Source organism: Bidens hawaiensis, unplaced genomic scaffold, assembly GCF_021521415.1.
Source record: "Bidens hawaiensis isolate Kalapana, Puna unplaced genomic scaffold, B.hawaiensis_p1.1 tig00000780_1, whole genome shotgun sequence".
Taxonomy (NCBI): Eukaryota; Viridiplantae; Streptophyta; class Magnoliopsida; order Asterales; family Asteraceae; genus Bidens; species Bidens hawaiensis.
This window is the reverse complement of record NW_027491045.1, coordinates 776,252-848,340: the sequence shown is the minus strand read 5'-3', so window position 1 is coordinate 848,340 and position 72,089 is coordinate 776,252. Positions and strand designations below refer to the sequence as shown.

Genomic DNA, 72,089 nt, shown 5'->3' with positions numbered 1-72,089 from the left:
CGTGAGCATACTTGATGTTTGAGCATGCTTGATGTTTGAGCATGCTTGATGCTTGAGCATGCTTGATGTTTGAGCATGCTTGATGCTTGAGCATGCTTGATGTTTGAGCATGCTTGATGCTTGAGCATGTTTGATGTTTGAGCATGCTTGTCGCGCGCTCGGTGCCTGCGCGCATGTTTGAGCATGCTTGATGTTTGAGCATCGATGCGTGAGCATGCTTGATGCTTGAGCATCGATGCGTGAGCATACTTGATGTTTGAGCATGCTTGATGCTTGAGCATGCTTGATGTTTGAGCATGCTTGATGCTGGAGCATGCTTGATGTTTGAGCATGCTTGATGCGTGAGCATGCTTGTCGCGCGCTCGGTGCCTGCGCGCATGTTTGAGCATGCTTGATGTTAGAGCATCGATGCGTGAGCATGCTTGATGCTTGAGCATCGATGCGTGAGCATACTTGATGTTTGAGCATGCTTGATGCTTGAGCATGCTTGATGTTTGAGCATGCTTGATGCGTGAGCATGCTTGTCGCGCGCTCGGTGCCTGCGCGCATGTTTGAGCATGCTTGATGCGTGAGCATGCTTGATGCGTGAGCATCGATGCGTGAGCATACTTAGATGTTTGAGCATGCTTGATGTTTGAGCATGCTTGACGCGTGAGCGAACCCAGATCTGATTCAGCACAGATATGAGGGTTTTCCCCAAAATATCGGGTATTTCTTCCTGTGTATTTCCAGATCATTGTTCAGATCCGATAGTATTTCTTCTTGTGTTTTTCTTCCAACAGATCTGATAGTATTTCCAGATCTGGAAATATTTTTTAGATCTACGGAAGAACATATCTGAGAGAAGAAATCGTAGATCTGAGATATCGATGAACAGATCTGGAATATTGATGAACAGATATGAGATATTGATGAACAGATCTGGAATATTGATCAATATTCCAGATCTGGAATATTGATCCGTATATCTGAGATCTTGATGAACAGATCTGTAGATCTTGTTGAACAGATCCGTAGATCTGATGAACAGATCCGTAGATCTGAGATGCTGATGGACAGATCGGAGGGCCGAAACGAGAAGCGAAGTGTGGATCATTGCCGTCCCACGGATGGCGCCAAAATGTAGAAACGTGAAATGAATCTGACCTGACCCATGACGATGTTTCCACGGACTTCGAGATGAACGAACCACGACTTGCTTGCTTCTGCTCCGACCGCTGCTGTGATCTGCTGTGACTTTTGGGGGTGTGGAGGTGACCGCTAAGAAATCCAGAGGATCTCTTGTTCACAGACACAAAAATATGGTGGTGGCTCTTATTGAGCTATCTTCCAACGCTTGATAAGGAGGTGGAGACCTCCTTATATAGGGAGCCTCATGGCCACCATCATGGTACCCTAATGGGCCTAGCCCAGTTAGGGTTACCTCCACAAAACCCCCTCAGCCCAAAAACAAATGTATTAGCCCATATAATAAAATAAGCCCAAAACATAATAAATTTGGGTTCTTAGTACCATACCCCGACAAAGTACAAATAAAATTTTTATTGATCAGCTCCGAAATAAAGAATTGGATACCGTTCTAAAACCGTAAGAAAAAATCGATGCGTTTTCTTTAATTAATATAAGACATCCCTTTAAAAAAAATAACTTTGACAGCCGTTAGATTCCGTGACAAGGAAATAAAATAGTCGGTAAAGAATCTGTTGACGAAGTGATTTGAAATTTTGAATGGTTTAAATTCGTTTTAAGCTTCTCGAACCCATTGGTTTTGTCGGGCATGAGAATCTTCTTTTATTTCCAATTATACCACTGCCTTATCCTCCTTTTGTTTTTTTCCCTTCCTTTTTCTCTTATTATTTTTCATTAGAATTTATTTACTTTTTTGAATACACAAAACATAAGTGTTGGTTTTTTAAATTTATATATATCAGAAATGTATCAAATAATATGGTTAAATAGTAACTACGTAGCAACCCGTTGTGTTGTTTGTGATGGCACGACACGAATTCAGTTTGTATCGATTAAGTTCGTAACAACATCAATACTAAATAAAAACAATAATTTGTAAACACCCAACACAATATCTACACATATACAACTTAGCATCAAATTGACAAGAATGTGGTCGCTATTGGTAAGGCTTGTACGGATACGTGCATTAAACCAATATATATAATTAGTAAACGGCCATAATAGTAGTGACAATTTGTATAGCCTATGATGCAAAAAAAAATAACATATTTAAAATCACATTTATTCGATTGGTAAAACATGAGTGTTACAATAGTGAGTTGATACGAATTCAGTCGGTATCAGCAACATTGGTTACCATACCTGAACTAAAGCTAAAAAATAATTCCGTCAAGTTAACATATTTAAAACAAAAACACAAGCAATGTGAAGGTGAGTCAACACGAATTTGGTCGGTATCAATTAGATTCATTATATGTGCCGGAACAAAACCTAAAAAACAAATTAAACATACTTAAAAGAAACTAATAACAATAATAATAATAAACTAAAAGGCCTGATACAGCAATCAAAAAAACATAAAGATAACCAAGAAAAAAAAAGAGGTTGTCTAGAGACTTAAACTCAATACCTCATCTTTTTATGTTGAAATCTTTAACTGTCTCACCAGTCACCTCAACTACTTGAGCTAATCATTGGCTCCATGTCTTTTTGTCTATGTAAGTCCATGTACTTGTTCACTAATATATATTCAGAGAAGACGTGGTCTATAACTTATGACCTAGTAGTAACTGGTATGGTATTTGTAAATCTATATGAGAGATGGTGGGTTTATAATCTTGCAGATGTAAGATTAGAATGATTTTAGTTGAAAATTTTTTATGTTTAAAAGAATGAAATTTCATAACACTAGAACAAGAGAAACCCGTCTTAAATCAGACGAAAACCAAGAAAACTAGTCGTACCAACATTTCCTTAACACGGTTTATATATTTGTACATAAAGAAAAAGAAACCCAAGAGTGCAAATTCACATGGACGTTGTGGTTATTTTAATTTTTTAACCAAAGCCCACTCAAATAGGAGACCTTATGTAATTGCCGCTTATGTTTGATACACTTCTCTCTTTGTTATCATACAAACTAGTTTGTTCCCTGCGCGTGTTGCGCGGGAACCTATATATTTTAAACGCGAATATACAAATACATCATAACGACTATCACTTTGACACAAAAAAATAAAATAAAAATAGTTTATCTAACTATCAAAAGAACTTGTTCGGTAATGGTTTGGCTCATTATGATATCGATGTGGAAGTGACACTTAGTGTATCGCTTACGATATAAAAAACACTCTATTATAGTATTATGGACACACCTCTGTTTTCAACCAAACTTATATACTTTATTGCGATTGCACCTCCGTTTTAACATCGTGACATGGATTAAAATAAACATGTCATAACGGCCTACCAACAAAATTAAAAACTTAGTATGTTAACCATTAAAAATGAATCAATAACTAAAATCTATAAATAATAACAAAAAGAAAAACAAATGTTATGAGACAATTTAAAACCTTGAAAACTTTGAGGGAGTAAATTGCAAAGTAATCAAAGTTAAGAAAGAAAATATTAGAGATCAAGCTAAAATAGTTTAAAACTTTAGGGGGTTAACTTAAACAATTTAAAACTGAATGTATTGAAATTCTCAAAGGCTTTACTTTACTGTAGCAGCTATGTTTGCTTTAATATATAGTGTAATGTAACTATATATTTAACGTGTTTTAGGTGAGCAATATTTTATTAATTTTATACATTAATTTTATATCCTAGAAAACGTGATTGGTGTTTGAGGCAAGGGACCCGGGTTTGAGTTTTGCATCCCATGTTCTATTTTTCATATACAATCTTCTTTTTCCTATATGCTTAATTTCTATTTTGGGTTATAAAGAAACATGAGTTCGAGTTCTATAAATGACGTCAATGAAGCAATACGAAACCAACTAGCTATACAAATAGGCTATTTGACCAGAGTTATACAGGAGAAGATGAGATATGTATCTAGCAAAAGGCTTTGGATCTATAAAACCGATCACTGTTAGTCTTGTCACAGGAAGGTGATCCTCCTTGTGGCCAACCTCTAGCGAGAGAATCAGTTAAGCGACATGAGATGTTAAGTGAAAGTAAGTGTTAGGAGCATGTAGAAAATGATCGTACATTGATAAGAGACTTTCTATTTATAGTTGATGTGGGTAGACGTTTCTCTTATTGGGTGGGGATCATTTGGTGTAACCGTCTTTGATGTTGTCTTCTTGCATTTGACTGGTTCAAAGCATATCACATAGATTGGAATGAAGATACGATGACATGCTAGATGATTTTCGAACTATCTTCTAATTGCGTGACCCGAGAGAATATGACCTTTGGCGGGATTTCAAACTAACAATTTACACTTTATGTTGGTTGTCGACGGGTTACACATGTACACCACCCAAATGATCTCATATCACATTATTAAGTAGCACACACTTCGAAATTTTATGACATACAAATAAGATATATTTGTTTTTATATTATTATTAACGAGTATTTTAGATATTTTAACCGCTAACTAAAATCACTAAGAAAATATATATAGGATATTTAAAAACGTTTGGTTCCAATGTGTGGTCCAATGTTTCAGTCGGTTTGTTCATAAACGAGCCAAGCTCAATTTAAGGTAAGTTTTGTCTGTAGTGTAGACCCCTTTGAATTAAACCTGGATTATAATGTTTGAAGTTATAATTGTTATTTTTATAAATTTTAAATAAGCTCACATAAGTAGAACACTTAATATTTATTTCACCTTAAATATTGAAATACTATCAAACTTTAATTTAAAAAAAAACAAGCTAGCTTATCAAATGCATTGGCTCGGGCTTTTTACAAGCTGGGATGACTTGCTTAACTTTGACCCCTAAGTAACGCTGACTTGGCTTGGCCACTCGTTAAACTGCCGTAGTAAACTTAGAACCTTCAGTTGAACTAAAGCTCCATCTTTTATTTTAATTCATTTCCTCCTTTTGTTTTCTTTCTTTCTTTTTTTTTTTTTAAGTCTAGAAGTTGTGTACCTAATATTCTTGGTTGTCATAAAACAACTTATTATGCAATTAGAAAACGAGCAGAAAAAATTTGGTGAAGTCACATCAAATTGTTACGAAATTATTTTGCATAAGATTCATTGAATGGATTCTGTATCAGAATATAATTTAGAAGATGACAACAAACTTTATCGGATTTAAAATTTTTAATACGAAAAGGACGTTTACGATAATGTCGGTGTTTATAACGTTTTCGTTAATTTTATAAATTTTAACTTCTTGGTGGAGAGTTGTAATAATTTCAAATAAAATTTTTATATATAACACAAACCGAGCTACATCTGGATAATGGGTAAGCGAGCAACAAGCTGCGCCGCTATTCCCTTTTGAATCAAATCTGACCGATTTAGATCTGACTCATCCTCTTTCTCATTCAGCATCAATCAGAAGCTGACCAATTCACAGGCAATTTGTCCTATTCATATGTTTTCTTTTTGGAACTAAAAGGTATGAACTCTAACCGAATCAGATGTCCCCCTCTTAATGGTTTCATTCAGATGTAAAAAACACCCCTGAGACATGTTAAAGATTATGAAGTGTTCACTCATCTAAGTTTATGCACTTTTACACGTAACATAAGCATATCACAATCCTCTATATTTTGCTATAGCTATCTATGTTTTCAGTTTATGAAACTCAAATGTGAATTTGATTCAACTCATTAGAGTACACGGAGTCGTCCCATTTCCCCTAAAAAACGGGAGTGTGGTGTACCTGGTTCTCCTGGATCTATTCCTCCCCCAGTTTTCTTCGACTTCCCCAACGTTCTTCTTGTTTTTTTTTTCATTTCTTCATGGATTTCAGTGAAAAATCACCCCGGAGAACCCGGGGATGGTGTTCCCACCAGGTACCTTTTTTTCCACGCCCTCCACGCTTTCCACCCCGTGTGCTCTTATAGCATATGTGTAACCCTAGACAATATGCTGAATCAATGATTCTTTCCCAAAAGTATATTATCCATACGGATTATTAAACATCACCCATCCCAGATAACCTAGAAAAATAATTCCTCAATATTATTCAATTACTCTGTTTTTTTTTTATTATTGTACTATCAAAAAACAAAATAACATGTTAGAAATATTTATTTATTTATTATATATATTGAGACAGAGGAGACAAAACAATCGTAATCAGTCTTGTCTTTGTAGCATGTGAATCGAATGGATGATGGGGTATTATCATGTGTGACCTCTTAACCCGGGTATCTTTTGTCCCATTCTCCTCATATTCTTCCTCTCTTTATCATGGGAATCTTCTATTAAAGCTGCCAAACATGTCACCTTCATGGCTTCATGGTTCAATTGTTCAAATAAGATACGGATCCTAGAATTTTATACAAACCCGAATATAACACGAAACTGAAAATAATGTCACACGCATAGTTCACATGAGCCCAAACATGATACGTGTATAAGTGTATTCGTAGGTTGACACAAACATGATCCGTTTAACTCTTATAATTTATGATTTTTTTAGATTAATACTTTTAAGATTCAAAATTTACTTATTGTTTTTACCTTTTTAAATAATTATGTGTAAACTATGTCAATTTACATTTAAACTTTTAAATTTAACATAAAAATATTCAATTAGTTTTTTTTATAAAATAAACTAAAAAAGATAGTTAAACAGATCAACATGTGAACCCGTCAAATTGACATGAAGACCACCTGTTTAATGTTTGTTAGATGTAGGGGTGTTCTTCGGGTTCATTTTTCGGGTTTCGGGTTTTTCGGGTCGGGTTCTTCGGGTTTCAAAGTTTTAAATCTTGACCCGAAACCCAACCCAAATCTCTCACGGGTTTTTCGGGTTCGGGTAACTCGGGTTCGTGTTGGGTTAATCGGGTTTCGAGTATCCTAGAAATAAAAACACAAACCCAATTTTTTAAAAAAAAAACTATAATGCTAAAATTAAAACAACATATTCTTCTTTGCTTATAACACAAAGAATCAAATAATAAACTAATATAACTTGACAAAACAATTTAAAAAAGAGTAAAACTAACTCGAACCATAATTGTATTCAATCGGGCGTGATTTGGCTGTTCGATTACGATTGCTATTAGTAATATACGGAAAACACAAATTAATAATAAGCAATCGTTCCATAATATTTAGAATGACAACAGTCGATTAAAGCCAGATTCTAATAACTTTAGTGGTTAAGACTTAGCCTATTATACATAAAAATATATTTAATTTCAAAACTAAAAGTTTATTCGGGTTTTTCGGGTTGACCCAAATCTTATTAATCAAACCCGAGAACCAACCCAAATTACTTCAGTTCGGGTTCGGGTTAGTTTTTTCTCGGGTTCGGTTCTTCGAGTCGGGTTAGTTCGGGTTCGGGTACGGGTTTTTTCGGGTCGGGTTTCGGGTAAAAGTAACACTCATATCTTCTTTTAATATAATTTTATTTATAACTTATAAGTTATACTTATGGATGAACTCGGTATCATACCTGTACCGAATACCAATTCCGAATATCTTTAAAACTTGGTATTGGTACAGTACTGAAATGCTTGTTTCGGTACTCGTAGCCAGTACTATTTGCTTATCCCTAATTATAATGTTGTAAGGGTGAAGATTAATAAGTTTTGAAGATACCTTTCAAGTGGTCCTAACCCTAGTATTAACACTATGTTATTTGTAGTTACCTGAAAAGATCTAAACATTATAAATAATCATATATATTCTTTGTTAAAATACCAATACAAATAGTTACTATTATGGTGTTTTGAAAAAAGACAAAATGCATTGTAAGGAGAATTCAAGTACACGGGACCATTGATACTTGGACTTATTGATTTCTCATGCTAGAGAATATAACCTTTTCCCTTTTGAAACGGAACATGTATTCATACATTGAATTGTCTGAATGCGTGATTGATTTGATATGTAATCGATGAACTCATGTTAAGAATTATGATAAGTCATTTGATTTGCTTCGAGGTTAATTTATCATGTCACGAATTCAAGGGACTGGATTAGACACTTGTACAGTTGTACCTGAAATTCATGGCCAACTCAAACAATAATGGAGCATCATAACATGTAAATTTTGTGTTGAGGTAGTTGATGGTTAATGATGTTTCGTATATTGATCGATGGTTATGTTTCGTATAGTGAGAGATGATGAGAGGTGTATCCTGATCCTCATAATGTATTCATCCCGGATCTAGCTCCTGTAACAAGACAAGACGAGTGGGGTCATTGTAAACAAATTGAGGCATTTAGAAGCTACTAGAGATCAACTAACTAAGAACCTGAATAAAAACCAAGATTAAACGAGCTTTAGCATATATTGGATCTCTTATAATAAACGAACTAGAGGCCGAATTTCACATATCAAACTTGACTAGGCAGTATTCTCACATGCTTAAATGAGCTTATTATATATAAACCTTTTATTAATCAATATACACATGTGTGTATAATTATGATAAAAATAGTTAAATAATATGTAATGTGTTACATAAATAATTTATAAGAATTATACTTAAGTATGTTTATATAAATGAGTATACATATGTGTGTGTGAAGAAAAACTACATGCAAATCGAACTTGAGCTTTAAAACCGAGTTTTAAACAAGTCAATCTTAAGCTCGTACACAAGTAGCTTACACCCCAAGTGAAATCAAAACAAGAAAAGTGAGTTCATGGCATATTGCTAGTTGTCCGGATGCATGTTACCTTGAGAGAGACTTCACCATAACCTACAAAAGTGATCAGACTCCCTCATAAGCAAAAATAAAGACTAAATCAACACCAATCTTTTGAATGTAGAAAGTAGAAACAAGAAGACATTTGTTGGATCTATATGCTCAAGTAAGAACATAAGGCAATGTTTCTAACAATGTATAAACCTAAGGAGTCACACAAAATGCGCAACAACGCTTATAATTAATGTGCGAAGACACATTTGTGTGAAGAATTATATTATTGTGGCATTAATCATTCGTGGAATAATTATATAATCTCCAAGAAATATTACTGCTTGCTATTAGTTTGAGAAATAGTATTTAAAATAATAACTAGAGATTAATATTTGGTTAATTTTAATATTATATATTTATATTAAAAGTACAATTTGAGAGTTTCATTAGCTTCTTTTATATATGTATAAAAGGAGACTAAATGAAAACAAAAAAAAAAACAAGTTGATGGATTGGTTAGGTACTTAGGTGTGGTGGTGTTAAAAATTTGAATTTTTACCTTTGCTACCGAATCAAATATTTCAATACCGGTACCAAGAATTCGCGATTTTCGGGATCGGTATTTTTGATACCGGTACCGAGCTCATCCCTAGATCTCTCTATCCCCCCTCCCCCAATCCTTGAGTGTGTGTGAGAGTGTGAGTTGAATTTTAAAGATTTGAACTTGTTTATAATAATCGACTACCATCTTGAAAGTCGATTTCAGACTACTGCTAAATACAACTATAAACAAAATACCTAATTGAATTGTTTTAACATTGTAACAAGATAAATGTTTGATTTCTCACTTCCTTTTAAAAAAGAAAAAAAGGAGTGCTAATTGTGAATTTTATCCACTTTTTTGATAATTGGGTATCACTATGCTTGGTGTGGTTCAGTCCACTGAATTCCACCCACTTACTTTAAGCCTCTCTATGCTTAACTTGTATAGTTCTAGATTTTGGATGAGGATAGTGACACCATCATGGAAACTTAAGAAAAACAAAATATAAAAATTACCTAAAAGACACCTGAAAAGTTCAAAGGGAAAACAAAATAAAAACTAAACTATGACCGGTCTCTAATTAAAAAAAAGCGTATTTTTATTATAATCTTTCAACACTTGGTTTAGCGGTAAGTATCTGATTCCCTTTTAGCATGGGTCTCATATTTGAATCGTTTTCATTTATTGGTTTTTCATCAAACCTTTTGAAGATTACCCACTCAACGTAAACTACAATTTACATAATATCATCGGTTAGCAAGTATTGATAAGCCTCATGAGTTTTCCAATAACGGGTTGGTTAAAAAACATTGTTAAAACTTCGAATTAGTTTTATAACAACGAAAGAAAAAATGTATTGTAATAGAGATCTTAAAAGTGAAATTAAAATTAGGTAGAAACAATTTAAGTGGTGAGAAAGAAAGATTCTTGAAGCGTGTCGGATGGAGGAATCGGTTCGCCACATTCCCAACGGTTGTGGTTTGGACTTTGGTTTGGTTGGTCCACCTAAAGATTCCACTTTCTATACCTTTTGTCCTTCCAACACGCACTGTCCCATGAATTCATCTTTTGTTTTCTTATTCCCATAATACCCTCACTTGCCCAACATATTTGCACTCATCCTAGGTTGGATTTAAATGCAAAATAAGCATTAATTTAATATATGTGTAGCAAATATTAGTTTTACTGTCTCATTGTTCAAATATTATGGCTTTAGCATCCGAGATAGTTCAAATATTGGTATTTATGCCTTTAGCATTCGAGATATCTTGGAGTTGCACAAGTATACGAGCTTTAATAAAGACAAAAAGAAGGTGTTTCATGCGGTGTGTCTTACTGAGTTATTTGAAAGACAAGAAATGAGTTGGTATATATCGGAGGTGTAACACCCCGACCAAAGGCGGATTATACATCGGGGCGCCACATATTGCTTCATTACTCGCGACACTATTGGTGTCAATATTTATTAATACACATTTTATCGCGCACGCGCAGCGGGGAAAATAAAGAACATAAATCAAACATAAATCAAACATAAATCAATATATTATAAATTATAACATTCAAACAACATTAACTTGTCTTGATACATTTTAATTCTAGGTCCAAAAGTAAAAACGTCCTACGTGTCCACAAGCTCCAAAACAGCTACTGCAAACCTGAACATGTGTTAAAATAAACGTCAAACACTTGCGTGTTGGTGAGAAATCAAGTTTAGTACAATACATAGATAACAATAAATCTGCGCGCAACATGTGTATGTCTGGTTTTCAACAAGGGTGTAATCTGATCGGGACCAACTCTAAGAGACAAGACTGCCAGTGCTCACAATTGAGCTCACAAACAAGACTAACTGTGCAAGTGTAACAAAAGAGAAAATCATAAACGATAGTTCTCCCGTGTTCATCTAATGGTACCATGAAAACTGCGGAATAGACCGTCCATACGGTTAATGATCCACACATACAAATAAACAGCCAAGTCTACGTCCTCAACACATGGGATACTGCGCGACTAAAGTTCATAAACAAGTTTAAGACTCTAAGTTGTATGAACACATGAACATCCCAAAACATTAAAAGCAAAAAGGGATTAGATACGAGATAACTCACTTGAAAAACGATGCGGTGAAAGATATGCAAGAATCAACTCTTAAACAAGCAAAGTTAACCTATAATTAAGATTATTGTTTTAACGATCTGTTTTAAGTCTTGATAATAAGTTAGCATAATTAATAAGTAAATTATTATATAATATATATATATTACCGGAAAAGCAGGGCAGAACAGGGAGGAAGACGGAGGCAGAGAGGAAGACGGCAGAGAGAGCAAGGAGCAAGAGAACAGGAGAGATTAAGTGTTTGTGTGTGATGTGTTATGAAAATATTATTATTATATATAGGAAGACCCTAGGAGACACAAACCCTAGAAAAAGGGGAAAAGATCTCAAAAAGTAAAAGAAAAGATATCAACGGTAAAAAGTTCTGAAAAGTAAAGATATCAAAAGATATGGCAGCTGCAGGGGGCAAGATAAAGCTGACAGGGAACAGTAAAAAGCATGGGCGGATCAGATAAAGGTACTGGTCAAGCATGGCAAAAGCAGATCTCAAAAGATTATGTCAGTCACTTTATCTGTCAACCAATGGGGTTGGTGCGCATGCTGCGCCAAAAGTGGCTTTTCAGACATTAGATGGGTTAGGTCAACGGCTCAAAAGATAAGACAACACAAAAGCAAACGGCTAGATTTAAACAGAAGATACAAGGGTTAAGCGCGGGAAGGCTGAGTGCGCGAGCGCGAAGGCTGGCACAACAACCCTTAGCGCACTGCGGGAAGAATCGCATCCTTAGCGTGCTGCGTGAACTAGAATTCTAAGCGCATCGCGGGAAGAACATACATTCTTAGCGCATTGCGGGAAGAACATGCATTCTTAGCGCGCTGCGAGAAGAGTTCTCTTCACGCATCGCAGGAACAAGATGTCTTCACGCAGGCTTCCATGTAAGGAGTCTGGCGCGTGGAGCTGCAGACATCCTTAGGCGGGAAGAACCAAAGGACAAGCAAAGAGTTAGAGGGAAACAAGGCTTAAGGGCGGGACGGCGACAAGAGGGAAAAGAAGGCGGAATGAGAGAAGGAAGAGGGAGGGGACGGCGGAAAGAAAGAGAGAAAGAGGCGGGAAGGAAAATATATATTATTATTAAAAGTAAAATATAAGTATAAATATTAAATAATAAAAGAGAGATCGGGTCAGAGAAACGGGTACCTGGGTCGGGTCGGATCAGGGCAGATGTCACAGTCTCCCCTACTTTAAGAAATTTCGTCCCGAAATTTATCTCGAAGTAGGTTGCGCAGAGAACAGGTGCGGGTACTTGATCTTCATTTGATCTTCCCTTTCCCATGTAAACTCGGCTCCGCGCTTGGACTCCCAACGAACTTTCACGATAGGGGTACGACTGCGCTTGGTTTGCTTAACCTCGCGATCCATAATCTCAACAGGCTTCTCAACGAAATGCATAGTTTCATCAACTTGAACTTCATCAAGTGGAATGTGAAGGTTCTCGTCAGCTAAACACTTCTTGAGATTGGATACATGGAACGTTGGATGCACATTACTGAGCGCGGGCGGCAGGTCAAGTCTGTAGGCAACTTTTCCCACACGCGCGAGAATCTTGAATGGACCAACATAACGAGGAGCAAGCTTACCCTTCTTCCCAAAGCGGACAACACCTTTCCAGGGCGACACTTTGAGGAGAACAAGATCACCAACTTGAAATTCGAGAGGCTTTCGCCTACGATCTGCGTAACTCTTCTGTCGGCTTCTGGCAGTCAGCAGATGATCACGGATCTTGGCGATTTTATCGGTTGTCTCTTGAACAAGTTCGGGTCCTGTGATTTGAGCTTCACCCACTTCGCTCCAACAAATCGGGGAGCGGCACTTACGACCGTAAAGTGCTTCAAATGGGGCCATACCGATACTGGAATGATAGCTGTTATTATAAGAGAACTCAATCAAAGGCAGGTGCGAATCCCAATTACCTCCAAAATCAAGAACACAAGATCGGAGCATGTCCTCAAGAGTTTGAATAGTTCGCTCAGACTGACCGTCAGTCTGAGGATGATATGCCGTACTCATGTCCAAGCGAGTTCCTAGCGCAGATTGGAGAGATTTCCAAAAGCGAGATATAAAACGGCCATCGCGATCGGATATGATGCTCAAAGGAGTACCATGGCGGCAGACAATTTCCTTGACATAAAGCTGCGCGAGTTGCTCAACACGGTAGTTTTCACGAATGGGCAGAAAGTGAGCAGATTTAGTCAATCGATCCACTATTACCCAAATGCTATCATGTTTGCTTGCTGTCAAAGGTAACTTGGTAATAAAGTCCATCGCTACACATTCCCATTTCCACGTAGGAATTTCTGGTTGTTCGAGCAAACCAGATGGGCGTTGGTGTTCAGCTTTCACTTTAGAACAAGTCAGGCATTTAGCTACGAACACAGCAATATCCTTTTTCATACCGGGCCACCAATAAGTTATGCGCAAATCCTTGTACATCTTATCAGCGCCAGGATGAATAGAATACCGAGATTTGTGCGCTTCACTCAGGATATCAGCGCGAAGATTCTCATCAAAGGGGATCCAGATGCGATTAAGATAGCAGAGAATTCCACTCAGATTAGGGACAAAATGTGCTTCCGCGCCACACGCTAACTCGGCGCGAAGGTTACCATTACTGATGGATGCGCGCTGCGCGTCACGAATACGCGATTCAAGGTTGCTTTGAATCGGCGCGAAGTGAAGCTGGGTGCGCGGCAAGATACAGTTAAGTTGGCAGGGTTTTCGGCTGAGCGCATCGGCTACCACATTAGCCTTGCCAGGATGATACCGGATCTCACAATCGTAATCGCTGATGAGTTCGTTCCATCGGCGTTGCCTCATGTTAAGTTCCTTTTGATCAAAGATATGCTGAAGGCTTTTATGGTCAGTGTAAAGGATACACTTAGTACCATAAAGGTAATGTCTCCAGATCTTCAAGGCAAAAACAACTGCACCAAGTTCGAGATCGTGAGTTGTATAATTCTTTTCATGAACCTTAAGTTGCCTCGATGCGTAAGCGATAACCTTGCCTCGTTGCATAAGAACACAACCAAGACCTTGGTTGGATGCATCGCAATACACGACAAAATCATCATTACCCTCAGGTAGCGCAAGAACAGGAGCTTTACACAACAAACGCTTGAGCGTCAGAAAGGCTTCTTCTTGCTTCGAGCCCCAAATATACGGTTTACCTTTGTGCGTCAGAGCTGTTAAAGGCAAAGCGATCTTCGAGAAGTTCGAAATAAAGCGCCGGTAATAACCAGCTAAGCCTAGAAAGGAACGGATCTCAGAAGGAGAGGATGGCGTAATCCAGTTCTTGATTGCTTCAATCTTGGATGGGTCGACATGAATACCCATCTTGTTTACAACATGACCAAGAAACTGTACTTCATCAGACCAAAATTCACACTTGGAAAGCTTAGCATAGAGCTGCTCGGTTCGAAGCTTCTGCAACACTAACCGAAGATGTTGCTCATGCTCGGCCTTGGTCTTAGAATACACCAGAACATCATCGATAAACACGATCACGAATTTATCCAAGAAAGGCCTACACACCCGATTCATAAGATCCATGAAAACGGCGGGTGCGTTGGTTAGACCGAAGGACATGACCAAGAATTCAAAATGGCCATAACGAGTTCGAAAAGCAGTCTTCGGAACATCTTCATCGTGGATGCGCAACTGGTGATAGCCAGAGCGGAGATCAATCTTCGAGAAACAAGAGGCACCTTGGAGTTGATCAAAGAGGTCGTCAATACGCGGTAAGGGATACCGGTTTTTAATGGTGAGTTTGTTCAACTCGCGGTAATCTATACACATGCGAAACGATCCATCTTTCTTTTTAACGAACAACACCGGAGCACCCCAGGGCGAAGAGCTAGGGCGAATGAATCCTTTAGCAGTCAACTCTTGAAGTTGGCTGGCCAATTCTTGCATCTCAGCGGGTGCAAGACGATAAGGAGATTTAGCTACGGGGGAAGCACCAGGGACAAGATCAATACGGAACTCGACTTCACGAGCGGGAGGGATACCAGGAAGATCATCAGGAAAAACTTCAGGAAAATCACGCACAACAGGGGTATCGCGAAGCTTCTTCTCTTCAACAGGTTTAACCACATGGGCTAGGAATGCAATACACTTCTTCCGCATGAGTCTTTGGGCTTCGGCGCAAGACATAAGTTTAAGACCACTGGAGGGTTTTTCGCCGTAGATGTGAAGATCACCATTTTCTCGAGGTATGCGAATCAATTTCTTGGCGCAAATAACTTCGGCGCGATTATGCGAGAGCCAGTCCATACCAATAATAACATCAAAGCTTCCAAGAGGCATAGGGATGAGGTCGATCAGAAAATCGTTTTCGTTAAGATTAAGCGTACAATCTTTAATCACTGAGTTAATTAAAATAATTTCACCATTAGCCAATTCAACTGAAAAATCTTCTTTTAAATCGTTGCGCGGTCGCGCAAGCTTCTGCTCGAAGGCGCGAGAGATAAAGCTTCGATCGGCGCCAGTATCAAAAAGTACAGAAGCATAAAATCCGTTAAGTAAAAATGTACCATTAACTACGTCATTATTCGCTTGCGCTTGGTGCGCGGTTATGTTAAAAGCTCGTCCACGCGTCACTTGGTTCGAAATCTGGTTCACCGGATTCGCTTGTGTGATTTGCACTTGCAGTCTCGGGCACGCGTTCCGGAAATGACTGGGATCACCGCAGTTAAAGCACGATCTGGGTCGTGGGTTTTGGTAGATTGATTGTGGGTTCTGCGGGTAGACTGGTGGTGTTGGCGCAATTGGATTTGCGGGAAGGACTCTACAGTTTTCAGCAGTGTGACCAGTACGGCCACATCGGGTACAAAGTCGACACGGGGTTTGGGTTGGGTGGTGAAATCTACAGGTTGGGCAAAAGGGATGGTTTCCTGTGTAAGGTTTCTTAGGAGGCGGGGCAGGGAGTGCTGGATTGGTTAAGGCATAGTTATGGACTACAGGAGGTGCTGGGTAGGTTGACAGTGGGTTAGGCGCGTAAACTGGGGGTTGGTAAACGGGTTGCTGGACAATGGGCGGGTTGGTAAGCGCATAGGCCTTGCGCCTGCGCTTGAGGTTGTTACGGTTTGAGGGTTCTGGTTTGGTTTCTGCGGGTTCAGGGACAGTTTTGGTGGTTTTGGTCTTCTCAGTTCCCCGCAGGAACAGAGTTCCTGCTCTGACATGGTTGTCGCTGAGCACAGCGGCCAACTCAATGGCGTCAGAGAGGGTAACTGGGTTTCTGGCCCATACAGAATCTTGAATTTCCATGGGGAGACCCCCAAGGAATTTCTCGATTGCTCGGCGTGAAGGGGTAACAAGGTGAGGGACCAGTAAGCTTAGCTCGTGGAAGCGCGTCGCGTACTCGCGCGCTTCACCGCTGTATTGCTTCAAGTTCCAGAATTCTTCCTCCAGGCGCTTAATTTCGTTGGGAGGGCAGAATTCTCGCGTAAGAATCTCCTTGAATTCCTCCCATGTCATGCTAGAAGCAGCCTCTGCGCCACGCGCATGAGCTACTCCATTCCACCATGTAAGCGCTCTGGATTCCAGGACACTGGAAGCATATAGGGTTCGTCTTTCTGAGGGGCATTGGGTGTGAAGGAAAGTGTTTTCTATCTTCTCGAGCCACTGGAGCATCACGGTGGCTCCTTCAAGACCTGTGAACTTTGGAGGGTTACCCGCGTTAAAGGACTTAATGTTATAACTCGAAGTATTGGTATTGTTTTGGCTCAAAGCTTGGGCTATTGCGGCGGCCATTTCCTGGGAACGTTGCTGTCTACGCATGCGCGAGGCTTCTCTTCTCTGAAATCGGCGAGATAGCGGAGGCATTCTATAAAAGTTTTAATTTTAGTTAATATCTTGGTTTTTATCGCAAAGTTTTAATCTTACAAAGCTTGGTTTCGCAGAGTTAGATACTATCAAAAGTTAAAGTAAAATAAATGACCCAAAATGCAGACTTAATAAAGGTAACAAATTCGAATCAGAAATCGACAATTCATGTATCACCATGACTTTCCGAATTCCCAATTTAAAATATACGAGTAAACGAGTATTGGAGATTGACGATTCATGTATCACCATGACTTTCCAATCTTCAATATAAAATATACAAGAAAATGAGTATTGGAGGTTGACAATTCATGTATCACCATGACTTTTCAAGTCTCCAACCTCAGAACATAATCGTAAATGGAAATTGAAAATCAACTATTCATGTATCACCATGACTTTTCGGATTTTCAATCCCAACAAACGAATATGTAAGTAAAATCAATAAAAATCGAAATTCACAAAAATCGAAATATCGCGGAATAAAACATAAAATCATATACTGCGCAAGTGCGAGCATATTCATAAATAACGAGTAATTAACAATAAGCGCGCAAACATGAGATTTCTCTCATGCGCGAGAAGGGACTCTTAGGTATTCTAGGCCGTTACGTCTAACCACCTATCCTAAAGTCAACGAGCTCTGATACCAATCTGTAACACCCCGACCAAAGGCGGATTATACATCGGGGCGCCACATATTGCTTCATTACTCGCGACACTATTGGTGTCAATATTTATTAATACACATTTTATCGCGCACGCGCAGCGGGGAAAATAAAGAACATAAATCAAACATAAATCAAACATAAATCAATATATTATAAATTATAACATTCAAACAACATTAACTTGTCTTGATACATTTTAATTCTAGGTCCAAAAGTAAAAACGTCCTACGTGTCCACAAGCTCCAAAACAGCTACTGCAAACCTGAACATGTGTTAAAATAAACGTCAAACACTTGCGTGTTGGTGAGAAATCAAGTTTAGTACAATACATAGATAACAATAAATCTGCGCGCAACATGTGTATGTCTGGTTTTCAACAAGGGTGTAATCTGATCGGGACCAACTCTAAGAGACAAGACTGCCAGTGCTCACAATTGAGCTCACAAACAAGACTAACTGTGCAAGTGTAACAAAAGAGAAAATCATAAACGATAGTTCTCCCGTGTTCATCTAATGGTACCATGAAAACTGCGGAATAGACCGTCCATACGGTTAATGATCCACACATACAAATAAACAGCCAAGTCTACGTCCTCAACACATGGGATACTGCGCGACTAAAGTTCATAAACAAGTTTAAGACTCTAAGTTGTATGAACACATGAACATCCCAAAACATTAAAAGCAAAAAGGGATTAGATACGAGATAACTCACTTGAAAAACGATGCGGTGAAAGATATGCAAGAATCAACTCTTAAACAAGCAAAGTTAACCTATAATTAAGATTATTGTTTTAACGATCTGTTTTAAGTCTTGATAATAAGTTAGCATAATTAATAAGTAAATTATTATATAATATATATATATTACCGGAAAAGCAGGGCAGAACAGGGAGGAAGACGGAGGCAGAGAGGAAGACGGCAGAGAGAGCAAGGAGCAAGAGAACAGGAGAGATTAAGTGTTTGTGTGTGATGTGTTATGAAAATATTATTATTATATATAGGAAGACCCTAGGAGACACAAACCCTAGAAAAAGGGGAAAAGATCTCAAAAAGTAAAAGAAAAGATATCAACGGTAAAAAGTTCTGAAAAGTAAAGATATCAAAAGATATGGCAGCTGCAGGGGGCAAGATAAAGCTGACAGGGAACAGTAAAAAGCATGGGCGGATCAGATAAAGGTACTGGTCAAGCATGGCAAAAGCAGATCTCAAAAGATTATGTCAGTCACTTTATCTGTCAACCAATGGGGTTGGTGCGCATGCTGCGCCAAAAGTGGCTTTTCAGACATTAGATGGGTTAGGTCAACGGCTCAAAAGATAAGACAACACAAAAGCAAACGGCTAGATTTAAACAGAAGATACAAGGGTTAAGCGCGGGAAGGCTGAGTGCGCGAGCGCGAAGGCTGGCACAACAACCCTTAGCGCACTGCGGGAAGAATCGCATCCTTAGCGTGCTGCGTGAACTAGAATTCTAAGCGCATCGCGGGAAGAACATACATTCTTAGCGCATTGCGGGAAGAACATGCATTCTTAGCGCGCTGCGAGAAGAGTTCTCTTCACGCATCGCAGGAACAAGATGTCTTCACGCAGGCTTCCATGTAAGGAGTCTGGCGCGTGGAGCTGCAGACATCCTTAGGCGGGAAGAACCAAAGGACAAGCAAAGAGTTAGAGGGAAACAAGGCTTAAGGGCGGGACGGCGACAAGAGGGAAAAGAAGGCGGAATGAGAGAAGGAAGAGGGAGGGGACGGCGGAAAGAAAGAGAGAAAGAGGCGGGAAGGAAAATATATATTATTATTAAAAGTAAAATATAAGTATAAATATTAAATAATAAAAGAGAGATCGGGTCAGAGAAACGGGTACCTGGGTCGGGTCGGATCAGGGCAGATGTCACAGGAGGCAAGCTACCCTTGGGGAATGTGGTTGGGGATATAAAATCTCTTGCGCATTTATGGATCAAGAACATCTCTAACAGGAGGATATTAACTTGGCAGAGGTGGAGACGTTTTGATATTTGAAATGTAACGGGTTTGTGATGTTTGGTGTTTTTCTTTGGGTGTATCTTGGTTCGTTGTAGAATTGTATACAATTATATATAACTAGCTTTTTCCCCGGCACGTTGCGCCGGGCAGGTCAGTTTTGTTTACATTCGTTACGGTACCGTATAAACAATATTGGTAAAACCTAAGCGTTAAAACCCAAAAATAAACTCGTCAAATTTACATATAAAAAATTAAATATTCAAAATAACGTTTATTCAGTCGGTAAAACCATTGGTGTTGGTAAAACTCGAGTAGGTTTTGGGCCGGGTTAACTAAACTCATGTATTTGAGTCGACACAAATTCAGTCTGTTTCGATTACTTTCTTTACGGTACTTGAACTAAAAAGATTGTCGGTAAAACTCGGTCCTTGGTAAACCTGAGCGTTGATTATCAAATTTAAAACAAAAAAATATACATTACGTGGCCCTATAACTCACCGCCAAGTGGACCAATTGGAGTCCTACGTCGCCAAAGTTCTCTTTTGTACTATACTAGATTTTTACCCAGCGCGTTGCGCTGAGCAGGTTAGTAAACGTGGACAGTGGTAAAACCTAAGCGTTGCAGGTCCCAAACGTTGAGCCGGTAAATCGACGCGAATTCGGTCAGTTTCGGTGACGTGCGTTAATGACTGTAAATAAAACCAAATATAAAACAAAAAATTATAAAACTTGAGGTGAACCGACGGGGTGACATCGGTTGGTAAAAATCAAGAGGTTGGTAAAACCGACCGTTGTCGATCCGAACAAAAAAAAAAAAAAAAAAAATTTGGCGTTCGGTCGGTTACGTTACGTTCGTTACGACAGTTGTCGATCCCGAAACCAAGACAAAAAAATAGAACAAGTTTTTTTTTTGAAATTTGGTCGGATACCATTACGTCGTTACGATTACTAAACTAAAAAATGAAAAACAAAATTTGTGGATCAGTCCGGTGCCGCCAAGTGACCCAATAAAACACTTGCGGCACCAAACTTCTTCTTTATATTATATAATAATTATAATACCTTAGTTGGCCATTAATAAAAATTGTCCAAATATTATGATGGCTCAAAATAAAATAGTATGGAGACGATAATTCATAAGTTACTTATAATTAACTCAATAAAGATTTAAGAATGATTAGATGTAACTCTAGTCAAGTTCAAGCAACTCGAACAACCTTTAAGTCAAGTGTCAAAATACTTATACTTGGATCGGAAAGCTCGCTTGCTTTACTAAACTTGTGTGTGATTTTATTATTATTATTATTATTATTATTATTATTATTATTATTATTATTATTATTATTATTATTATTATTATTATTTGTGCTCACACAAATAAATGAGGGACTATATAATAAGTTCAACAAAAATATGTAGATTCAAATTGAACAAGAATAATATTGTTATAACTAGTGTTTTAGTACAAAAATCTAGCCAAGCCGATCCAAACCAAATATGTGGGCTGATAAATCAAGCACTAGTTGAGTTTGTATTATTCTCAAGTTATGCTCGATGGCATTGTATCAAATATCAATTCAAGTCGATTCAATTACTAAACTACATTCAAATGTATATATATCATTAGTTGTTAGATTAAATTCAAAAATGGTTTTGAGTCTTTTTTTTCTTTTTCGTCTTTTTTGTCGAGTAGTCTTATGCTTGGGTGATCCTAATTGCATCATTAACGAAATCGAATTGTTCATATTGCACGTTTAAAACATATCTCCATACGACTTGCTACCATGCTTAAAAAGAAAAAGGAAAGAAAATTATTGTGCACACAAGAAGAATGACTGAAGCATGAACTCTATTTTTCATGCTTTGAGAAATCATGAATGGCTGCAAAGGTTAACCCCTTTACTCGAGCCATAATTGGAATCATGCTTATCGTGACTGGTACATCATGCAGTGAAAGTGGTACCTTGTTAAGATTTGACCATCCTTTGACTGTAAAGTGAGACATACCCAGAGAAAAAAGGGTTTCATAACTCCCATGCTAAAAGGTACGACTCATTTCTAAATGATGTACTTTTATGAATATGTTACTTGGACCAGTTTGGACTTTTAGTAGATATGTCTGCTCATAAAGAGCCCATCATCGTGAAAGTTAAACCAAAGTGGGTCTATGGTCCAACTAAAAGCAAGCTTGGCTAACAAGCAAAAGTTATGTTGGATCGTATATTACTAACTACTAAGGGGTTGTTTGTCAACATTGTGTCGAGCCATTAAAAGAGTTGATCGATTAAAATGTAGCCTCTAAATGAGTCAACAATGTTCTAAAACTTACACATTAAGAAACATTTTTTAAGTGAATCAAACACACTCTACCTCTTATCGATTCAAAGATAGCCTCTTAATGGATTCTTGGCGTCCAAACAACCCTATGTGGATTACATGGGGTCCAATCAACGAAAATATTTTTGGGGTGTTTGTAATTAGATACATCGACTCGTTAATTTCTAGTTTGACAAAAAAGACACTATTTTGGATTCGAAAGCAATCTTTTTGCTCATCCTCAATTTAAAGGTAACAAACTTCATATCCAGATAAAAAGTTCTTTACGTTTTAAGATACTTTTAAAGTGTTTCTCAATTCGGCTTCGAGCCATATTTCTGCCATTAGTGTTAGTTTATAATAATTCTTTTCTTTTCCCAAAATTAAATGATTCTTAATGGTTATTTGAAAAAAACGTTTTAACTAACACAAAAAAATAAAGAGTTTTTTCAACTAGAAAAGAAAAAAAGTATATAAATCTTCTGGCTATTCCGAGTAAAGTGTGGTTTACGTCTATGTGTTTGTTGTTTTGTTAAAATTTTCTATTTCAGTCTAGTAGTTTAATTTTGTTTTTTCCGTCACTAAAGTTCCATTTTCGTTGCAATTTTCATCCTCGTAGTTTGTCAAAATATGTTATTTCAGTCCAAAATATGTTAACGAGATGAACAAAACTTGCAACGAAAATAAGACCCTATGGACTAAAAAGTCAAATTATAAACTTTTAAACTGGAATAACAAACTGAATAAACCACAAAGACGAAAACCACGGTTTCACTCTTTCGACTTTCGGTAAATAAAAAGATTAAGTGTGCCACAAGGCATTAATAAAAACTTGAGGGAAATATATGCAACAAGCCAAACCTTACGGGGGGTTAATAAGAGTATTATTATTTCTTGATACAAAAGGGGATCAAATTCTAGGGCTCGTTTCTTTCAATCAACATTTGAGCCCTAATTCGTTGATCAAAATCACCGCAATTTGTGCAGAAAATTGAGGGGCTTTTGAAATTCAGCATCCGTACTGATTTACCCACAACTCAATTGGCTGATTCAGCTTGAAACAATGACTGAGGTACCATCTTTATATCCAAATACTGGTTTTAATAGATTGTGTTAAAGCTGCATTAATCAATTTAGGGGTTTTAATCTTATCTCTTGTAATGAAGTAGTGTAATCGTCTGTGATTGGTATATTACTTGATTTCACGATTTTTATATTATTTTTTTGTTTATGGAGATTTATCGTGGAATTACATAATGTCATTGAGATTGATAAGACAAAGAACCAAGAAATTGATTTATAATACTCAATGAGCTTCAATAATTGTATCCAAACTAGCTGGTTTTAGTATGTATAGCTGGTTTTATTTTTCTTTGATTCTGTTAGTTAAGCTAACCCGAACACGACCTCTTTAACCCATTTAGTTAAATGGTTTAATGGGTTGCAGTCAAGTTGTAAACTTGTTAAATGGGTCGGTAGATTGTAATAAATGGGTTAACTTGCCAACCTGTTTACGACCAGCTTAACAAGTTTACGACTTGGTTGCAACCCATCAATCATCATAGTTATCAAAGGCGCTAGGCGCAAAAAAGGTTAGGGCCCCCTAAGGGAAACAACCCATCAATGATCATAGTTTTCAGGAGAGAGATCAATTTATTGCGAGAAGTGTAAGAAACAGATCTGGACCATTCAATATGTTAATCAATGGTTTATAATGGAAGTGGCAAACTTTTAATATTTTAACAAATATTAAAATATATTATGTATTAGGAAAATAATACTATTCTTCATATACAAATCAAAAGCTATTATGTAACATTTGATATCATCTAGTTAGTACCAAAAGTTCTAAAAGAGTCAAGAGTCAAATGCAATTTCAAAACTTGAATAAATAATGTTCTAAGTAAAGTACCAAAAGTTCAAATACCAAAATGTTCATAACATGAAAACCAAAAGTTCAAATACCAAAATGTTCATAACATGAAAACCAAAAGTTCAAAGAGTAATAAGTAGTACAGGTTTAAATGATCATTCTTCTTGATCCGTCATTAATACCAATACATGTAATTTCAACTTCAAGAAGCGAGGGCTTTAACTATGCAACCCGTCAAACTTTTTTGACTTATTTCAGTAATTGGGTCGTCTTTGGGTTACATAAATCTAAGTGCGTCTGGGGAGGGTTGATGTCTTCGGCGCGAATAAATGCACGGGTCGTGATTTGGTTCAACAATTACACTAGCCAACCTGACACGATTGGCACCTCTATTTTTTGCTTTAGATTTACACTTAACACTTACAAACTCACTTTGATTGCATTTACTATCTCGCTAACATTTTATTTTTTTATTTTTCAGTATTGGGTTAGTCAGGGAAAAAAATGGTGCGACTTATGCAAAATCTTCATATCCAATAATCCTTCAAGCATCAGAAACCATGAACTTGGTCAACGCCACAAAGATGCTGTCACCAAGCGGCTCTCTGACATGAGAGACGAGAAAGTTAAAAAAGATAAACAGAACAAGGAAACCGAACGCGTTCTCACACAAATTGAAGAGGTAAATAAAAAGATACGCTATTTTATTTTAGAAGGATAATTTGTTCACAATATGTCACCGTTCTTATATATTTTGTTTTAATAATTGGCTGGCAGAAAGCGACTCGTAGCTATCAAAACGACATATCAACTTTTCAGAAGGCAAATTCATTAGGTGCTCCAATAAGCAGTGAAGGGACCGGTGATGGCTCTACATCAGGAGGTTAGTAATAATAATCAGTAATTTATAAAAGAGTATTTTGGCTGGCAGAAAGCGACTCGTAGCTATCAAAACGACATATCAACTTTTCAGAAGGCAAATTCATATAGGGTAAGGATCCTAAGAGAACCATTTGAAAATTGAGAAACTTTGAGAACCATTTTGGACCACTAAAAAAACCTCTAAAAAAATACTTCAAAAAATAACAAAAATTTTGAAAAAGTAAAAAAACCAAAATTCTTATATTTCATTCTATAAAAAAATAAAAAAAAAATAAAAAAATTCGTATTATACACATATATATAATTTCATTTAATCTCTAGTTACGTAATGTACACATATGTACATTATCATTTACCTTAAATTGTACATATGTGTATAAAAAACATGTATGTACATATATGTACATATTATACATATATGTATAATTTAGCTAAAGCGAGACGTTTTTTTTATGAAACCGGGATGATAAATAAGAATTTTGGTTTTTTTACCTTTTTTTATTTTTGCGTTTTTTTTTGTTTTATGATTTCTTTTTATTTTTGGGTTTTTTGTTGTCCAAAATGGTTCTCAAAGTTCTCAATTTCAAAATAGTTCTCATATGATCCCAATCCTATATATATATTATAAAGTGAAATGAAACAGTACATGATTTTTGTTAATGACAGAATGGGAGCATGACACCTCATCAGGGTATTACTACAATAAAAGTAACGGTTGTTACTATGATCCTAACTCGGGCTTCTACTATACTGATGCTTTAGGTAAACTGGTCAACCTTTAAAAAAATATTATAAATTGGTTAACCTTGTTATAATATTATTTGTTTTGCTAACAGGTAAGTGGGTGACACAGGAAGAGGCTTTTGCTGCAGCGTCTAAACAGCCCTCTGGGTCTATACAAAAGAAACCCATGTTTGCTACACAGTCATTGACTTCACAAAGTCAAACAGACTCTAAAACTCAACGGTCAACTGTAAACCCTACACGATCTGTTAACAAGCCGTCTTCCCTTGCTATAAACAAGAGAAAGCGAGTGGATACGAAACCGAAAGTTGTGTCCGAGGAAGAAGCGGCTGCACTAAAGGCTAGGGAGGCTGCGAGGAAGAGAGTCGAGGAGAGAGAAAAATCTTCACTTGGTCTTTATAGACATTAATATGCCGGTGCGTGTTTTGCCTAATCTTTAGTGGTAATATGTTTTAACAAATTTGTCATGCATGTCGCAAAATGGGTTGCGTAACGGGTCAAAACGGTCCAGGTCTGGTTGACCAAAAACACTTTTGTCCGATTTTCTACAAATTATTTGACCCGTTTTCTTTTAGGCTAATTCTTTGTCCTTGCCCATATGACCCGTTAGGGCAAAGCATAACATGAAATGACTCATTCGTAAGTATATTATAGATTTATAGGGAATGTATGGTTTTATACTGATAACTGATAAGTTTATGGTAACTTTTTCAATACAGAAGCCAATGAATGGGGAACCCGTTGATGCTGGAAACGAGCGGCCTAGCTAAACGCAAACGATGCTGTAAAATTCAGTGATCGATCCTCGTTTTCAATCTTGAAACTAAAAATGAACATGAGATTTGTATAACGGTTTAATTTCATAGGTTCACATCATTTTCAGTATTCTACAATCTGCTTGCGGTGCGCACATATGATGTATATATGTGTGAACCCTCGGGTGGCAAAAGTGAAATTGCACTAATTTTGACGTTATTTTACTAATCTCGTGAAAATAACGTTAAAAGTGACGGACGGTTAATCAGGCATCATGTAGTGGCGTTGATAGCCGAAAGACAAGGGTACATGCACCGATCAGCCGGTGTCCCGATGATTGAGTGCTATGTGCCTTATGTCTAAGGCTTGATGCAAAACTACTATCGAGCCGGGGGTCTCACCGGAAGCAGCCTCTCTATCCTTATGGGGTAGAGGTAAGGCTGTCTACGTCTTACCCTCCTCAGACCCTACCATAGCTTTGCTATTGGTGGGATATACTGAGTACGATGTATTAATGACTATATTAGAGGCTATTAAGTGCAGACTATATATGTGTGGCTGTGTGCACTTACACCCTGATCTTGCCAAGCTGACGGCGTAGGTAGGGCCCGGATTCGGTGGTTTGAAATAGGGCTGCTAAATGGGTTGACACAAATGCGACCTGTTTAACTCAAAAAAAGATTTTTACATATTATTTTTATCGGTTTGAAACATTTGTGTCAATTTAACTTTAAGCCTTTTCAAATTTTGGTATTTAAAAGACTCAGACAGGTAACTTTGTAAATAGTAATTAAATTTAAAAAGTGTTCCAATTAAGTCACTAACATTAGTATCTTATTTAAAATGATATGGTTTAACATGTTTTTCTCTTGCTTAAATAAGAAAATCTGTTTTATATTTTTTTGACGTTGATGTAAAATGGTGACGTGAATTTTATTTTTTACTTTTAATACAATTAATGTTTTTCTTAACTTGTTAAAATATAATATATTTCAAATCCCGACCTCCATTACTTGACGCACAAAAAAATATGACAGTGCTTGATTTGAAGATTTAGTGACCTGATTTGAACAAAAATTGCATGAATGATCTTATTAGAACACTTATAAAACATATTTGAGATGCTCTTCGATTCCGTGTGTGCAATTACTGTTGAGGAACCAGTCCCGTCTTTTTCAGTAATGGACTTCAATTTAAGTGTTAAACAAAATAAATTGGTGGCTGAAAAAGTCAAAATTAATCAGCCGGATCCAATGTCGGTGGAGGAGATTATTGATAATTGTATGGTTGAAGAACATATCCGGGATGATGTGTTAAGTGAGGAAGGGCTTGATGATTTCCAGGGGGTTGTTAACGATTATCATACGACAAATGACAACACAAAGGAGGTTGAGGCTACGATTCGTGACTTGGCGGTGTATTTCAAGGGCATGGAAGATCTTGTTTTTAAAGTTATAAAGAAGAATGGTTTAGATCCCTAAGTTGAGGTTTGGTGAACAATGCCACTTTGCTTTGATGGTTTTTTCGGGCTACCTTTTTAATTTTTTAGGAATTTATTTTGGTATTTAGTCTGTCTTGTTTATTGGTTGTCTTGGGTTTTTTTTACTACTTTTCCCGCTAGACTATTTATAAAATTTGCCATTCACAATAAATAAATAAAAATTCCTATGATAATTCCCGTTACATAAAACACATTACTTTTTTTTAGACAGAATTATAAATTTTGTCCTTTAAAAAAAGCCAAATTACGGTTCGTGTCCTTTTCTTAGTTTCCTTGCAGGCGGTATCCTTTAAACTTTTTTTTCCTACACGTTATGTCCTTTACGCTAACTGGGTTAGAAAAACTCTGTTAAATCCCATCACGTGAGAAGCATGTGAGGGCATATGGGTCTTTTTGCCTACCCTGCAACTTCTTCTTCTTCTTCATTTTGCAGATCTTATAAAAATAGTCTCTGTGTCCTATCATCGTCTCCCTCAACAGGCCACCACCAAAGAATATATCGATACTCAGCCAAGCCCTAAAACCTGACTCAGTTTCATGTTTAAAATTCGTTCTTCATCGTTGTAGTTTGTAAATAAAAATATAGGGCTTTTAATCAGAAAGAAGAGGCGATTCGATTGATATAATACTTACCATGAATAGTGCCCACTTTGATACAGGCGAAGCGTCGCCGGAAAACTTGCGGCGGCGGCAGTGGACTCGGATAACATAAGTGGCCGATTTTGAGAGGGCAAAGGTGACGATTTGAATTCCAATCAGAAGGCCTGACAGGTCGTAACCGCGTCATTTAGGACGCAAGATTCTGCGTTTATTACTTCGAGTAAACATGACAGGTTTTGGTGATGATTTGCAGTCGATTGCATGGTCGACGGAAAACTAAGATGGCCGGAAATTTGGTGCCGGAAAAACGTGATGTGCAGGGGAGAGGGTGGTTCATCAATTAACAATCTAGGGTTTCACCAATGGATCCCACCATCCCAATTTCTTCTCCGATTCCCTCTGTCTTCGAGCTGGAAACCCGTTCACGCGTATATTCTCCCTATATAATCTCAACCCCACCTTTCGCTTTGTTAGTTGTACCATCTGAACCGAAGCGTAAACAACCCCTGTCAACCAACCAAAAGTACAACAACAAAGTTGCAGGCAGCACTGCCATCAGCAACATCATAAAACCACATGTCCAAAATCACACGTTGACAAAGTCAACATAGCAATAAGCATCAACAACAATACACCACAGTTTACAACAATCGCCCATACCTTGAAGGGTGAAATACAAAGATAGACATCAGACAAGAAGATCTGCAAAATGAAGAAGAAGAAGAGGAAGAAGAAGAAGTTGAAGGGTAGGCAAAAAGACCAATATGCCCTCACATGCTTCTCACGTGATGGGATTTAACAGAGTTTTTCTAACCGGGTTAGCGTAAAGGACATAACGTGTAGGAAAAAAAAGTTTAAAGGATACCGCCTGCAAGGAAACTAAGAAAAGGACACGAACCGTAATTTGGCTTTTTTTAAAGGACAAAATTTGTAATTCTGTCTTTTTTTTATTTTCTTCCAAATCAAGCTTTTAAGTCAAGTTGGTTGACTGTTTACTTGTGTAGGACTGACTTTATATAATAGGCCACTGACTGGGCCCACCAGGCATTTAATAATTAAAATTCCACCGGACCCCTTCCATTACCGCGTTGCCGACAGAAACTTTGCACAAAACGACACTCTTTTATCCCATTTCACTACGGTTAACCCCTAAAGTTATACTAATAATGTGAAATCAATAAAGTTACTTTAAAGGAAAGAAAGTATCAAGTAAATAAAGAAAATAAACATGTAATAACATAAGCGTCTGAGTTTTTAAAAATTTATATTGTAATAATATAACTGAAATTCATGATGAATCTGGTTGAGGGGCTTAGCTTTCTTGGCGAGAAACATTAATTAGTGTAATTTTTTTTTTGTTTTATGTATTGTTTATCCCTAAACAAAGATTATTTAGTCCGTACTATCTCTCAGCTTTTCTTTTAAATCCGTCACTAGTGAAATTGAAGCATGATGGAACCAAGAAGTCCAAAAGGATTCACCGGCTCCGATGAAATTGAAGCATGATGGAACCAAAGTGGCCCAAAAGGATCCACCGACTCGGATCATTGGAACTCGTTGGAATTTATTCTTATAAAATCTATTTAATATTTTTATGTTTTTAAGAAAAAATGAATTATACACCCTAGTTGTACTAAAGAAACATTTTGGTTTTAGCACTAATTTCTTTAATTTAAGTATGAACCACACAATTTACACAAAATTAATACAAGATAAAAGAAACCAAGAAATTCATATCTCTAATTTAGATAAGAAACTTGTTACACTCTCAATACAAATGTATAATTTCAGAAAATTAGAAAATGATAAATAATGAAATTATACAAGTGGGGGGTGGGGGGGGGGGATAATAATAATAATAATAGATAGATAGGGAGACAAGTAAAAAGCAACCACAATAATAGAATATATATATATCCTATGTGGGTCAATCCACACAAATTGCCTTCACTATCGTTATCACTCTCACATCACCATAATGAACATTCGTATGTGTACGTACTCATGTGATGAACAAAGATTAAGATAACAAATCTAATGAATTGTCACCACTCTTAGAAATCATACATCACTTTGTGAGTGTAAAATGCAAGTTTACACTTAGATAAACCACCTTACAAAATATATATTTTACTGTCTTTTTATAAGACTGTGTATGGTGTATGAAAACCAGACCCCGTTCTGAATTCATTGTTTTATGACACTTCTTGCATTTTGATGAAACCTTAAGCAACCCAATAACCCGGATTTACACGGCAAGTTCGCCTTCCTCCTCGTCTCCCCTACCGTCGTTAAATTCACTTCCTCCACCGACACCATCATTGAACCAATGTCGGTGCTTCTGAAACTAAATGCTTCGTCCTTTTTCAACATTGCGTATTTGTTTAACGTAACTTTTCTCGTTGTCACACCCCCCTCGGACACACTTCGAAACAATAACAAGTTCTTGATGTTCCACTTATTATACTTGTTGCTTTTCGTCATCGTTTCACGTCCATAATTCGTTGCATTCTCCTCGGGTGGGTTCGGTGTATGCTTTAACGCCTCATAGAAAGGATCAAAACCCGATAACACCTCTTTAAACCGAAAACTAGGCGGTTTGCATGATCCTGGCGAGTCACTAGGGAAATGCATGCATGGGGGCGGCTTCAATGGTTTGATTATGCCGCAATCAAAGAGCTCGTCGGCTGCGGATATAGAGTGGCGTTCGAGATGGCCGAATGCAAAATCTGTGTCGTGTTTGGGGATTCCTGGTTTGTGTTCCCAGAAGAATGGGATCATGGTGGATTGATGAGGACTTGATGGGGCGGTGGCGTATGGGGAAGTGGCGGTGCTGTCGAAGTTGAATTCGGCTGCTGGTGAGGGTGGGATGGTTTGTACTTCCATGGAAGGAGAAGATGGATATATGATTGTTTGGAGAAAGGGTTGTGTTTTGCTAAGTGTATATGTAGAAGAAAGGATGTAGACTGTAGAATGAAGTGGACCATAAGTTGTGAGCAATAATGTTGTAGAAGTAGTTCTATAATGCCGAGTATTTCTTGAATACTCGCTATAAGGTATGGTGTTGAGGGAAGTTTCTTTAACTCATGTTTGGTTACTAAGAACCAATTAAAAGTGGTCAACCTCAGCCAAAACGCACATAGTCGGTCAACTTGGGCCGATTTTAACTTAAAAGATAAAACATAATTCATATTTTTATCATATTAAAAAAAGAATACCACTTTTTTAACTAATGATTAACAAATTTAGAATAATTTAGCATTTAAAAATATAGTTATCTTATTTATATTCACTTATTTTGTTATAAATATAAGTAAACTTATAATATCTGACATATATATAATATCCAAAAATTAATTAATTTTTTTTATATTTACCTTTTTTGAGTACTCTCCGAGTACACCCAACTCCCCTGTCGGCCTCCTATGGTCCGCCTAACGACATTTACAACCTTGGTTGTGAGAAAAGTATATTTTTTTGTTACAATAATAATAATAATAATAATAATAATAATAATAATAATATAGTAATACATTTTTGTTTGGTTAAAAGTAAATAAAATGTGTCTTTTTTCGACATGATCCCCATAAACATATCAGAAAGTAATCAATTATTGTTTGAAGTTAATAGATCATTTTCTTTAAAGGGTGTGTAAAAAAGGTGAAACTAAACTCGTGTGTCACATTTTCATCGTATTTTATCCTTGACGGTGATCCAAAAGTTTGAGGAGACGTTAGGCAAAGGTGTAAATATTCTTTAAATACGCGGATGATGTTGCATAAAAGACAATTTTGCCTCATCACACTTGCATTATGTATTGTACTATAAGCATTACAACTTGAATTCATTTAACTTTTGTCTTTAAATACCTCTCATATACTCATATATGCATTATAACTTTATAACAATGAAATTTTAAAATAAGCTTAGACTTTATTATATTTGAGCTCCTAAATGAGTAAATCGGCAAGATAAGATCGTATTAAACGAATCCTTGATGATAAAGTTGATTTAATAACATTTCGAACGAAATAAAAGTAGATTTTCTCGTTATTGGGTACAAGAGTGCCTATCGATGCTATAATTCATTTCATGGATTGAAACATTGAATCTGCAACACTATTCTTTTGTGTTGATAATGATACTAATAATGAAGAATATAAAACCACTTGTTCAATCATGATGCTTGTTTTTAATCGCGATTTGCCAAGAACGTCTTTACTAAAGCAAAGGCTTGGCGTGGTTGAAAACGAGGTACTTCATGACCAGCACCTCGTACAGTAGCAAACGTTAATCCATCGTATACAACCTTATACCCCGCTAGAGATGGTCAAAAAAACCGGTCCGGGAACCGGTTTGCCGGTTTAAACCGGAAACCGGTTTTTACGAAAACCGGTTTTTTAAAAACCGGTTTGACCGGTTTACAAACCGCCGGTTCGTATTTCGGTTACAAGTTTTAGAGCCAAAACCGGTTAACAAACCGGTTAATGGAAAAACCGGTTTTTTTTAAAACCGGTTATTATGAAAAAAACCGGTTATTAACCGGTTATTTAAAAAAAAAACCGGTTAACCGGTTATTAACCGGTTCTAACCGGTTTCTAAACCGGTCCTAACCGGTTAGACCGGTTAGGGTTTTGACATACAAAAACCGGTTATTAACCGGTCCGGTTATTAACCGAACCGGTTTTTTTTCGGGCCAAAAAATACCGGTCCGGTTAATAACCGAACCGGTTTTTTTAAAAAAACCGATTTGTGCACCTCTATACCCCGCCACCTGAAACATTTAACCAAAACTCAAAATCCTAACTTGTTTAATTTTAATATATTTTAAAAAAAAGTATGTACGGTGTTTAGACAAGAAATATTACTTGTTTAGCAGCGTCTGTCCAGAATCGCCAAGGTTTGATCACTTTAAGGTTCATGGCATCAATAGAATATCGTGTGCCACAAACTGGAACAACGGCATCCACGTCTCCACTGTTGAAAATGTTTCATATTAGATCATTAGAATAATCTCTAGAGACGGTCAGAGGGTCCGTTTTACAATGAGTCGTGTAATTGTTAAAAGTGTGACATGAATACCTATAAAGAAGTATTCGAAGACCCGAAGCAATTAGCCTTTTGTATATCGGAAGCATAGTTTTCGGGCTATCCTTCCACTTCACTATGAGTTTACTGCAACAAAACAAATTATAGACCAAGGTTAAAAGATATTATCCAAGACAATGGGTTGGCCCAAAGGCCCAAATAATGTGTTGGGCAAAGGCCCAAACAAATCACCCATCCCAATTTAGAGATGAGCAAATTCAGTACCGGTATCGATTTGGTACCGTCGGTACCGAATCGGAACCAAAGTTTTATGTTTCGGGATCAGTACGGTACGGTACCGGTATTTCCAGATTTTTTACCTTTGGTATCGATACCAAGATTTACGATTTTCGGGATCAATATTTTCGGTACCGGTATGGTACCGTGCTCATCCCTACATCCCATAACCATGCTTAATGTTAATGGGTCAGTTTATGAATATCGGATTAGTCACATAAACTGGGAACACGAAAACATTTTTTTTTATGAATTGACACGAACATGAACCATTTAACTAGAAAAGTTCTTTTTAATTTTATACTAGCACTTTAAATCACAAACTATAGCAAAGCAACAATGTATAATTGTATATAATATAAGAGTATGGTTATTGTAAGAATATATGGTTTCTTAAGAAGCCTAGGAATAGATCTTGGTCTTTGGATCAAAGTACATGATTGTTTACATGCTTCCTACAAAACGATGATTTCATATTTGACCTCCTATCTAATATAGTTACGTTAAACTAAAGAAAATATTATGCTAAAACAATTTTATTATAATATTAAGGATTATGCGGGTCAACCCATGATCCCGCCAAGTTGACCCAAGCACATCCGTTTAATAAAATTTGTTTTCATGGTTGACCCAAAACCATTTAGACTAGAATCAAATTCGTGATGAATTTCATATTAGGTTCGTGTAGTCTCATAAATTCACACCTGTTAACATCAACATGCTTTTCAGCAAGGTCAGGCGGTTTTAATGGTACAAAATATAACTTTTTAAACATAGGTAGAGCGAGTTGACCTGACAAATGATCACACCTGCAAGTCGCCCATGGATAAGATAACTTGGTGACATTAGCATGGAAAGCTTTTTGAACATTTGGTAGATTGAGATACGCTTCCACGTAATTTCCTTCGCATGGATCTAATCCGCTATGGCGTTTCTTCCTAACTATTAATCCATGGGGCAATCTCGGACAAGTGGGGCCGTAGATGTTGTAGAAATCAATGTCCCCTATTTCTTCCCCGAGTTCTTCTAAGCTATTACAGTATTCGCTATTAACGGCAGCGTTACTACAATTTTGAGTTAATTTGGTATAAATTTCATCTGAAATTAAAGCATGGCTCCATAAATAATCGTTGAATCCTTTGTTGTCAGTATCCTCGTTCATGATTCCATTCCCAACCTATATATACAAACAACCACAATGTTAATAATGTAAAACATGTTCTTTTGACTCATATATTTACCCGAATAACCATTTGACCTAGTTAATAATTAGCTTCAAATGATTATAAGGTTAAAAAACACTATAAAAACGTAGTATAATGATAAAAATATAAAGAATACAGTTTAGGCTAATATAACATTTTTGTGACTCCGAAAATAATAAGGGAATGACACATTAACCATAAATTGAAAAGTTGAAGATGGTGTGAGTTAACGCCAATGGCTAATTTAAGGCAAATATTGCTAAACTATCGATTTCGGGACTGACTTGAAATGTTTTGATGAGGTTAAGATGTGTTGTTCTTAAACTGAGTCGTTGGTTTCAGTGGTTGCTTTTGTGTCTTTCTAGTCACCCCTGGTAACAATTAGTATCAAAGTCACAGGGCCGGCTCCGAGAAGTCGAAAATTTTTTTTGGCCAAAGGCGAAATTTTTTTAGGCCTTAAGTAAAAGGAACATTTTGTTGTATTTAAACAATTTAATTTTACGTGGACTTACTTGGTTATGATTTGAGTTATGTAAAAAACTTTTGTGTAAAAAAATACTAAAAAATGTCTTAAATAAGACTAAAACCCACAACCTCTTGGTTATAAGTCATACCTCTTTCCACTAAACCAAGCTAGTGTTTATGTAAATGTGTTTAAACATTGATTATACATATTTTTTTTCATAAAAATACATATTTAAAAAAATAAATAAAAAATTTCAGGTCTATCGGGTTGTCGGACCTATGGCGGTCGACTACCCAGCCACACCCTTGGGCCGGGTCTGCGAAGTCATAATATGGCTCATTGATGAGTGGGTTAAAGAACATGTTATAATATATAGTGTGTATTAATTGTTTATATCTATTGAACACGATTAATTTGATTGTTTTAATGATTACATGTGCTCGGAGCTTAAAGGATCTAATTTGAAATATTCAAGAAGATAAGAAATCAAGTTATGCATAAAAGGAAGCAACCAAGGGGTCAGAACGTCGAACGAGCATCAAGAAAATGAAAAACGGAGAATTGAAAGTTACCTCCACAGTAGCTCCACCATAGCTTACGACGGTGGAGGCTGGGTAAAAAAGGCCGTAATGTGCATTGTAACACAGAAAGGGAAGCCCATAAGGGCCAGGTCCACCATAAGCTACGGCGGCCTAGTCGTAGCTTACGAGGGGCCCGATGCACGAATGCGGTTTCTGGTGTCTCATTCCATATTTAAGTCTAGTTTAACCCTAAATTGAGATATATTCACACCTTAGCCGTTTTGGACGATTTTGAAGCTCTGAATCATCATATCAACACTCGTGAATCATTATATCATCCATGAATTCATCTTTCCAACCAAGAATCAAGTGAACCGAGATGAAGAGGCCAGGCTAAACCACTTGTGACCATTTCTGGTGTAGGGTTTGTTTGAACTGATTGTTCTAATGACTTATATCTATGATTGTATTTAGTTTTAATTTAATAATTCGGTTAATCTAGCTTTATGTTTATTTAAAGTGATTAAACAATTGTTTTTCTGGGATTTTCGTTTCTTATCATTCAAGTAGTTGTGTTCATCAACATTTAGGATTAAATTCTATACTAATAAAAAAATGGTAACTAGGTAGACCACATTTAGTTGTGTCAATTCGCCTGATTAAAAATTGTGAATCATCATAACCAAACTAACGTGTTTAGTTATCTAAATTAATTAACAAATCATGTCTATGTGGTTATCAATGAGATATGAGTTACAAGTGTGTTGTTCATTGTATTAACTAAACCTGAAGTGTAATCACACTTTTCTCATATTGATTTTACAAGTTACAGTTAAATTGTTTTCTGAAAGTATTTTCACAATTAAATCTTATAATAAAAGGATGGAGTGTAAGGCTGATCTTCTGGAAGACTAGTAAGAACCTCAAGAAACAAGGCTAAGCTCAGCTTGAAAATCTTCTGAACCTCAAGGACTAGGCTTCCTAGACTTGAGAGGACCCTCAAACAACCCACCGGAAAATAAAAGACTAAAAGACTCAAAGTTTTTAGAGAGAGAAACAAGAAAGGGGTTGGAGAGAAATATATAAGAAGTTTTTATTTCTTTCTAATGATGAGAAACATTATAGGGGGAACCCTCCTTTTATAGGCCAAGTAAGGATGTCCATGACATCATTGCTTACAACATACAAGCCAATTACATCATGGCTTGCATCGCACAAATCACACAATATCACTTTAAGAGTGATTAAGCTTTATTCTTAAACACACATCAGACACACAAATCACACAATAATAAAATCACACAACTTATTGGAATTCTTCAGGCATGTGCTTCTTCATTTTTGTCATATCACAGAACTCGATGGAGAAATCAAGTGGACTTGGATACAGGTCTTTGTATGGTGGAGCATCAGCCTCAGGATTAGATGGGTCTTGACATTGTGAATACGTGTCTTCGTATAGTTGAGGATCAACCTCAAACACTTGATTGAGCAGTCACTTGCTGTTCCAGTAGTTTAGAATAACTTGATCCCGTTCTTTTGTCTGGGGATTTTCGGTTGTCCAGACGTCTTCTTTTTCTAGAATCTCTAGGGGAATATCTTCAGCATTTACTTTGTTTCTTTTTGCTATTTAACGATGGATTTCTTTTCATGGTTGCAGGTAGTTAATTTTGAAGTAATAGCTTGAAGGGCTCATTTCTAACCACCCATAGACGAAACTGGACGGGCCATTGTTCTTCTTTAACGGGTCGTTCTACATATAATTACTTGGTTTTCCAAATAACACCAAACACTGTCTGCCTTGTCTGGATGACAACATCTTCACCCATTTGCTGATCGGGCAGAACCACTTTAGGAGTTTAACCATATTTGTCCTTTCTGGGGGCATAACTCCTTACTCATGGGTAATCAGGTATTTGATAAGTTTTTCAGAGTTAAAGGACATGGCTATCTTGAATTTCTCTATAACAGAAAAACCCAAAGGCTTCTGTCGGTAGTTGTTACAAATTGCTGACGTGTAGGTAATCTGGGTGAAACCTGTAATTCTTCATGAAGGGGCCATTACGTTTAAGGGCGATAGTTAGGGAGGTCTTGTAGTTTAGTTGAGAAATATTAAGGTTGTATGTTCTGATTAGTTACTCAACTTCGACTGGGATTGGGGTCGAGTTTGGCTGCTTGGGAATGGTGGCTTTATCCATTTTCTATTTGGCTTTCTATTGATGGTTGTTCCGGATTGAGTGGTGCTGGATTATAGAGTCATTCCTGCTTTTATAGGCCACCGGGCCTTTCCCGGCATTGTAAGGAACAGTAGAGATTCCCTGTAATGGAGCTTCCCGCAACAGTTGTGATTTTCGAAGTGACATTCGAATCTTTACTTTTGACTGTTTCCTTTTTTTGTTGTGGTTGATACCACTCTTCTCGATTCTTCCTTTATCTTTCAAGAATTCTTTGCATGTGATTTTCTGACAGTCTTCTTTTGATTTTGCGAGTGGGGCTTCTTCTTTCTGGGAGATTCGTTTGTCTGTTTCTTCAGGAATCTTTACTTGGAGTGCGTATACTGTAGTTAACTGTTCTTGGCTATTCTCCCAGGCTGGGAGATAATCTTCCTCAGGAAGATTTTCATTATCTTCTTCAGGAAGGAAACTCTCGTCGTGAGATGACGTTAGCATGTACATTGCCCTGACGTCATCATTGGAGTCACTTGCTTCCGATGCGCTTGACTCACTACTCGAATGATCATACCTGATTGAGCAAATCTGTTCTTTTGGTTCATCATCAAGTGAGTATAGAGACTCCAAGTCAGAGACCTCTATTGGCTCTACCATATTGATCTGCTGTAATAAGGCCTGAGTTTTCTTCTTGTCTTTGCAATCTTTTGCAGTGTCCCTTTTGAATGCAGACATAACATCGGTTAGTGTTTCTTCCCCTGTTTGATTGTTTGCTCAAAAGTTTCCATTTTTTGTTGGCCTTATCTCTTTTCTTGTGAGACGTCTTTCTTCTCGAGGAGTAATCCTCATCAAAACTATACTTCTTGGAAGTATGGGAGCAATTGCAAGATGACTTATCTTTGAATTTTATCTTGAGATACTTGTCATCACAGGTTGAACCAATGCTTCTTATAGTTCTTTCGAACTCCACTAAGAACCGTTTTTTGTTACAAAGTTTTGAAAGAGCATTTAAAATTAGCTGGTATAGTTCTCCAAGCAAAGCTTGAGCGACTGTGGTATTTTTGTTTTCTACGTCTTTGTATTCTTCATTTGATAAAGATTCAGGGAATGAATTGAAAAATACATGTTTGAGGTTTACATCATCTACACCATGTAGGCAGTAGAAGCGTTCATACATTCTGTTGTAATGTTTTTCTAGGTCTTTTAGTTGGAAGGAACAACACTTCATTTTCACGATTTCTTCTCGAGCTTTCACTATGAATTATAATGGGCTTCCCAGAAACTCATTGTGGATAATATGCATGACGTCTTCCAGCGTTGTTGGATCTGGATTTTCTGGTATTCTCAATCTCCGAGTCTTCCTTGACACCGTGTCAGAAAACGTTTTATGACCATGTCAATGTTGTAATATTGCAATTCTGCAGAGCACCATGTTAACATTTAAACATATCTTTCTCGCAATTGTGATGGCGGGATGTCATCAAAGGTGAACTATTTCTTGAAGTCTATCTTGGAGAAAACATTTTTATTGGTCTATGGTTTCGTTCGTGACTCTGCGTCTTCAACATCATAATCAATGTTGTTTCGCTCCTTAGATTCTGGTTGTGTCATGAATAAATGCTCAAATTCATAATTTGGAACCACATCTTCATATTCTGACCGTTCTTCATAATTGACATGTGATTCATCATCAGAGTGATTGATGACCGAAGCACTAGTCGGCGATCGTTGGTGGTTACATTGGATCTTCTTATAAGCCATCATCATTTGTCATCTCTAACATGTTTGCCCTTTTTAGGACTGCTTGTGGATGGTTTTTGTTATGTGCTACTTGATGAAGCACTACGGTTTGAGGATGACTTTCTCATTCTTGCTCTGATTTGGGCTTGTTCATTTGACCAGAGGTTCATTGACGGTGACGTTTGTAAGAACGAGTGTGCCGGTAGCGATTGTGGCTCAAAGGCTGTTATGACAAACGGGGCACCCGGTAGCCTCCATGGATCGTAGATCATGGTTGAAGTTCTTTGTTGCTTGTGTTGCCTTTCAAGGTGTACAAGTTGTGCTTTAAGGAACTTCATCTAGATTCCTTTTGAACTAGGCTATTTTGTACTTGTGGGCCAGGTCGTGAACAGACTATTTGGAGTAATTCACTATGAAGACCAAGTATCTTGGTTCGAACGTCATAGATGATACTCTCTAGAGTCTGCATTCTGCCTACCAAGCTTACTTTGGCTAAACATGTTCTGCTGAGCTAGGATAGCTTTAAGAGCGTTGTTTTGGGCAACAACATTTTCACTTTGCTAGTTGAGAGTAGCTTCTAAAGTAGTAATATGACTTGAGGATCCTGTGGGATTCATAGTACTGGAAGTTTGAACTTTCCAACTATGTTTGGACATTTGGATAGGATCTTCAAATGAGGCAAGGGCCGGGAACTCTGTCTGGAGTTCTATGGACGAGGCGGAAGGGAAGGGTGTGATGACAAACATTTCTTTCGACTTAGGAGAGGTTTGGGGTGATAAAGGATTGGCTGATTTAGGTGTTGGTTGTGACGGTGAGTCACCATAAAGGACATAGTAATCAAACATGCCCGATGGTTCACCAAGAAGGCCACAATGGGATCTCCAGCTTCATATCTCTTCTTTAGAGACTTTCGGATCCTTTCTTCTTCTTTGGAACGTCTTTATCATAGTCAACTCTATCTGCTTCATCTAAGCACACCTGACAGTTGCACAAGTCATACGGGAAATGCTCTGTATTGGGTGGGGTCTTTACAGGCTGCATCATGTACATCATTGAGAAGACATTCCGTATGTCTTCTTTCTTGAACTTGAGTTCGACAAAACCATCTTGGTGTTGGATAAAGTCTGGAGTTGTCATTGTCTGGACTAGAGCCCGATGAATATGTTCATAATTAGTTATCCATTTTCTGGAAGGAGATTGAGGAGCTATTCTCTGGATAGATGCTTACGAACATATGTTAAGGTTGGAGCGGCGTTGGAGTCGATGTCGATGAACAACGCGTCACCTGAATTATCATGCACGGGAACCATGATGTACGGAGTGTGATTTTGGACCATGTACGCCATCTGGTGGTGGAAGGTTGCTTGAAAGGTGTTAACCTGTTGGGAAGCTCCAATATGAATCTAAGATTTCAGGGCGGTCAATAGTGATGGATCATTGAGAGGCATGTTGAAGTTCGGGTATAAAGTGACAAACATAGTGCCGGCATTCAACGTGATCTGGATAGTACCAATACAGGCGTGTTGGTATTCTACAAACCTGGAATCGACCAAGGGATCCTGGAGAACGCTGGTAGATGTTTTCTACCGTGGAAGGTCAGGGCTAACCTCATTTCACCAAAGTGGATATGGGTGAAGCCTTGTGCTTGGCAGATCCTTGGAAGATCTGGGGGAATGGATAGTGTTACTAGGTGTTCGGAGGTTGTGGCTGGAAGCTGGTGTGAATCAAACTTGAAGGTTTAAACATTCTCCTTGACACCTAGGTTGGGGTTTGAACTAATTATTTTTTTACTCTTTTTGTAAGAGGGGTTTAGAAAAGACACTATAGGGGTTAGCTAAAGGCATACTAGTAATAGGGATTTTAGAATCATGAGATAGATAAGAGAACTCATATAACTGATCAATTCTACACGCTTACTGACGACTGGACATAGAATGGGATAGTCTAGACTCGTGGTTCATATATGGGATAGACTAGAAAGTGTTAGGTCCATAAATGGGGAGAGTGTATGGCTGATCTTCAGGAAGACCAGTAAGAACCTCAAACACAAGGCTGAGCTCAGTTTGGAAATCTTCTGAACCTCAAGTGACTAGTCTTTCTAGACTTGAGAGGACCCTCAAACAACCCAACGGAAAATATAAAATATAAAAAGACTCAAAGAAGTTTTTAGAGAGAGAAACTAGAAAGAGGTTAGAGAGAAATATATATGAAGAAGATTTTATTTCTTTCCAAGGATGAAAAATACACTAGGGGGGAACCCTCCTTTTATAAGCCAAGGAAGGGTGTCCATGACATCATTGCTTACATCACACTAACAAATTACATCATGGCTTACATCACACAATAATAGATATTTTAATACATAACCTACTTGCTAAAACCACTTTAAGAGTGATTAAGCTTTATTCTTAAGCACACCATAAGCACTCAAAAGTCACACAAATAAATATAGCCGGATTAATGGAATTCCTTCGGCACGTGTTTCTTCATTTCAGTCATGTCACATAATTCGATGGTGAAATCTGGTGGACTTGGGTCTTCGTTTGGCGAAGTAGCATCCACATAGTAAGGATCCCCGTTTGCTTCTTTCACTCGTGAATACATGTCTTCATTTGGTGAAAAATCTATTTCAAAAACTTCTTTGAACGGGCACTTGTTGTTCCAGTAATCTAGAATGACTTGATCCCATTCTTTAGTCTAGGGGTCTTCAGTTGTCCAGGCGTCTTCCTTTGCCAAGATTTCAGGGGGGATCTCTTTAAAGCTTACTTTGTCTACCTTTGCCATGTAATGACGGATTTCTTTCCATGGCTAAACATAATTAATTTTGAAGTAATAGCTGGCTGGGTTCATCTCTAACCATCCGTAGACAAATTTGGACGGGTCATTAACCTTCCTTGTCGGACCACTCCGTATGTAACATCCTGGTTTTTCAAACAACACTAGGCAGTGCCTGCCCTGTCTGGATGACAACATCTTTACCCATTATTTGATTGGCCAGAACCAATCTAGGAGTTTAACCACGTTTGTTCTTTCTGGGGCCATACTTCCGTCGTCATGGGTAAATAGGTAGGTGATGAGTTTTTCAGAGTTGAAGGACATGGCTATCTTATACTTTTCAAACAAGTACCATAAAAACCCTAAGGCTTCTGTTAGTAGTTGGTACAGGTTGCCAATTTGTAAGATGTTAAGAAAGGGGTAGTATGGGTGAAACCTGTAATTCTTCATGAAAGGGCCATTTTCTTTAAGAGTGATGGTTAGGAAGGTTTTGTAGTTTAACTCAGAAACATCAAGGTGGTTTCTGTTGGTCACCTTGAAAACTTCTTCTGGGATTCAGGATGTTTTTGGCTGCTTGGGAATGGAATCTACTTCCATTTTCTCAGAGGCTTTTAGATGATTGTTTTCACTGGTGGGGTGATGCTGGATCATGGAGTTGTTTATGCTTTTATAGACCGTCGGACCTTTCTCGGCGCTATGAGGAACATTAGAGATTCCTTGAAACAGGGGTTTCCACAACAGTTTAGATTTTCGAGGTGACACTCGAATCTTTACTTTTGACTGTTTCTCTTTAAAGTTGTGGTTAATACCGCTCTTCTGGATACTTCCCTTATATTTCAAGATTTCTTTGCATGTGGTCTTCTGACAGTCTACTTTTGTTTTTTCAAGTGGGGCTTCTTTTTTCTGAGGGATTCGTTTGTCCCTTTCTTCAAGAATCTTTACTGACAGTGTGCAAACAGTGGTTAACTGTTCTTGACTGTTTTTCAAGGTCGGCAGATAATCTTCCACAAGAAGCCTCTCTTCATCTTCTTTGAAAACTTCGTCGTAAGATGACGTTAGCATGTACATTGCTATGACGTCATCATCGGATTCACTAGAGTCTGATTCGCTTGAATCACTACTCGAATTTTCATACCTGATGGAGCAAATCTTTGTTCCTTTGTTTCATCATCGAGAGAATATAGGGACTCTAAATCAGAGACGTCTATTGGTTCTTCCATGTTAATTTGCTGCATTAAGGCCTGGGTTTTCTTCATGTCTTTGCAGTCTCTTGCGAAATGTCCCTTTTGGTTGCAGACATAACACCTGTCTGTGTTTCTCTCTTTGTTTGATTTTCTGCTCAGGAATTTCCATTTTCTTTCTGCCTTATCTCTTCTCTTGTGGGACTTCTTTCTCCTTGATGAGTAGTCTTCATTGAAATCATAATTTTTGGAAGGACGTGAGCATTCGCAAGAGGATTTATCTTTGCATTTTATCTTGAGATGCTTATCATCACAGGCTGATCCAAGGCTCTTTCCAGTTCTTTCAAATTCTGTCAAAAACTTTCTTTGGTTACAAAGTCTTGAAAGAGCATTTAGGACTAGCTGGTATAGTTCACCGAGCGAGACTTTGGAGAGTTGGATGTTCTTTACTTCAAGGGCTCTGTATGCATCATTTGACAATGATTCAGGGAACGAGTTCAGAAAGACATGCTTGAGATTTACGTCATCTACACCGTGCAGGCAGTAGAAGCGTTCGGACATTCTGTTATAGTGTCTTTCTAGGTCCTTTTGTTTAAAGGAACAACACTTCATTTTCAGGAATTCATCCCGTGCTTTCACAGTGAATTCTATTGGGTTTCCCAGAAATTCATTGTGAATTATATTCATGAAGTCTTCAGCCGTTGGGCGTTGCTGGATTTGCATTTGCCGATAAGCTCCCAAACTTAAGCACCAATCCCTGAGTCTTCCATGAATTCTTGTCAGGAAACATTTGATGACCATGTCAATGTCATAATATTACAATTCTGCAGAGCACCATGTTAGCATCTCAACATATCTTTCACACCATTGTGATGGCGGGACGTCATCTAAGGTGAACTGTTGCTTAGGGTTTTTCTGGTACTTGTTTGAAAAGTATAAGATAGCCATGTCCTTCAACTCTGAAAAACTCATCACCTACCTAATTACCCATGAAGCCAGAATTATGGCCCCAGAAAGAACAAACGTGGTTAAACTCCTTGATTGGTTATGCCCAATCAAATAATGGGTAAAGATGTTGTCATCCAGACAGGGCAGGCACTGCCTAGTGTTGTTTGAAAAACCAGGAAGTTACATACAAAGTGGTCCGACAAGGAAGGTTAATGACCCGTCCAAATTTGTCTACGGATGGTTTGAGATGAACCCGGCCAGCTATTACTTCAAATTAATTATCTTCAGCCATGGCAAGAAATCCATCGTTACATGGCAAAGGTAAACAAAGTAAGCTTTGAAGAGATTCCCCCTGGCAAAGGAAGACGCCTGGACAACTGAAGACCCCCAGACTAAAGAATGGGATCAAGTCATTCTAGATTACTGGAACAACAAGTGCCAGTTCAAAGAAGTTTTTGAAATAGATTTTTCACCAAATGAAGACATGTATTCATGAGTGAAAGAAGCAAGCGGGGATCCTTACTATGAGGATGCTACTCCGCCAAACGAAGACCCAAGTCCACCAGATTTCACCATCGAATTCTGTGACATGATGAAATGAAGAAACACGTGCTGAAGGAATTCCATTAATCCGGCTATTTTTATTTGTGTGTCTTTTGAGTGCTTATGGTGTGCTTAAAAATAAATCTTAATCACTCTTAAAGTGGTTTTAGCAAGTAGGTTATATATTAAAATATCTAGTATTGTGTGATGTAAGCCATGATGTAATTTGCTAGTGTGATGTAAGAAATGATGTCATGGACACCCTTCCTTGGCCTATAAAAGGAGGGTTCCCCCCTAATGTATTTTTCATCCTTGGAAGGAAATAAAATCTTCTTCATATATATTTCTCTCTAACCTCTCTCTAGTTTCTCTCTCTAAAAACTTCTTTGAGTCTTTTTATATTTTATATTTTCCGGTGGGTTGTTTGAGGCTCCTCTCAAGTCTAGAAAGACTAGTCACTTGAGGTTCAGAAGATTTCCAAACCGAGCTCCGCCTTGTGTTTGAGGTTCTTACTAGTCTTACTGAAGATCAGCCATACACTCCCCCCCATTTACATTAAAACTCATATATGAACCACGAGTCTAGTCTATTCAATTCTATGTCTAGTCGTCGGTCGCCAGCGTGTAGAATTGATCAGTTTTATGAGTTCTCTTATCTATCTGATGATTCTAAAATCCCTATTACTAGTATGCCTTTAGCTAACCCCTATAGTGTCTTTTCTAAACCTCAAAATTCTCTTACAAAAAGAGTCAAAAAATTAATTAGTTCAAACCCCAACCTAGGTGTCAAGGAGTATGTTCAAACTTCCAAGTTTGGTTCACACCAGCTACCAGCCACAACCTCCGAACACCTAGTAACACTATCCCTTCCCCCATATCTTCCAAGGATCTGCCAAGCATAAGGCTTCACCCATATCCACTTTGGTAAAATAAGGTTAGCCCTGACCTTCCACGGTAGAAAAGGTCTACCAGCGTTCTCCCAGATCGCCTTGGTCGATTTCAGGTTTGTAGAATACCAACATGCCTGTATTGGTACTATCCATATCACGTTGAATGTCGGCACTATGTTTGTCACTTTCTACCCGAACTTCAACATGCCTCTCAGTGATCCATCACTATTGACCGCCCTGAAAGCTTAGATTCATATTGGAGGTGCCCAACAGGTTAACACCTTTCAAGCAACCTTCCACCACCAGATGGCTTACATGGTCCAAAATCACACTCCAGACATCATGGTTCCCGGGCATGATAATTCAGGTGACGCGTTGTTCATCGACATCGACTTCAACACCGTTCCACCCTTAACATATGTTCCTAAGCAACTATCTAAAGAAGAGCTCCTCAAGCTCCTTCCAGAAAAATGGATAACTAATTATGAACATATTCATCAGTCTCAAGTCCAGACAATGACAGCTCCAGACTTTATCTGACACCAAGATGGTCTTGTTGAACTCATGTTCAAGAAAGAAGATATGCGGAATGTCTTCTAAACGATGTACATGATGCGGCGTGTAAAGACCCCACCCAAGACAAAACATTTCCTGTAAAACGTATGCAACTGTCAGGCGTGCTTAGATAAACTTGGTAGGCAGAATGCAGACTCTAGAGAGTATCATCTATGACATTCGTACCAAGATACTTGGTCTTCAGAGTGAATTACTCCAAATAGTCTGTTCACGATCGGCCCACAAGTACAAAATAGCATAGTTCAAAAGGAAGCCGAGATGAAGTTCTTTAAAGCACAACTTGTACACCTTGAAAGGCAACACAAGCAACAAAGAACTTCAACCATTATCGACGATCCATGGAGGCTACCGGGTGCCCCGTTTGTCAGAACAGCCTTTGAGCCACAAACGCTACCGGTACACTCGTTCTCACATACATCACCATCAATGAACCTCTAGTCAAATGAACAAGCCCATATCAGAGCAAGAGCGAGAAATTCATCCTCAAACCGTACTGCTTCATCAAGTAGCATAGATCAAAAGCCATCCACAAGCAGTCCTAAAAAGGACAAACATGTCAGAGATGACAACATGATGATGGCTTATAAGAAGATCTAACTTAACCACCAACGATCGCTGGCTATCATTAATCATTCTGATGATGAATCACATTTCAGTTATGAGGATGGTCAGAATACGAAGATGTGGCTCAAAATTATGAATTTGAGCATTTATTCATGACACAACCAGAACCTACGGAACGAAACAACATTGATTCTGATGTTGAAGATGCAGAGTCACGGACGGAACCACAGACCAATAAAAATGTGTTCTCCAACACAGACTCCAGGCAACAGTTCACCTTTGATGACATCCCGCCATCACAATGACGAGAAAGATATGTTGAAATGTTAACATAGTGCTCTGCAGAACTGCAATATTACAACATTGGCATGGTCATAAAGCGTTTTCTGACACGGTGTCAAGGAAGACTCATATATTAGTTCCTAAGTTTGGGATAATATCGGCAAATCCAGATCCAACAATGGCAAGCGTTGGAAGACTTCATGAATATTATCCACAATGAGTTTCTTGGAAACCTTTTAAACTTCACAGTGAAATCTCGAGAAGAATTCCTGAAAATGAAGTGTTGTTCCTTCCAACCAAAAGACTTAAAAAAACATTATAACATAATGTATGAATGCTTCTACTGCCTACATGATGTAGATGACGTAAACCTCAAACAGGTCTTTTTAAATTCATTCCCTGAATCAATATCAAATGAAGTATACATAGCCCTAGAAAACGAAAATACCACAGTTGCTCAAGCTTCGCTTGGAGAACTATACCACTAATTCTAAATGCTCTTTCAAAACTTGGTAACCAAAAACGGGTCTTAGTAGAGTTTGAAAGAACTAGAAGAAGCATTGGTTCAGCCTGTGATGACAAGTATCTCAAGATAAAATGCAAAGATGAGTCCACTTGCAATTGTTCTGATACTTCCAAGAAGTATAGTTTTGATGATGATTACTCCTCAAGAAGAAAGAAGGCCAACAAAAAATGGAAATTCTTGAGCAAACAATCAAATGGGGGAAGAAACACTGACCGATGTTACGTCTGCATTCAAAAGGGACACTTTTCAAGAGATTACAAAGACAAGAAGAAAACTCAGGCCTTACTACAGCAAATCAATATGGTAGAGCCAATACAGGTCTCTGCATTGGAGTCTCTATACTCACTTGATGATGAACCAAAAGAATAGACGATTTGCTCAATCAGGTATGATCATTCGAGTAGTGAGTCAAGCGCATTGGAAGCAAGTGACTCCGATGATGGCGCCGGGGCAATGTACATGCTAACGTCATCTCACGATGAGAGTTTCCTTCCTAAAGAAGATAAAGAAAAGCTTCCTGAGGAAGATTATCTCCCAGCCTGGGAAAACAACAAAGAACAGTTAACTAAAATATGCGCACTCCCAGTGAAGATTCCTGAAGAAACAGACAAACAAATCTCCCAGAAAGAAGAAGCCCCACTCGCAAAAGCAAAATAAGACTGTCATAAAATCATATGCAAAGAAATCTTGAAAGATAAAGGAAGAATCGAGAAGGGTGGTATCAACCACAACTTTAAAAGGAAACAGTCAAAAGTAAAGATTCGAGTGTCACTTTGAAAATCACAACTGTTGAGGGAAGCTCCATTACAGGGAATCTCTACTGTTCCTTACAACCATCAATAGAAAGCCAAATAGAAAATGGATATAGCCACCATTCCCAAGCAGCCAAACTTGACCCCAATCCCAGTAGAAGTTGAAGAACTGATCAGAACAAACAACCTTAATATTTCTCAACTAAACTATAAGACCTCCCTAACTATCGCCATTAAACGTAATGGCCCCTTCATGAAGAATTATAGGTTTCACCCAAATTACCCTTTTCTCAATATCCTACACGTCAGCAATTTGTACCAACTATCGACAGTAGCCTTAGGGCTTTTCTATTATTTGTTTGAGAAATTAAAGATAGCCATGTCCTTTAACTCCGAAAAACTTATCAGCTACCTGATTACTCATGAGTCAGGAATTATGCCCCCAGAAAGGACAAATAGGGTTAAACTCCTAAAGTGGTTCTACCCGATCAGCAAAGGGGTGAAGATGTTATCCAGACAAGGCAGACAGTGTTTGGTGTTATTTGGAAAACCAAGTAATTATATGTAGAACGGACCATCAAAGAAGAACAATGACCCGTCCAGTCTCGTCTATGGGTGGTTTGAAATGAGCCATTCAAGCTATTACTTCAAAATTAACTACTTGCAACCATGGCAAGAAATCCGTTGTTACTTAGCAAAAATAAACAAAGTAAATTTTGAAGATATTCCCCTAGAGATTCTTGCAAAAGAAGACGCATGGACAACCAAAAACCATTAGACAAAGGAATGGGACCAAGTTATTCTAAACTACTGGAACAGTAAGTATCCTTTCACTTAGATCTTTGAGATTGATGCTCCACCATGTGAAAACATGTATTCACGTTGTCGAGAACCATCTAATTCTGAAGTTGATGCTCGATCATACGAAGAATCGTATCCAAGTCCACCTGATTTCACCATCGACATCTGTGATATGACGGAAACGTGCCTGAAGAATTTCATTAAGTTGTGTGATTTTATTATTGTGTGATTTGTGTGTCTAATGTGTTTAAGAATAAAGCTTAATAACTCTTAAAGTGATTTTAGCATGTAGATTAAGTTTTGAGTATTTAAATATATAGTGTGGTGTGATGTAAGTCATGACGTAATTGGCTAGTGTGATGCAAGCAATGATGTCATGGACACCCTTACTTGGCTTATAAAAGGAGGGTTCCCCATAGTATGTCCGCTTTAGTATAATTAGATTAAGTAAAACATGAGTTTGAATTGCACTGCACATTGATTCCATGTGGAGATGACCTTACTCATCCGTACTAGTTATAGGTATTTAAGCTTTTTAAATACTTGTTTATGATTAGAGCACGACCTCTACATCACTCATGTAGACAGCTAGACGCAGATAATTCTCTAAAACTAGAACTGGAGCCGGATAAACTAAGGTTTGGGTACATGACTGGGTTTAGACGTGTATGAAACTATCAACTCTTTACAGCATATTAACATGCACTCCTCGAGATTTTATGGCGACTTCCTAGTCAACTTACTACTCAGAACAGGTTATATGGGGACTTAATAGGTATCTAGACCGACTGTATCATTATCATCGTCAAACTAGTCCTTAATGTAGATTGTTTTCTAACGTCAAAGATTGTTTCAAAGTGGCATTCACATACTCACATTGTATACTAATTCAAACGTTAGCAAGGGAGAACATGAGCCGTTATGTCGGTTTGGGACTCTGACCAGAAAAACATAAAAACTACTAGCTCAATAAAATATACAAGATTCTTTTCTTACTGATCACTTTTGTATGTTTGATTGTTAAGTTGTTTCAAAAGAAATTGATTAAAAGTGGCTATTAATTGTTGTATAAGTCATATTAAGAGGGTTAAGATATAACAATATGGTTTTTATATTATAACGCAGAAAAAGAAGATAAAACAATAGGAAGTTATTTACCATAACACCCTTGATGTTAATGATTGAACTAGCGTGACCCTCCTTGTTTTTCTTTATAATTACATCAGCTAGTTCTGGGATATAAAATCCTGCAACATAATTTAACTTCTCAAATTTCATATTATATTCTCTAAGAAAATAATAATAATAATAATAATAATAATAATAAGCATTTTTATAAAAAAAAACACCTTTATATAAGAATTAAAGTTGCTTATTTTGAACCATAGTATGTACCTGCATAGCTTTCGCCTATTATGAAGAAGTCGTTATTCTTATAATGTGGGAATCGTCTGAACCAGTTCACCAAGAAGGCGTATGAGTCCACGGCTGTGATTTAAAAAAACACAAACACACACCATATGATAAATCAAAACCTGGTTACAAGTAAATATATATATATATATATATATATAATTTATAAAAGTTTGATTCTATATAATATAGCTATGTAAGTTTAAAAACTTACCTTCTCGCCTTTAACTTTATTTACAAACTTTGTTTAATTAGATTTTTGTCACAAAAGTTTCGTATATATACTTTAGTCCCTTAACTTTAGTTTCACATATTACTTTCTGGCTCCTCGACTTTACTTATTAAAAATTTTCCTTTTCAACTTACATCTTTACTTTTTGGCCCCTCAACTTTAGTAATAAAACGTTTACCATAACAAATCGGATCAATACCGACCAACTTCCTGTCATGTTTCCACCGCAAAACACAATAGCTTTTCAACATGTATGCATTTTACCGTGTCGTCGCGACACACAGGTGAAAATACTTATTTACTTTAAAGTTGTTACTTTCAACTTATTTAATTTAATAATAATAAAAGACAATTCCAATGGAATATCCTTAATAAGGAAGCAACTAGATATAAAACCATATGTTAACTTTCTTTCTTTCTATCTAATTATCTATATAATTATCTACCATAAAATCCTAGGTGTCGCTCTAAGGTTGTTTCCCCCCTCTTTTAGAGCCACCAGATTTCCAAATAGAGGCTTCTTATTCATTCCTATAAAATTCGCGGGTATGGGTACTGACGGGTTTGAATCTGGTGAAACGGATTGTAACACAATTCTTAAACCCTAACTCTATATCATCGCTCTTCTCCTGCCTCTTCAAATTTTAACCTCGCTGCCCTTTTACCGTGAAACCCTAACCACACACAGATCTAATACAAACGCCGCCTGCCATCACCATCTCTATAATTTCATCTATCTAAGTTTCTACCATGAAATGATTTAATATGTTTTTTTAAAAAAAATACAAATATATCTAAGGTAACCAATATCTTTCTCTTAGCAAGATTTCTGGCCTATTTGCCATCCTACTGATTTCGCCAAGTAATTTCATTGACAAACAACTTCGTCCTTAGCAATCCAATCGCCAGAGTCAATTTGAGACCTAAAAAACGGGCATGCTTGAAAACACATGATTCACTGTTAATTGGTTTTAAATTATTAATGTTCTATAATGTGTAGTATCCCAACAAATCATGCATTTGTGATTACTCGGTTCTATAGGCATAATCTATGGTGTGTAGTAGATTTAATAGATGAAGCTATAGTTCAGTATTGATGACTTTTACGGCCTTTTTGTGATATAAATTTCAATTTAGGTGTTTGTAGTCTGTCATATATATGAGAGAATTACATGTCTTCCTTCTTATATGTTTGATGAAATGCTTCAACCAAAACTCACTTCAACAAATCGATCATATTGTCATGAAGTTGTTTTAAACGTATACAAATCTCAACTCGGAAAACATCTTGTAGTTCATATATTTAACAAAATGATGTTGATAGGTTTGATTAGTTGATAATGTTGGTCGATTCACAACTTGTGGTATTTATCAACCCAATTTTTTTATATGATTATGAACACATTATTTTGTTTATTTATTTATTACATATTTTGAAGAAACTATGAATACCTAAACAAATCCCAAGTTCTTTAAAAGACAGTCTCATTCACATCTCAAACCATCTTAGTGTAAACATATTGAGAAAGCATAGTAGGGTTCACTTATTACCCCGTGTAATAGGTTTGATTCATATTTTCTCATTTCTTTTGATTGTAGGGCTCAATATCTGAGTTGATTAATGAAGAGCCTGAAATTGTTATGGTATTTTTTAAATGTGACAGTAAACTTGGAGCGCCAATAAAAATTCTTGTATCAGCAACCATGTTAGAGGAGGCGATAAACGGTGCAGTCCCAACCCTTCCACTAGCTTTGGAGAAGCCTGTTTCCCTTAAGGTTGCTTTTCGCTTCTGTTTAATCAGATGAGCTTAAAGTATCTGGTTTTGATTCAGGAGATGGCATAACAACTGCTATATGAGCTTAAAGTATTTGTAATTCGATGTCTTAGGCATTGTACAACTCTTTTTAGAAATAGATAACCCATAAAATATTATGCAAGATTAATTCATTGAATTTAAATGATGTGTTTGTGTATACGAATATTCTAAACATAGGTGATTCAAGTGGTTGACTCCATGTTATAGGGAACTGGATGGTAATAGTACGGTTTGTAAAGTATATGCTTTTGATATATTTAAATCGTCAGCACAATTTTGTAACGAGAATCCAACTTTTGTTATTTTTATTCTGTTAGGATAACAGATAAGGAAACACATGCTCGAATATTTTGCCGAGCTCAATCAACATAATAGAGCAAGTTCAAGGTTTGTAAATGTTAACGTTTTTTTCTATTCACATTAATTTTAATCTATGTTGCAGCCTTTATATTTTTAGCGGGAAGAAAATGGTGGACGGCATCTCGCTATGCAGGTATGCAATAAACCTATTTAATTAATAAAACAAGTTTATGATCTTTCCATTTTAGCAAGATAGTGCAAAAAAAGGAAAGGTGACAGTTGCTGTTGGTTTCTTATTATAGCTTAATTTCATATGAACTTATTATGATGATTCAAATCAGTGACTCCAAATCACATAATGTTTCAAACGATGATCCTGGATAAGCGTCAAAAGTGAGTATCATTGGTTATTTAGTTTAATATAATATTTTGACATGATGACTTATGCTAATTATGTTATGGATTAATTGTAACAGAAAATATATATATTTATGGAGTTTAAGCTATAAGCAAGTTTGAGGAGGTAGCTTTGGATAAATTGTGACATGAAAAATATATTTGGACTTAATGATTTATGCTAAGGATTGTATTTATCTCTGAAAGAGTTTGAGGTTAGTACATGAACCTACTGTTATAGCAGCAAACATCTCTTTTTAGTAGATTGTAATGGACCAACTTATATTAAATTCAAACGCACAGTTCATGTATATTTATCTAAAAGTGCTTTTGAGTTTTGACATCATTAGTTATGGTGCGAGTAGTCAAAGGGACTTTAGTTAATTAGATTTGCTTCAGATATTGATACGTTCCGACATAACATATGCATAATCGGTTCGGTTAATTTAATTATTTTACACATCAAAGCCGTAAAAAGCCATAGTTTTCGGTTATTCGGTTATTGCTTAACCGAACTGTCGTTAATTGGGGTTGTTTATAGTTCTACGGGTCAAGTAACTGAACTGATGCAAGTTCATTCACCAACCCATTTACAGCACATTTTTAGTAGCCTCGCACTCATTTAGTTTTGGAGGTTTTGTCTTTAGATGGGTTGGAGGGTTAGAACCAGGTTGAGATCAAACCGGACCCCGACCTGTTTACTTAACTGGTTTAGCAATGTCAGCCCATTTATGACCCGAACCGTTTAGCATCAATGCTAACCTGTTTATTTGTATCTTATGAGTCCTAAGTATTGAATTAAAAGATAATTTACTTTCTGCTACACATAGTGCCCAAACACAATGCGAGAACATTGGGTGCTCGGGTTTGTGAAGGGGCCGCCATTTTAAAATCACCATGGAATGTGGCTGGTTTGATCAACAATGATGCCATGTAGGCTATGATTGTCTCTTTATGCTCTTTAATAATAAAGGTAGATTTAATTAGGGAAATGCTTATCTATTTTAGAGTTGCTTAGCGGGTTCGATTTGCTGGTTGGCAATCTGAATGAACACAAGTTCTACATGAACAAAACATAGACTTGAAAATCACGTCACTTGTGAAAGAACTTAAACATGACACCATTTTATCCAAACAAAAATTTGTTTAATATTTTAAAATTTTAAGTATTGATAATTTTATTTTATTTTTCAACTATTGCGTTTAAAATATGGCAATTCAAATTTAAAATTCTGTTAAAAAATACTCATATAGTTCAAGTTTGTACATCAAAATTTTAAAGTAAGTAATAAATACTAGGTAACCCCATGAACCCGTAGAGTTGACACGAAAATGACGCTATAAGCTAAACATATTTATGGTTTGACCCAAAACTGACCCAACCCATTTAGACTAAACCTAAACTATCGAACCTTGGTTACTTTCTGTTGTCTCAGAAGTTTGCACCTACTTTGATCACTGTTATATTTGTGTCATTTAAAGGAATTTTACGTCCGGCATACCGATAAATATTTGATCAACACCAAAGCCAGGCGGGAATGTGTAATTCATTACCGTCCAATTTATTATAACGCACAATTAATTAAAGTAAAATTTAAAATATCATATATACCCTTATAAACTCAATTAAAGTATCATATATACCTCTATTAATTAATAATAATTTAATAAAAAGATCATTTTACTGTCACTTTTCAAAAAATTTAACTTTTTATATATGCCCATTTTTTAACGAATAGACCATTCTACCCCTTTTTATTAGATAATGTGTTTACACCATATGTTATTATTTTAATTTTAGTTGTCGTTTACCTTTAACAACAACCAAATCGTCTCTCGTAACTTCTTCGATATTGCAAACCATTCGAAGATTTATCGGATCGAATGGTCTACATTAATGTAAAACATTTTATCGCATCTAATTAAACTAGAGTAATATGGTTATTTTTTAATTTTTTAGTGAATTGAGTATATATGATATATTAATAATTTCGTAAGGGCATATACGATATTTTTAGTTTTGCATGAGTATATATATGTTATTTTCGATATTTATAAGGGTATATATAAAATTTCTCCTAAAAAATAACTAAAACTAAAAACTAGTTTCTTTATAAAAGAAGGTGCATGCAATAATAAAAGGGAGCCTACCAGTCCTTTTATCCCCTGACATGTCATAGTCACTGGTTGTGTTGGAGTAAGAGAATCCAACTCCTGCGGGTGACTCCAAGAATAATATATTCGCAACTGTGTAACGGATCAAAACATATATTATTAAAGCTGACTAATATATTTAGTGGGACAGATACAAGAAATTAACGAACCTTTGTTCCATGAATATCTTCGTGTATAGAGCGTTTTGCCATCAGGGTTAACGCCAAACGGTCCAATCTCGATCATGGCTCCAACCCCAAGCGAAGAACAACCCGGTCCTGTCACGTTATAATGGGTCGTTATAAGTTATAATGTGTGTGTACGCATCTATTATGAAGATGCGTAGGAAAATGCTAAGAAAATAGGAAAAGAATCTATAAAATATCAGAAATTGTTTTTGTAAGTGTAAATTTCATAAAATACATTGCATTTATGTAACCTTTTATTTAGATACATGTCCTTTTTATTTAAAGAATTATACAAATTATTATATGTATACAAATTTTCATATTTCAACACGTCAAAACTTTCTTTGCAAATGTGATGAAACTTATTCTCAACTAGTTAATTAACCAAAGTGACATGACATGACATGACATGACATATATGCCTGTCTAACAGGGTGATCGGGCTAAGACGATTGAACAACCCCCCCCCCCCCCTCTTTCTAATGTCATGTTCCCAGTATCATAAAGCAAACAAATTTCGAATAAGTTGGCAAAACGGACCGTTTAGACAGGTTGTGTAGTTAATCAAAACACGTAGATATGATTAAGAACTAATGCATTAGATATGATTATACAAACCAAGTAATATGCTAATTTTTATAATAAAAGGGATTTAGAATGTTGTATGCAACATTGTACTCATCCATAATGTTATAATCTATAACATTTTTCATAAAAATTTACGAGTTTATCTCGTTAAACCGAAGAAAAGGCAAAGATTAGCAAAATGTACCTCCATTAAGCCAAAGAACAAGTGGCTTAGAAGATGGTTCATCAAGAGCTTCAACAAAATAGTAGAAAAGGCTTCTACTGAAGGGGTATGCACCCGCCTTAACAACGAGCGGGGCGGGTCAACCCACAAGATATAGACAAAAGGCTTGAAATCAGGATGTCATGAAGACACAAAGCCAAAACCTATGCGCGTGGCGCATATCACATATGCTCACGCATATCACATATGCTCACGCATCACATATGCTCACACATATCACATATGCTCACGCATCACATATGCTCACGCATATCACATCTGCGCGTGGCGCATATCACATATGCTCACGCATATTACATATGCTTACGCATATCACATGCTCACGCATATCACATCTGCGCATGAAACATCTGCGCGTGAGAATAAAGAGAAGACCTTGCGCATCCCCGGGATAGGCGCATAAAGGACAACACAACAAATGAGACAATAGTCTAATCCAAATCAGGATAAGGACAACCATGATTGTACTTATCAGACAACCTTCCAGAAGGTATCTTTTAAGGAATAAAGAATGTGCTGATGTTGACAGCTGCCAATGAAGGGTGGACAACTCAGCAAAACCCATGTGCCACCACGTGATGGCACATGGGTCAGGTAAAATACCTTGGTCAGAGAATAATCAATGAAATAGCACCAGATGTCCTAAGTACACGTGGCGCGAAGCAATAGGAGGAGGCCAAAAAGGCCCTAATTGGGTTTGAGCCCAATCATTGAAAACCCTAATACTATAAATACCACACCACCTCCACAGTTGGGGTCAAGCAAGAAATATATTCTGAATCCTTACTCATTTTCACATCTCTTATCTTCTCCTGCAATATCTTATTCTCACACCGGAGGGTTACCCCAAAGAGAACCCCTTTGTCCCTTTCTGAGGGGTAAGCTCACGGTGCTGTTCGTTTTGTAGGTGGAAGAACTCGTATCTCGGAAAACCATCGGTGATATAGCACACTCACACCCGAGGAACGTTGATCGAATACAAGTAAGTCGATACACGTTTCTTCATTGGCGCCATCACCTGTTACAACGGCAACAAAACCACTATTTCATCAGTTTTCTCTCTGAAAATCTTCACCATGGTTTCCGGTGTTCGAAACAATGATCAAGTTCTGGAGGATAATGAGCTTGAGGATGTTAATGAGGGACATCAGGTTCTGAGGGCGCCGCGTGACACTGCGCGCACCACCAGTAACCATCCCTTCAACACAACACCTCATAGCCAGACTGAAACTCCCCCAGACGATCTCACGTTCCAAAATCTGACTGGTACAGAACAAAAAGGACCAATGGGTCCGGAAGTTGAAACCAATGACCCTAAAGAATGGCTCATAAACGAACAACGGCGTTTAATGGACAAATACAATGAGCTGGTAAAACACAAAAAGTTAGCCGACTTAACACAAAGGCTCGCATTTGATAAACAAACCATTCAGGGAACAACAAAAAAGGCGCGCGCGCCGCAAGACGGTCATTCTGTTCACACCGAACACGCTGATATTAGTGATGAGGAAGAGGTGCACAGCATGAGGAAGACGCGAGATACTCATGCAGGAGGTTCACAGCTTCGCGCACACATGAACATAGCACCTGGAGCCAAAGCTGATATGGATCTATACACACCATACAACCCACAAGCGAAAGAGCAAGTGGACGTAACCACACCATATAGGCCAGCCATCTTGGTAAAACATTCAAAATTCACTGAGCGCATTGCGAAGGCTCCCATTCAACACAAAACCAAGATGCCAAGTGGTTTAGGCAAGTACGATGGTACAACAGATCCAGATGATTTCTTACAAGATTTTTACAACACTGGAAACCTAGAAAGCTGGACGATGCCAACATGGTGTCACCTGTTTGCTCGCTGCCTCACGGGCGCAGTGCGTGTCTGGTTCGAAAGCTTGCCGACAGGACAAATCGATGGGTTCGAAGAGCTATTGGAAAAGTTCCAGGCTCACTTTGTACAGCAGCGCAGACACACGCGCGACCCCGATGACATCATGCACTGCGTGCGCAGGAATGATGAAACCACTGAGGACTACATAACTCGTTTCAATCAGGAATCTCTTGCAATTGGAGGCATCACTGAACAACTCTTGCGCGTTGCCTTTATACAAGGTGTGCGCAGTGATCAACTCCGCAGAGCTCTCGTGAGCAGAGAAGGCATGCCAACCACTTGGGCTAAGCTTATGGAAGCATCGCGAGTCTTCGCGCGAAATGAAAAACAAATTGCCCAAGACAGAGCAAGAGATAGAGGGCATCAAACAGAAGCACCACGCAACAATGAAAGGAGGGGCAAACAAAACTCCGTATGGTCCAGGTTGCAACAAACCAATTATTCTCCCGCAGAAAAGCAAGCGCAACAAAGTTCACCCCAGCCCCAAAAAGACATTCTTAATCGCGGAGAGGGTGACAAGAAGGAAGGCGGCAGAGAGCCTAATAGACCTCTACCGAGAATATGGACTCCCCTCACCAAAATGCCTTCGCAAGTGTTAAGCACAGAGAATGTCCAGTTTAAAAGCCCCAGGCCATTACTCCATAAGGGACCACCAAACAGTGGCAAATATTGTGAGTTTCACAAATCCACAGGGCACAACACCGATGCATACCACCATTTGAAGGATGCGATCGAAAAAGATGTGAAATCAGTCAAGTTGGCTCACCTAGTGAAAAACTCAAGACCAGAGAACGAACAACCAGACGGAGCCTCAGCCAGTAAAAAATTCAAAAGAATCTGTGTAGCTGAAGGAGGAAGGCAAGGGCAAAAATCGAGGAAGAGAAGCGCGCAAATCCAAGGAGATTGGCGCGAGCAACAAGTAATCTTTCCAAGAATCAGAGGAGGCCCGTCTATCAGCAGTCCTCTAGTCATCACTGCACACATCGCTCATTATGAGGTGTCAAGAGTCCTGGTGGACACCGGTAGTGAGTCAGACATCATGTATGAGCAATGTTTCGGGAAGTTGGATCCAGAGGACCAAGCAAGGCTCGAAGTTGTGAATGCACCAATCTCAGGTGTCTCAAACGAAATTATTCACCCCCTAGGTCAGATACAATTCGAACTAACTATGGGGGATGAGAAGCACAAGCGAGCTGAAATTGTCAACTTTCTGGTCTTGCCCACCACTTCATGCCATAGTATGATCTTGGGTAGAGGAACGATTGCCCAATTCAACGCCATACCGTCACCAGCGTATGGCGCGTTGGGGTTCCCAACACCAACAGGAGTAACATTTGTGTATCGAGATCATTTATGCGCAGTAACAAGTATACCTCGAGAAGGGAGAATGAAGCTTCCAGTGGCAAACAACGCGCCAGAGGAATGGATTCTCAACCCAAAATTCCCAGAACAAACAATCACAATCGGAGCTACGATATCAGATGACACAAGGGTGAGAATGAAAAGATTGCTCACAACGTATACGTCAGTCTTCGCGTGGCAACATTCTGATATGACTGGGGTTCCGCGAGACCTGGCGCAGCACTCTCTCAACACATTCAAGTCTGTAGAGTCAATTGCTCAAAAGAAAAGAGTCATGGGAGACGAGAAGGCAAAGGCCATGAATGAGCAAGTAGAAGATCTACTGCGCGCGAATATCATTCGCCCAATACGATACCAAACATGGGTAGCCAATCCTGTGATGGTAAAGAAGAGCAATGGGTCATGGAGAATGTGCATTGATTTCAAAGACCTCAACAAAGCGTGTCCAAAAGATTGTTACCCCCTCCCAAACATTGACACGAAGGTGGACTCTGTGGCGCCATTTAAGCTCAAATGTTTCCTGGATGCCTATAAGGGCTATCACCAAATTCAAATGGCACCGCAGGATGAAGACAAGACTGCTTTCAGAACTGACAAGGGTGTTTTCTGTTACACAAAAATGCCCTTTGGCTTGAAGAATGCAGGAGCCACTTACCAAAGACTCATGGATACAATTTTCAACGAGCAGATTGGAAAAAACTTAGAAGTCTACGTGGATGATTTGGTGATTAAAAGCAGGGAGGAAAAACAAATGCTCAAAGACATCGAAGAAACCCTTCGGCGCCTAAAGGAAGTAAACATGAAGCTCAACCCGAGCAAATGCACATTCGGTGTGGAAGAAGGGAAATTTCTCGGCGTAATGGTCACCAAGGATGGTTTCAAGGTGAACCCAGAGAAGGTGGAGGCTATCCTCAGCATGCCCTCACCATCCACCATGAAGGAAGTTCAAAAGTTGAATGGTAGATTGGTATCAATTAACAGGTTCCTAGCAAACCATGCAAGCAAATCTACTCCATTCATTAACACATTGAGAAATTGCTTAAAGAAAAGCCAATTCAAGTGGACGCCTGAGGCCGAGCAAGCTTTCAGTGAGATAAAAGAATGTCTGATAAATCTGCCTGCGCTCACAGCTCCACTACCTGGTGAAACTTTAACGTTATACCTGTCAGCAGGAGAACGTGCCATTGGCGCAGTATTGTTGGTGGATCGCAAGGGAATCCAAACACCAATTTATTATGTAAGTCGGGTGCTGACAGATCCGGAGACGCGCTACACCATCATAGAAAAGTTAGTTTTATCACTAACGCATGCGTCGCGCAAGCTTCACAGATATTTCAATGGTCATCCTATTGAAGTCCTGACTGGTTACAACATCCAGCAAGTCTTGCGGCGTCCCGCGCTCTCAGGAAGGCTGACAAAATGGGCGCTGGAATTAGGGGAGCACACGATCACCTATAAGCCTCGTCCAGCAATCAAGGGACAAGTCTTAGCTGATTTCATCGCAGAAATCCCTGAAGAAAAAGTCAAGGAGGCTCAGCGCGAAGTAGACCCTCCGCAAGCCAATAATGAAGAAAACGTTTGGAGATTATTCACTGATGGAGCTTCAAACAACGAAGGGTCCGGCGCAGGCCTCAAACTGGTGGATCCAGAAAATCATGAGTATACCTACGCAATCAGGTTGGATTTCAAGAGCACCAACAATGAGGCTGAGTATGAAGCCCTGCTGGCTGGTTTGCGCATCGCGCACAAGTTCGGAGTTAAAAAGCTAGAGGCTCATGTAGATTCATACCTGGTAGCAGCACAAGTCAATGGCCTTTATGATGCCAAGGAGAACACCATGCCTCTGTATCTAGAGCAGGCGAAGAAACTCACCGAACAATTTGACTTTTTCAGAATCATACACATTCCGCGCAGTGAAAATAAGTCTGCCGACGCGCTAAGCAAAATGGCATCAACCAGCTTTGATCATTTTGGCAAAGATGTCAGGGTGGAAGTAATGAGCAACCCGTCAGTGGGAGCGAAGTCTGTTCTTGTAATTCATACAACACCTTCATCATGGATAACTCCAATAATGGAATTCTTGAATGAGGGAAAGGTACCAGATGATCGCGCACAGGCGAGGAAGATAAGACACAAGTCGCAGAACTACGAACTGCTCGATGGTACGTTATATCGACGCTCTTATCTTGGACCACTCATGAAATGCCTAGACGCTGAGGAAGCAAGCTATGTGATCAGAGAGATACACGAAGGAATCTGCGGAATACATGCTGGCCCGCGCATGGTGGTCGCCAAGGCAATGAACGCAGGTTACTATTGGCCAGGCATGTACTTGGACGCGTTAAAAGAGATCCAAAAATGCAAAGCGTGTCAGAGCTATGCGCCAAATACCATGCGACCAAAGAACAACTTGATTCCGGTGACCTCTGCATGGCCTTTCCACAAGTGGGCAATCGATATTGTGGGTCCCTTGCCGCAAGCGCCAGGGCGAGTAAAGTTTTTGGTAGTGGCAGTAGACTATTTCACAAAATGGGTTGAAGCCAAGCCACTGGCAAAAATCACAGCCGAGGCAATGAAGCAATTTATTTGGAGCCACATCGTATGCCGTTTTGGCCTGCCCATGGAAATCGTGAGCGACAATGGCAAACAATTCACTGACAGGAAGATATCCAGTTGGCTCAAGGAATTGCGCATCAACCAGGTCTTCACTTCAGTATACCACCCTCAAGGGAATGGCCAAGTGGAACGCGCGAACCAGAGCTTGCTGAATGGGCTGAAGAAAAGGTTGGAGGGAGAGTCCCATGCATGGGTCGAGGAGTTACCTAATGTCCTGTGGGCGCACATGACATTAAGCAAAACCAGCAATGGCGAGTCCCCATTCAGCCTAACCTATGGAACGGAGGCTATGATTCCAGCAGAAATTGGATGCCCATCCTATAGAGTGCTCATGATGAGTAAGACGGATAATGAGCAAGAAAGGAGGTTGGATCTCAATTTACTTGAAGGGCGCAGAGAGGCGGCTATCATCAGTGAAGCCAAATACAAGAAAAAACTAGAAAAATATTACAATCAGCGCGTGAAAGAATGCCACTTCAAGAAGAATGATTTTGTCCTTCGAAACAATGAAGCTAGTCGCGTAATACCCCCGGGAAAGATGTCTCCCAACTGGAAGGGACCTTATCAAGTCTCGGAAGAATTGGGAAAAGGCGCATACGGTTTAAAAGATTTAAATGGAAAGAAGATCCCGCGCACATGGAACGCAGCACAACTTAGAAAATGTTTCATGTAAAAGTTGTCAAGTTTGTAATCAAGGCTTTTTAAGCCATTATGAATAATGATACGCGCTATTTTCTCTTAATATGCGTTTTATTACCTTTTGCATACATGTTTCACACTTCCCTTTATTAATTTTGAGCAATATGACAACATTGTATTGACATCAAACTAAAAATAAAACAAAGTAAAACATACATGCGCGAGCTTCAAGCTCAAACGCGTTAACGAGTTTTAACTCTAAAACGTCAGGGCCTTAGCCCAATAATATGAGCCTTAGCTCAAATTACTCATAGCATCCATCCTACGTATTGCGCAGCTGGACCATAAAAATACCTAAGCACAACTAAGGCAAAGCACATGCCAAAGCATAGTTGTTAAGGTCTCAGGTCGGGGCCGCGCATGGGATTATAATGGATATAAGCAGAGTAACACATACTGACACGTAAAGGCTAAAAAACTCATTCATAATTCCCTATAATAAATGCACGATAACGTCGCGCAAAAGAGGAACAATGAAATGCTAAGGCACGTGTCAGCATATTCAGAATATTGAAAATAACTTGAAATATGACAACTGTTAAGGATTAAATAAAATAATTTCCTTACAGCCTTGTCCAAGTTTCAATGTGTAAGCATACCTTATATTCAACGAGCACAAACATGCAATATAAAGAGACGAATTAGGAATGCGCAAGATGCGAATAAGGGTAAAACAAAATTTCATTCCACAAACATAGAAGTTTACAAATTTACAAATGATGAGGTAAAAACTACAAATACAAAAAAAAAACAAGAAGGGCTTTTCAAGTCTCTATGTCAATATCAGCCTCTTCTTCGTCCTCATCGTTACTTCCTCCCTCAGCATCTGGCGCAGCCCGCTCCTCGTCATCTCCAAACTTACCATAATCAAGCTGTTCGTCTTGAATATAGTCGTCTTCTATTATGATAGCGTCAGGAGTAGGTCCTTTGGCCACGCCAGAGCCGCTGGCAGAGGTAGCGTTGCCCGCGCCATCATCATTGCCACCAGTCCCTTCACATTCATCAAGTAATTCCTTTAAAGCGCCAAGATCGGGCTGGTCAGCAAGCGCGGCTATCTGCAAGTCATAAGGAACAGTATGAGTACAAAAGATTATGAAAATAAGTCAAGTAAACTCATTAAGGTTAAAATACCTGCTCAAGGATGGGAATTGGAGTATTCAAGTACTTTTCCCCCACCTCAGCCATGTAAGCGCAGACAACGTCGAGCTGATAAGGGTAGTCGGATGGATTCTTCTTTAGCATGCCATATTCATAACCATCCTTAAACCCTTCAGCTCGACCCACCAAGCGCGACGCCGCATTACAATCCATCACAAGGGTCTGAAACTCGTCTGAGTATTTCATCGCATAAGCGCAACGAGTCACACCCTGTGAAATCAGCCATTGACGGTCCTGCGCGAGGGAGAAAACAGACGTCTCAAGAGCAGGGATCTGAGAGTTTAACAACTCAACAGTTTCCTTGGCTTGTTTTAGCTCTTCTTTGTCAGACGCCGCTGCCGCCAAGGCTTCATTCTTTTCCGCTCGCGCAGCATTGAGCTCTTTCTTCAGGCGCGCAACCTCACTCTCCAATAAAGATTTGTCAGTATTAACCTGCGCAATAGTTTGGTCACGCGCCTCTGCTTCCAACTCCAGGTCACGCGCTCGACGCGCGTACTTGGCCGTGTCTGCCTCTGCCGCTTGCAGCTTCTCCCGCGCAGCTTGCAGCTCAAGCCCGCGCTTCACAAAAGCAGCGTTGGCACTTGCCCGGTTCTCGCTAAGTTCTGCTTGGAGTTTCTCAGCCCTCTCTCGGGCATCAGAAAGATTCCAAGCAGAAATCTTAGCCTTTTGCTTGGCCTCCGCAAGGGCATCACGTACCTTTATATAATCATTGCGAAGCTCTTGGGAGGCAGCAAAGAACGCAGACCCAGCAAAAAGGTGGTCATTAAGCAAGTCCACGCGAGCGCGGTCCTCTTGAAACCTCCTTTCAGCTGGAAGAACAGAGTGAGCCCAAAAGTCTTCACATACGCCCATGGATTGGAATGAGCTCTCTTCAGTGATATTCCAGCTCGGGCGGTATATGTGATCGGCTCCCTACAAACACAAAGCAACACAAAGAAAGGTTTTAGTTATCTAAACACTAATTTGGAAGTCTGCACAGCGGAGCAAAATAAACTTATACCTGCGGAGAACCGGCAGAAAGGTTAGCGCCAGCTGGCGAGCTCCTGCCCGCCCCATGAGAAAAAGGCTACGCCACGAAATCTCGTGGCGCTATAGGGCTTACGCGGCCACTATCAGAATCTTCAAAATTAACCTCCACATCATCCTCTATAACAGGTCTCTTCTCATGCGACTTGGAAAAATCAAAAATAGTCTCACGAGGGCTGCGCACAGGAGGAGGTGAGGGAAGTCTTGACGCTGTTAGATCAGCGCGTAAAATAGTCTCCTGCTCCTTATCGATCCCAATGAGAGGAGATTCAGTACTTGTTGGAGCAGGAGCAGAACTAACGGCGCCAGCGCTAGCAGTGCCACCAGCAGCTTGTGTGCCAGCTATAATTCCTATTAAAAAACCAACAAGGAGAAATGATTCATGACTTGAACTAAAGGAAAAAATCAGACAATCAAAGCGCAATAAATACCTTGGCGCACCGCAGTCCGCGAATTAAACATCGCCATGAAGTCCATTTTCCCCCTTTTCGAGGGTAAAACAGGGGACTTCAAAACAACCTTCGGCGTAGCCTCGGCACCTTGCTGCGCCTGAGGTTGAGCCACCAACGTTGCCGGCTCTACAAACATTTGAGTGAACAAAGCTTTATTAATGACTATCAGAATCACACTCATAAAACCACAAAAAATAAACAAAGTATACATGTTGGAGAAGACGAAACAGCAGGCACAGCACCGCTTCCCTTGTCCGCCGCGCGCAGAGACGAGGTGGCGGCACCATACCTCGTGTGGACGGGAGGACTGCCCACACCTCGAGGCAAAGAAGACGAAGAAAACTTGGAAGTAAAACCCTTGGTTTTCTCAAGTCCCTTCGCCTGAGTAGGAGGAAGATTCTGGGCAACAGAGGCATCATCTTTTTTCTGTTTTTTACTGGCCCCTGCGCTAGTTTTGCCTTTAGCCTTGCGCTTGAGTTTTTGCGCTTCAGCTTCTTCCTCCTCCACTTCCTCTTCCACAAGCTCCAACTCATAATTAGCGAGCGCATCTACAATACGCGCAACAGAAATGTTAAAACCAAATTTGGTACTCTAAGGGCCTAAGCACAAATACAAAGGCTTACCAGGCGCATCGCTGTAAAAACAAAATTCTAAATCGACAGGGATGAACATATCATCGAAGCGATCAGGGAAAGCAACTTCCCCAGCACTCAGTGCGACAAAGCCACCTTCCGTATGCTCGTCATAGGCGGCGTGGATGTACTCCTTGCTTTCTGCATAAAACAAGACAAGTGATATCAGCAAAACGAATTATACTCGCGCAAAATTAATGCAATGAACAAACAACCCACCTGAGCCATCAACATGGATGACAGGCTCAGTTAGAGATGTTCAACGAAACCGGTTCCTGGAACCGAACCGGACCCGAACCGGTTCCTACCCTTTTTTTGTAGGAACCGGACCCTATCTGATTCAACCCGATGATCCGTGACCGGTTCTTGCATTTCTGAGTGGGGGCGGGTAGGAACCGGAACCGAACCGGAACCGGTTCTGGAACCGAACCATCCGGAACCGGTTCCTAACCGGCCTTCCTCTGTTTTCCGGCGAAGAACCCGGCCGGCGACGGGACTTTTCCGGCGACCTTAAAACCTATCCAAAACGCCAAATTAACGAGCCATAATTAATCCAACGTTCATCTCCACCAATTAATAACATTAAACGACCATAATATCGGACAATAACAACTTATAATGATGGATTAAATTATCCCCAACAGCCGGATTTTTACTAAACTCATTAACGATACAATTAAACTCCAACGGACCAATTCACACTATAAATAGACTCCATATCATCGGACAAACTCGCTCACATAATCTAATTACTCTATAAATCTCTCTGGTTATCATAAAATTCCTACCAAGAAACGTTTTCCGGCGAGTTACCTGTTCACCATCCTTCAGCTACATTTCCAGGTAATTGAGTTAGGCCTTTTGCTTGTTTATAGCCGCTTAATGAAACCCTTAACTTAAAACAATCGTACATGGAACAGATTATGATAATTGAAATTATTAGGGTTTAATGAAGAAGATGAACTGCATATATTATATAAATATCATCATTTCCATATGTTAACTGAATGTTAGGGTTTAATGAAGAAGATGAACTGCATATATTATAAAAATTTTTTACATTGTAACCGGTTGGAACCGGTTACGGTACAGGAACCGGGTTAGGAACCGGTAAGAACCGGTTAGATAGGTTAGGGGTCCGAGGGTGGGAGAACCGGTTCGGTTCCCTAACAGGTTCGAGCCTGGAACCGGTTTAAAAGGGGGTTTTGAATATAGGAACCGGTTAGGAACCGGTTCCGGTTCCTAGTCCCAAACCGTTTTGAACATGCCTAGGCTCAGTCCCGCTGTCAATCCACCTCTTGCTCATGCCAACCCCCACCAACGCTTCCTCGCAAATTTTCCTGGCGGGGGATGGTTCAGCAGATAACTTCTTAACCCACGCGCCAGATGGATTCTTAAGAACGTCATCATCCGCGGGCGCGGAAGTAATCGCGCGCATAGTCATGCGGATGGGAATCACACCAGCCTTGATATAAAAGAATTTTTCAGCCCAGTCATGAAGGCTTTTGAAGGAAACAGCGCAGCACTTAACCTTCTGACTGCGCGGTGTGAATGAGAACCAAGAATATTGGATTTTCGGCTTATAAAAATATTGAAAGCGCCGAGGGGTGGGCTCCTCGCGCTGAGCTTTGCACATGAACTCAAAATGAGTCATGCGCACTAGTCCACAGGGATGAACCTGAGATATATGAATCCCGTAAAACTGGAGGAGCGCACCTATAAACCTCGTCATTGGAAGACGAAGATTACAGTGGGTGAAAAAATGAGAGTATAAAGAGATATAGCCGGCGGGAGGATCCGCCGCCGTTTGCCCGGTCGCCGGGAGCAGACAGCCATACTCAGGGAGAAAACCCTGAGAAGCGACGAGATTATCAAAGTCAGATTGTTTCAACTTGCAGGGAATCTCATCCCATCTCTTCACCGCCTTGTTCTTCCCTCCCTCCTCCGACGAGGCCTCGGCAACCCGTTTACCCTTACCGGTCTTCTTCAAAGTAGACATAACCACTGATTTTACACGGCCTTTACTAGGGGAAATTGTGGTGTCTGGGTTATCAGACATACAATTGCGAATCGAACAATATGGTTACTTTAAGCACGGAAATCTGGAAGCAAAGATAATGGCTCTTAATCGGAATGTAAATTGAATAAGCAAAAGCTCTGAAAATGACAATGGAGATGAAGAAAAAACCGTTCAAAAGGTTTGGTTTTATAGGCCCAGGGGAGAGAAAGAGAAACAAGTAATAATCAGATCTACGCTCACGCGCCCCCACGCGCAGGCGTAGGCCAACATAAGCGCGACACGTGTTCCTGACACTGTATGAGGAGACGTGAAAGGCAACTGTAGCACCTCGAGCACGCGAAAGGTCTGACACATAACGTCTCCATCTCTGATGCATGTCAGCATCAACCAACCACGTGCATTGACGATTCGTTTTAACCAAATGGATAGAATTTCGCGCAACGCACATATGAGAAATGAAAAAGAAAAGACAAACCCTGTTAAAAGAGCAAACTATTAAGTCTAATATCTATCTTACCTCGCTCGCGCGAGACAAGACACACATTAGACTGGGGGGGCTTGAAGGGGTATGCACCCGCCTTAACAACGAGCGGGGCGGGTCAACCCACAAGATATGGACAAGAGGCTTGAAATCAGGATGTCATGAAGACACAAAGCCAAAACCTATGCGCGTGGCGCATATCACATATGCTCACGCATCACATATGCTCACACATATCACATATGCTCACGCATCACATATGCTCACGCATATCACATATGCTCACGCATCACATATGCTCACGCATCACATATGCTCACGCATATCACATCTGCGCGTGGCGCATATCACATATGCTCACGCATATTACATATGCTTACGCATATCACATGCTCACGCATATCACATCTGCGCATGAAACATCTGCGCGTGAGAATAAAGAGAAGACCTTGCGCATCCCCGGGATAGGCACATAAAGGACAACACAACAAATGAGACAATAGTCTAATCCAAATCAGGATAAGGACAACCATGATTGTACTCATCAGACAACCTTCCAGAAGGTATCTTTTAAGGAATAAAGAATGTGCTGATGTTGACAGCTGCCAATGAAGGGTGGACAACTCAGCAAAACCCATGTGCCACCACGTGATGGCACATGGGTCAGGTAAAATACCTTGGTCAGAGAATAATCAATGAAATAGCACCAGGTGTCCTAAGTACACGTGGCGCGAAGCAATAGGAGGAGGCCAAAAAGGCCCTAATTGGGTCTGAGCCCAATCATTGGAAACCCTAATACTATAAATACCACACCACCTCCACAGTTGGGGTCAAGCAAGAAATATATTCTGAATCCTTTACTCATTTTCACATCTCTTATCTTCTCCTGCAATATCTTATTCTCACACCGGATGGGTACCCCAAAGAGGACCCCTCTGTCCCTTTCTGAGGGGTAAGCTCACGGTGCTGTTCGTTTTGTAGGTGGAAGAACTCGTATCTCGGAAAACCATCGATGATATAGCACACTCACACCCGAGGAACGTTGATCGAATACAAGTAAGTCGATACACGTTTCTTCATCTACCATTGACTCTATCAACATTAATATACCCCGAATATTGTTTGAATATCGAAAGGGTGGATAACGGTTGCCCGGGAAGCCCTTCGTGTATGTAATCATCTTCCATTTTCCTCCCATTATTATCGGTTTTCATCTCACCAAGGCCCGATTCAGTCAACATGTCCTCACTGGCCATACTGACTCGGGCCTGGTATTTTCTTGAACGTCTGAATTCCATCAGGGTTTCCGCCTGGTTGGCCCGTGAGCCATGGATTTGACACTCGCACGTTGTTACCGTTACAAGAATAAGTAGAACAAGTCTTGTAAGAAACAATGTGTGTCCTCTCTCCATATTTCTCAAATGGCAAATGAGAAGTTGGTACGTATATTTATTGACAAAAGGAAACGATGTCGTTTTGGTTGTAGTTTACTAAAAGACTCGTGCTATCAATATCTTGGAACACGACATAAACGGATGCATAGCATTTTTCGATGATGATAAGTTTTTATATATATGTGTTTATTATTTTTGAGTGTGTGAACATGTTTTAAATTATTATTTACTGTATAAAGTGGTGAACATAATTTATTGGCGGGTCATGTGTTATCACTCACATGGAGACTTTTTGGAAGGGAGCCTATGCCCATATGTATGTCGATTGTCATGAGTGGTCATTCCAACGGCTTCAATTATTTTTGTAAATTCGTGTATCGATTTTGTAAATTTTTTGGATAATATCTTTGGTGCGTGGGGCTGTAAGCAAACCGGAAAGAAGTTTGTTTGTATTTGTTCGTTTAATAAATGAACCGGACATGAAAAAAAAAAGAATTCGTTTGGTAAGCTTAATGGACGAATGTGGACAAGGGCCAGGTTCGTTCAATAGTGTCCGTGAACGTTCGGTAACGTCCGTAAGGATAGGTTTTTTGTATGTTCGTTCGTCGTTAATGACACTGTTGGTGTTCGTTGTCTATTAGTGTCCACTAATGTTCATATGTTTGTTTGTCCATTAATGCATTAGTGTCCATTAATATTCATGTGTTTATTTATCCGTTAGAGTCAATTAGTGTATGTTTGTCCATTAGTGTTCAGTTGTCCATCAGTGTCCGTTAACGTCCATTTACAATATTAACGAACGGACACGGACAAACTCAATTTCTTAATGGACGGACACGGACATGAATTTTCATTCAGTAGAGTGTTCGTTAACCGTCCGATTGTCCGTCAAAAGCTTAACAGACGGACACGGACAATGTCTCGTTCGTGTCCGTCCGGTCCGTGTACATCCCTAGGTGTGTGTATAGAATACGTATATACATATTTTTATTTTATACCTGAGTGTTTTCATTTTGGAAGAAATAAAAACAGATGGGAGTATGTGAAAAAAGAGAGACGCGTCAAGAAATTCTTTTACACGGACGTGTATGTGAGTGGGACGTGAGGAGGGAAGAGGGAGGAGTGTTGTCCACGAGGGAGAGACGAGAGAGACATAGTCAGCGATGTGAAAGCTTGCGATAATAATAGCGATGCAGAAGCTTTAAGA

General features: G+C 38.7%; 3 protein-coding genes across 3 annotated transcripts; 1 reads left to right on the top strand and 2 right to left on the bottom strand.

Moving 5' to 3' along the window:
* The first annotated feature begins 23,132 nt into the window (after positions 1 to 23,132).
* Positions 23,133 to 26,604, top strand: LOC143536420 (zinc finger protein ZOP1-like). Its single transcript, XM_077030415.1, has 6 exons — positions 23,133 to 23,288; positions 24,571 to 24,771; positions 24,867 to 24,972; positions 25,638 to 25,733; positions 25,808 to 26,131; positions 26,435 to 26,604. Exons 1-5 carry the CDS (start codon positions 23,280 to 23,282, stop codon positions 26,122 to 26,124), a joined length of 729 nt encoding a protein of 242 aa, XP_076886530.1. The 5' UTR covers positions 23,133 to 23,279; the 3' UTR covers positions 26,125 to 26,131; positions 26,435 to 26,604.
* A 4,155-nt stretch (positions 26,605 to 30,759) lies between these two features.
* Positions 30,760 to 31,458, bottom strand: LOC143535342 (uncharacterized). Its single transcript, XM_077029626.1, has one exon. The coding sequence runs from the start codon at positions 31,456 to 31,458 to the stop codon at positions 30,760 to 30,762; it is 699 nt and encodes a 232-aa protein (XP_076885741.1).
* Positions 31,459 to 33,422: 1,964 nt separating this feature from the next.
* On the bottom strand, positions 33,423 to 57,176 carry LOC143535331 (serine carboxypeptidase II-3-like). Its single transcript, XM_077029617.1, has 8 exons — positions 57,107 to 57,176; positions 56,317 to 56,424; positions 56,144 to 56,239; positions 51,230 to 51,322; positions 50,993 to 51,081; positions 34,707 to 35,074; positions 33,655 to 33,747; positions 33,423 to 33,549 (listed from the first exon to the last, which is right to left on the bottom strand). Exons 2-8 carry the CDS (start codon positions 56,390 to 56,392, stop codon positions 33,423 to 33,425), a joined length of 942 nt encoding a protein of 313 aa, XP_076885732.1. The 5' UTR covers positions 56,393 to 56,424; positions 57,107 to 57,176.
* Between the last annotated feature and the right edge of the window lie 14,913 nt (positions 57,177 to 72,089).

Excerpts from the sequence above, each read along its gene's own strand:
- LOC143536420 (XM_077030415.1), top strand. Across the intron at positions 24,973-25,637 it reads TGATGGCTCTACATCAGGAG|AATGGGAGCATGACACCTCA; the intron begins GTTAGTAATAAT and ends TGTTAATGACAG. Across the intron at positions 25,734-25,807 it reads CTACTATACTGATGCTTTAG|GTAAGTGGGTGACACAGGAA; the intron begins GTAAACTGGTCA and ends TTTTGCTAACAG.
- LOC143535342 (XM_077029626.1), bottom strand. The coding sequence starts at position 31,458 with ATGGAAGTACAAACCATCCCACCCTCACCAGCAGCCGAATTCAACTTC.
- LOC143535331 (XM_077029617.1), bottom strand. The coding sequence starts at position 56,392 with ATGATCGAGATTGGACCGTTTGGCGTTAACCCTGATGGCAAAACGCTC. Across the intron at positions 33,748-34,706 it reads TATCCATGGGCGACTTGCAG|TAAACTCATAGTGAAGTGGA; the intron begins GTGTGATCATTT and ends GTTTTGTTGCAG. Across the intron at positions 33,550-33,654 it reads CTTCGAATACTTCTTTATAG|TGGAGACGTGGATGCCGTTG; the intron begins GTATTCATGTCA and ends CATTTTCAACAG.